Genomic DNA, 60,948 nt, shown 5'->3' on the forward strand with positions numbered 1-60,948 from the left:
AGCTCTTATCATGACCTTTTTGAAATCTGTTTGTTGCAGTAGCTGTCCAACAGCTTGAGCAGCCCTCCAGGATATCAGCGAGCATTAAATTATTGCATTCATTTGGCTGCTGAATGAAATGCTTGTTAAAAGAATGAAAATTCTCGCCCTTATCTTAACTCTTGATTATGACAGTTATTGCTTCAGATGTAACTTTAACCTTCTGATTCTCAGACACACTCTTTTCTCTTTTATTTTCTCCACTAAAGTGATGATGGATCTAACAGAGTAAAGAGGATGTCAATGATAAAACAGCTGACAGGGAGAGGGAGATTTCCCCCCTTTTTTTTTTCAAGAATGTCAATCCTGAGCAATAAAGCAATAACAATAGCAGACATGAGCTATGTATAAATGTAACATATAGTAAAAGGAGAGGAAATACAGAAAAATAAATAAATATATTTAAAATAAATAAATAAATTTAATGATCTTGATCCAAATGTATTACAAAGTTTAAATACTGCAGTCAAGCATACTGCCTGAATTAAAAGCAATTTGTAAATGGATTTATGTCTTCATTGAGCATTGTCCACTTGATGTAAAGTGCAAATTATTCACATAATGCTGCAAGGTCTTCGTCAGTATGCATGGTAGTTATGATTTACCTGTTTATCTGCATTCACGTTGCATTTTCAGAAGAGGTGAAGCGGATGCCATTAGGGAGGAAGCAGTCCCGCCTCAACAGTGGCACCAGCTAATCAGCTGCATGGTGAAGGCAAGCTAAAAGTGTCAGAACAGAGTAAAGCTTCAAAACATGGAAGCTATTAAATCTTAAAGTGAGCCTGAAGGGGGTAAATTTTAAGAGCCGGAAAATATTGCTGTGGATCAGTCGGATATGCTTCACGTCTTGCTTCCTCTCAGATTCTTCCTTGGATTGATATGCATGAAGTTCAGTGAGCTACTCTTTACAACTCAGCGCCCTCCCCTTCCCTCCTCTTTCTAAGTAATTGATTCCACCTGGCTCTTCGCTGATTTAGGAGGTCTGTGAAGATGGGTCCGAGTCATTTGTAATAATTTATCCCCCTAGGCGGAGTACCAATCTAAGTCTTAACACAATCTATGGAATCAGAAGCCAGGGATCGGTGTATGAGCAGTGGGATGTGTTGTCAGTTGTGCTGGGAGTGGATTTGAGAGACTGGAGAGCTCTCTTGCTGCAGATACTCATAATCACACTCTTGGTGAGATGAGTTCTTCCTTCTCCATCTCTCTGTCTCCACTTTAGCCCTGTTTAATGTCTTCCACTTTTTCCTGTTGCACTCTGCTTCTTTGAGCTCTTTCCTCTCTTCACTTCCCCTCTCCAATCAGAGACATGAGAAGTGCTGGAGTGCTGCACCTGAACTACTGAAATAGAAAGATGGGTTTCTTTATTTTTAGTTAATTTAATTTTGTTTGTTAGTTTGGTTGCTGGTTTGGGGCAAATGCTTCGAGCAGAACTGTTGCTATTGCGCATTTCTTTACTTGGGCAGAAACATCCAATCTATCAGAAGGTTCCCTTCATTGTTTTGACGCCGTGGTCCTCGTCTGAAGAATGGTCCCAGTAGGAATCAAATCTGCTGCCGAAGTATCAGAGGAGCTCACTTTTTGGTTTAACTCCTCAAAAGGAGCCAGAACAGATAGAGGCCTTTCCAGAAGATCGATATCCATTTAGACTGTCAGGGAGGAATATTCAGACCCAAATCTTCCCAGAGCCCACTGCTGCTCAATGAAACACTGTTTGGTAATAGAGTTTCTGTGATGTGGTGATGGCTGCGACTCTCATACCTTGGATCCAATATCTCCAGTTATCTCCAACTGACAACAGCTGGTCATCAAGAGCAACACATGGGTTAAGATCTCCTGTTATTTTTACCAGCCTTTAGTTGTCTCTGGACATTTTCTCTCGTTCTGTTTCCCGCTGATAGCTGGTATCGTTACTGGTGCAAACCCAATGGAAGTCTACCCAATAGCTGTTGTTTGAGGCCTTCACTTAAGACTAAAAATGTCAACCTCATGGTGGACTTCACCTCAGTTTATCTAAAACTCCGCCGATGGAAAATTCAGCATTTTGTGCAACTTCACTTGCTTTTACACTAAGAAAGCAATTACATCATTTAATGATATTTTCGCTCCTTTTCCCGGCTGACTCTTCTCCGTTCCACTTGAGTGCGAGTCAGGGAGGAGTTTCTCCTTATCTCACCAGAAGGTGAAACAAGGCAAAGGCAATTATTCCGTATTGATTCACTGATCACAAAGTAGGACATAAAACAGAAGCAGATTAATCAGTTTAAAGCATTGCTGCCCTGATTAGGCAGCAATATGGTATCAGAATAGGTTGCTAGTATTTTGTAAAATCAGCAGTCATTTTGTGAAAGTAACCATATTTAAAAAAGGAGTTATGAACATCTTTTGACAGCTACTGGCCCTCCAGCATCTCACGCACACACATGTGTCCTTTGGGGACATCACAGATACTGCTAGCTTCATTAAGAATGAATGGTTAGCATGACATAACTATTGTTATGTAGCTACTTATGTGTGTAAGTGGCATTTCTATATGAAAAAAGCATGAGGTTAACTGTCAACATCAGGATGATTCCATGTCCTAAGACGTACTTAATTGTATATTTATACCCATCATCCTACATATTAGGAATGCTGAGGAAATGTTTAATAACTGTATCTACACAGGCAGTGCATATGCTGCCTAATTAAAGGTTTTAGGCTTTTTCCAATTATCTGAGACACCAGCCTCACCTTAGTCTACACTTGTATTGAATGTATTGATTCATTTTCTCTTCAAAATCCTGGCTTTACGATGGGTGTGAAGGAGTCTGGAAGGGTCATAACAGATATTTCTATTCTCAACTCAGATTTTCTGCCCTGCTGCAGAGAATATCAAAGGGGATTTCCGTGGTAAATGGAAAATTCAAAACCTCTACTAAATGGACTTTCAGGATTATAGATGAGGGTAAAATAGTGGGCACAGTGTTCTCAACACAGCCAAACTACGTAAGCTGGCATGTTCCTGTGACAGGTTTAGCTGAAAGTAACCTCCTCCTTCTTTTTTCAATGCACAAAATTATCTGGCACATGCAAATGATAAAAACAACAACAGCATGGTGGCAACCTCTAGGACTAAAAAAAGAAGCAAATGTGTTCGGTCCAAAAACTGCAGTTCCTTGAATGGCCCCTTGAGGCAAAAGGGAGTCAATCCCCATAGACCCCCACATGAAAATGTCCAACTTACCACAGAAATAGACATTATTTTACAGCCTGTATGTTTTATATGCTGTCCCATCTCCTGCAGAGCACTAAATTTGTGTGTGCCTGCATACATGCTGTTTGACATGTCTGCATGCCATTCCTGACTAGCACTCAATAATGCCTGTTAAGTGAGGTGAGCAGCATTAACTTATGGTTTCAGGTTTGTTGTTTGAAGGGACGGAGGGACTTATGATGAAAACAATTCTCATTCATGTGCAGAGGTTGGATGTAATATTTTCTGAAGCCTGAAGGACAAGAGGTGTAGGCAGGAGGAAATGAAACAGATACATATCTGAGTGGTGTTTAATTCACTATCAGGTCGGTCCTCCTGGCTCCTTGTCCAAGGAGAGAAGCGTTTGGAAGTTATGATATTGTGATCTTCAATGCACTTGCTCTACAGTAGCAATATAACTTTTTGTCATCAATCTTCACAGTCCCAGCGCCAGAGGAAAGAAACTATCCGGACATTCTGTTTTTATGGGCTGGCCCTGACAGTCAGAGCCTTTTCTTTAAAAAATGTTTTAATGCAACAGGGGAGTCATATCAAATAGTTCAATAGTATATTGACAGCATGCAACTCAGAGCACATTTTAGTCTACTCTCACATATCTATTAATCGATATTGGTAAACTAACATTTAAAAAGAACTAATATTCTTAATCAACTAAAAGCTGGAAGACAGTTGAGGAAAATAACTTACACGAAAAGGATATGATTAATATGTCTGAGGTCCACTTATGACACTTCAGTGGCCCCAAAAAAGCTGCAGCTGGCATTTCCTAGATAAAGGGGATCTCCTCAGTAAACTGTCCACTCTGTCTTGCATTTCGCTGTTAGGTTCATATCAAAAGCAAGTTGAATTAAATGAGGTCTCCGGGGCTGTGACATGCTTCTGTGGTGCTCAATGAACACATTTTTCAAGGTGGAAAAAGAGCACTCACGTGAAGCTGTGGAAGCTTAGGAAGGTTAGGGCAACCTTAAATGCTGTGAGGACATTTGTCATTTCCTCAAGGGCCCTGTGGAAAGTACTGAGCAGGATTTTCACTGTCCATTTCCTGTCATTTGGTGGTGGTGAACTGTCCGTCTGTTTGAGAATAAGCTGCCAGGTGACGGTGGACTCTGCATCTCTGAGTTCCAGCCAGTGTAAGCAAAGCTTTCACTTTTTCTGTGCCCAGGGAGGAGCTGCTCTCCAGCTCGCGTGAAACAATGGACACCATGAATGCGCTGTTTTGCTCTCAAGTGGCAGTAACTGCATCAGTGCAGCAGTAAAACAGCCAACATTGCTCTGTGATCTGGTTTTCTTGTGTTCCTGATGTCTGCTCAAGAATAAAGTCATTCAAGTTTCAGCTAACGCACTTTCTCTTGCTGTGGTGGCTGTCAGTAGCCTCTGTCTGCTCAGTGCACTCACTCCACAACACCACATGCACACTGTTTCAGTGCCCGGGCCTCAGCACAGTCTGTGTTCACAAACTGGAGGGGCTGTTTGAAGGTCCATTTCCTCCAACTGTGGCATCCTGTTGGGTGGCTCAAGAATGGAGAGTATCTTACGCACCATAAGGGCATGGAATCTAAAGCTGGGCTTGGATACTGCACACAGCAAACCCTGCTGCCTCCATCCTTGTGTCAGCTGGGAATGATGCCGAGTTTTCAACATTCAACATGAAGGAGATAAAAACCATGTGCTTCAGTGTGTTCAGACTTCTATTACTCAATGCCAGTAACACTTACAGTGATGATAAAAAAAAAAAACTTTCAAAAGAGACCAAAACTCCAAATGGTTCATGAACAGAAATGGGAAGGGGTTCGTAAACATATCACATTCAACTCACATTGAAGGGGTCTTTGAACCCCACCCAGGCTCCATGACATAAGAGACGCCCCGTTGTAAAACTTGAGTATTTTGTCTGTGCTCAGGCCAGCGTTTCTAGCTCTGAAATAAGTATCTGTGTAACTTGTTTCATCACCTGCATCTGCTGTGGAGAAAGGCAGAGGGAGTCCCTCTTTTATGGTGTAGGTTCCATTAACAAAATACAGCACAAAAGAAATATTTTCCCAGCCTGTTCTATTATTTCATTTTGAATGTCATGGCTTACGTAGGTTGAATTCTCTGGGTCTTTTTTTGAGGATATACTCAAACATTTATAAAAATAGCCCACTGTCAGAGTGTGCAATACATTCCAAAGACAGCCAAACTATCGAGTCGTCTCGGTTTGAGTCTATCCACTCATCTGGAATTACACTGCTTAGTTCTCCAAGATGAAGGCTGCCATTCGGTTCTGAGGTCTCCGCTGGTGGCGGATCAATGGCGGAGGGTGTACTTTCATCCCACAGTAACAATATTGGATACACTAATGTTGCAGGATAGTTGAAAACAAAGTCTCCAATTCACCCCAATTACCCAACCATGCACACAGAAAAAATATGTAATGTGAGACACCAGTCGTCAGTTTTGAGACACATAGCTCACACTCATCAGGTTGATTTCAGTTAAAGTGTAAAATGTATGTATAATAAAACATCAACTGCAAAGGATTTCCTCCATATATTATCATTTTTTGAGAGCAAAGTTTTTTACTTTGACAGAAAATCCATCTCCTGAATCGGACTAAAACGTAGCGCATTCAAGCTACTCTTGAGACATGAGCACTTGGAGTGAATGTTGCATAATTAAACGGCTTCATATGAAATGGGTACCCCATTACTCAATTACAGTCTAACGAAAGAAAACCTGCAAATTGCTCTCAAAGGATTTTAAAACCCTGATGACATACAGCATAACATTTTCTGTTTCCTAGTAGTAAGTGGTTCCTTTTTTCTGGAAAGCCTTGACCCATACCTTTATGTTTTTTATTTAGATGTCTCACTGCTATGATTATGATTATCTATCATTTCACAGTCATTGAACCTTAGCACACCAGGCTGTGCTATATAATTGCCTCTTAAGGAACAACATTTTAATATACAAGAAAGAAATCTTGGCGGTTGTACTGTAAATTAAGTTTGGTGTGTGATGTAGCCTCAAAGATAACTGGAGACTCCAGCCCACAAGCCTTAAACCTGACAGTTAATCAGTGATGCAGAGACAATTATTTCAGTTGCGTGCAGCAAAATAACAAACAAATAAGCTATAGGGGCTTATTTGTTTCACAGTAAACTCTATCATTTGTGTTCTTCTTTATTTCCATGAAACCTTGTTTTATAACATATCCATTAAATTTGATAGGAGCCTTAGAGCCATACAGTACAGTGTGTGAGGATGCACAGTAAAAGCAACCATGAAGTCTCATGCTTTGCCTGACAAGTATAAAAACATACTATTATATATCATCGCAAAGCAGCCAAACAATTGCTACCTTTCTGCGAGTGACACTTTTCACTATCATGAGTTGATTTTTCAAAAGACTGCTGACAGAGTGCAAGCCCAACAATTACATTATACTGTACCAAGATAGAGCTGAAAATTGCTTCTCACTTTAATTAAGTAAGGGAGTCACTATTCTTTGAACCACAAATAATTTCCGTGCCTTTACATTCATTATGGATTTCTTATTATGAAAGACCTAAATGAGATCATTTTCTGGGTGAAACATAAAATAAAGGAGACAAAGAGGAGCTTGATGCTTGAAATTAACACAGAGACATGATTTGTGCTGCGAACCACTCGTCTTCGTCGAGATGGGACATACAATCCTCCCAAGTGTGAGACGCTGCCGAACTGCGTCAAGTGTTCTGTGTATTGTATTCAAATAGTGTAAAGTTACTGAGTGTTATGGGGGTTTCTAGCGGTGTATGTGTTAGAGAGACAGGAGCGAGATCCACCATTAATCATCTTACGGGAACATGACAACACCAAGGAGAGGGAGCTGAAGGGATAATAAGAATACACTGGAGGAAACAAGGCCGTTCAGTTGGAATGGTTCAACAGCTTTGAGAAAGCATTCTGCAGCGTTGGAATAGATTACCATTCTAACCCCCCCCCCATCCCCAGGCTAATCTTTTTAAAGCCAATGTGTGCTGTGTCTTTTTGGAGGTTTCTTATTCAAAGCGTTCATGTGATGAGAAAGTACTTTACAGGGCTTCCCAAAAACACTTTCATTCAGTAACCCGCATCGAGGTACGCCAAGGTGAAAAAGAACAGTCACTTAGACAAGAACGAGCGACAACCTTGGGGACTTCGAGAGGCCGACCTGTGGTGTTTTTCCGCTGTCATATTGCAGAGTGAGAGGTCGCTAAGAGATGACAGGGGCGAAAAATGTTTTCCATATCATCACTCCGGAAAAAAATCAGTCCTCTGGAGACGGTGGGGAGATCACTCAATCAATTACCGTGGCAAGGACCAGAGATGCCTGCCAGTGGATGCCTGCTCGGCCCTGCTGAGGCGGCGCACCTGGATCAAAAGACACAGCTGCATCAGTCGTGATTGAGGCTGCTTAACACCGCGGGGCACAGCTCAGTGTTGAGTTTAACCCCGCCGGTTAAGAGGGACTCTGCAGAAAGCGTGTAATGGCTCTTCTCCGAGAAGCTAAATATAACAATAAGTAGCCAGATTACATCCTGTCATGAAGATGAGACCTGCGAGTGTCGCACAGAGCTTTTGAGCAGTGTCTCTTCACGTCTTAACATCTTTATGCAAACACAACATCTGTGTAAACAGGCTGAACAGTATATAGGGGGTTTAGGTAACATCAGACAAGGAGATTAAACATTTATCCATAGCAAGCTCGTACCCAAATGATCTAATCTCTGATGCTGAAAATACTATTATGCAGATTGCTCCAGATGAGTTTTACAAGCCTTTAGAGCCTTTGAACACATATTTAATTTGTGTAGGTGGAAAACATGAAGGTGAGCTGAATTCTATAATCATTTTGAGCCTGTTAAAGCAATCAGGAGGCAATGTTTCAGTTTAATTTAAAACAGTTTTACAAGTTGATATTATTGCATTGCAGAACACATGGTGTCCTCTATATGTTATATAAGTTATTAAAGAATATTGTGGCTCCTTAAATTAAAAAAGAACAACATTACAGGCCTCCCTCTTCTTTCCTTTCCTCAGCTCTTGGTGTTTGTGGTACAAGCAACTTGCATGACATTATCGTCTTCCTGCTTGTCTCCCTATTAGAAAATAAAATTAGTTTAGATGCCTTCAAACTCAATTACCGGCTGATAGAAGGTATCCGAAGTGTCACCGTATGTGTAAAAAGGTTGGGGCAGCACCATTGATTTAGGTAGGCCTGATTAGATGTTCTTGGAAAAGTGAGTTTAATTTTCAGGACCTGGCATCAGTGGTATGGTTAAACACAAAGGCTCATTTCATTTGAACGTTTAGAAGGACAAAAACGCTGTTCGACAGGTTGGACAATGACACGGCTCTGTGGATTCCACAGATGTTCATCATTCCCATCTGCTCAGCTGTCATCAGACTGTTTCCTGTACACAATCACAGAAAAGTGGTTTGCTTCCAATTTTTAAGACACCGAAGGCCTCATAAATTTCAAATGGGGGTTTGCTGCAGTAAAAAGGACATTTTCAACAATAAATCAGTCCACCTAATCTGAAATCCATGGTCTTCTCCGCAGAGCTGCCTTTCATAATGTGATAGCTGCGTTTCAAACTCGAGTGGATAAATTACGCTGAGAGCAGGGTCAGCACATACTTTACTTTGTCAGGCTCCTGATAGAAGCCATATGACATTATAAATCAGTGTTTTATTTATTTAAATCTAAGGCAGGCTGAGTGAGTACAGCTTCCTGATAGCTGTCTACAAATGAGTCAAAAATAAATTGAATGCGGGGGGTGGGGTGGTGCAGCGACAGAATGACACTGGAGAGAATAAATAATGCTATTGTGCGGGTAATGCAAGCAAAGACTTCCTTTGCTGCTTTCAAAGTAAAAGCCTTTAAATATTTGACTTTCCTTGGGAAGTAGCCACACACAGTTTAGAGTAGGATAGTTGCGGATAGAAGTTGGTTTTAAAATGTATTATATGTACACTTTGACTTGTTTTTTTGTCAGTGGACAGGTTTTATACATCAGGTGAACAGCCACAGGCAAATGTAATTTTAGCCAAGCATGAACCTCCCACATATACAGTATGCTCTGTCCAATCCTTCTAATCCGCCAAGGATTAGAAGAGGATGGATGGATGGTTCAGTGTTGCCATGCAAAGATTCAAAAATGGGGAAACCCAAGCGAGCCAACAGACATCACCTACTCTGGGTAAAACATCATGGAGAAAATCAGACTTTTGGAATAAAATAACAATTTAAAAATGACACAGCAGACTTTCACTTGGCAACCAAACAGAAAATCTAAACACAGTCTGAGTCCAATTTAACTCAGCGATGTTCATTTACAGCAATTTGATTCGGCTCGACTCCTAGCCCTCCATCAGAGACAGTCTCTCATGGTCCCTGTGAACGTGCAGGTCAATGCAGCTCCTGAATCCATGCATTTAATTTCAATTTAAGAAGGTGTCACTGTGGTAAATGAGCGTGGCATAAGCTGGGCAGTGCTTCCCTCAGTCTGCAGGGAATGACTGATAATCAGAGGCTCTCCTTGTCATAAAGCACATATGTATTTATAGCTGAAGGAGTTCAACAGATGCATCTAAATGAAGCCAGTGACAGTGATCCACTAGTGTGTTGTCAACTGTATTTTTTACCAGATTATTAGATACACAACACCTTCATAAAGTCTGGCAGGTTTAATCAAATGAATGCCACAGTGAGTCATTACAACAGCAGCTCTTTTATGTTTTCATCTTCATCCATATGTGAAAGCAGCATTAACTCCATTCATAAGGAAAGCACATGGAGGAAGTAAGCAAGGTGATTCGAAGAACAGAATCAATATGTTTTCTCCTTATTGGGCGCTTCACCCGGTTGTGACCCCATGTGTTAGCTCCATTTTCCATTAAAATGTGCCTGTAGGATCTGATCATTCATTCTTATATATAAATGCCAGCAAGACCTTACTGTGTGTGGTACGTCTGTTGTAACGTACAGGAAACCTAATACTGGCAGAATTAAAGAAAATAGTTAATTTGTATAAAAACCAGAAACAAGACTATATAATGATTTCAGGACATTCAAATTGTGAGGAGTTTTCTGAAATAAATGTATAAAAATTAGAAATAGGAGTAGTGTGCATTTTACTCATAATCGTCTTCATCGTTCATCTATATTTCCTAAAAAATAAAAAAAAAAACATTAAAAAAAAGCTTTTTTCAAAATCTCGCTTTAGGCTGCTCAGTGAATGTTCGGCTCAAAAAGGGGATAATCTTCCAGCTGTGTCATGCTTTTCATTGTACTCATATAACATATTGCAACTACTTCTCCAGCAGTTGCACTATTTCCCATTTTTCACACCTCTGGGCCACATTCAGAGCTGTGGATCCAGAAGAGTCCAGCAGAGTCCTGTCTGCTCCATTCAGCAGCAGAGCCTTTACAATAGGGATACAGCCATGCAGGGCAGCCAGGTGTAAAGGTGTCGCCTTTCCTGAGTTCACTGCATTGACATCCGCATGATGCGATATCAAGTGGAGGACGCTTGGGAAACTGACACTGGTACAGGCGACATGCAGTGGCGTCCATCCTTCACTGTCCTCGGCCACGTTTGGGTCGGCTTCGGCTGCCAGGAGCTTCGCCACCACCTCCGGCTCACACTGATGGCAGGCGAGGTGGAGCGGGGTCCACCCGTTCTCACCTCTGGCGTTCACACAGCCGCCCTGACTCTCCAGCTGGACCACCGTGGTTTCGTGGCCCCTTAGGGCAGCCAGGTGCATGGGAGTCCAGCCTTGGACGGTCCTGGACTCTGGGCTGGACTTGTTTGACAACAGCTGCCTGCATATGCCTGTATGACCCTTCAGAGCAGCCAGGTGAAGTGGAGTGTATCCTCTGCTGTCTGCACTGTCAGTATTCATTCTTCCATTCTTCAGCAACTGTCTGACCACTCTGTTATGGCCTTCCTCAGCTGATGAGTGAAGAGGAGTGGAGAGAGAGCAGTCGGCAGCGTTGGGATCTGCTCCCTGAGAGAGGAGGAGCTTGGCAATATTCAGATGTCCGTAGGCGGAGGCTAGGTGGAGTGGCGTCCTCCCTTGCGCCTCCCGTTCTCCGACTGCTGCCTCTGACAGCCTGGAAAGCAGCAGGCGCACCACTGTTTCGTGGCCGTTCTGGCAGGCCAGGTGGAGGGGCATCCAACCGGCTTTTTCCCGGGCATCCGCCACTGCTCCTTTGTCAAGCAGGAGGCGGACGGCCCTGTCATCGCCGTTCTGAGCAGCAAAATGGAGCGCTGTCCACCGGTCCTCATCTCCCTGTGTGGCATCTGCTCCATGTTCCAGCAACAAAGAGATGATGTCATGAAGCCTGTAGAAAAAAAATGTCATTCCTACAATATTACTCATTCCAGTCTTTATACAGAAGTATCAGTCACTTTGAATACAGGAACAGGACACAGAAGAGCTTTGTTAGCCTTAGAGCTGCAGACATTATCAAAAAGCTAAATAATTTTCCTTGTGTTACTTGTAAAACAAAAAGTTTGTTAATATATTTTTATACAAACCTGTGTAGAACAGCAATAATCAGAGGAGTGTAACCCTTGGCGGTTGTGCAGTTGACATCAGCCCCCAGACTCAGGACATGCTCGACACTCTCTGCATCCCTGCTGGCCACCGTGTAGTGGAGGAGGCTCTTTTTATCCGAAAACAGCGTGTAGACATGCTCTCTTCTCACAGACTGTCTGAAACTACCAAAGTCCTTTTTGGACAGCAGAGAGAGAATGTTGTCCTTGTCGTGTTGGTCATCTGCGAAATGAAAGAAGAGGGAATTATATGAGGCAAAGAGCTGCAGAAGTTCTTATAGTCTATCGCAGGAACTTTTATTTTTATGAATTTGCTGTATTAAAGCCGAGTCTTCTTGTTTAATTGTGTACAGCGGCGTGCTTGTGTGTGTAATGGCAGAAGGCGAATCTCTCTGGAGCACAGTCAATATGTGAAATGACTTGCTTTGTGCATTAGTGTTTGAACAATTGTACCTATACTTTTATATTCTGATGGTGAGTGGCATTGAAAGCATTGATTAAAGTACTGTGAATCATCTGTTCAATAATCTAGTCAACATTTCAGAGAAAAGGGATCCAAGAGGCTGCGTGAATGTTTCTTTTCGTCTCTCTCCCTCTGATAGTTGACTCTGCTTCTCAGCACTAAAGGTAATATTAAAAATGTGACAGGACTGTAAATAGCACTTTTTAAATGTCAGCCCTCCAGGCTTTGTACTGCACTGAACACGATTTTCCATCCGACTCTACTCATGTGTTTACCTGAGGGAAGGTCAGGCATCTCCGGCAAAGCAATCTAAGATGGAAAAGACAGAAAGGAAATACTACAAAAGTTATTAGCGGTGACATCAATCATCACGAGTGGTTAACAAGCACACGTATGAATCAAAATGTGAGAATGGGAGTTCAAGGGTATGAATGACGCAACGCTTAAACAGCTACAGTGCTATAAGCTGGACACAGTTGTTTTTTGGATCATCATCATGTTGGAAAGTCAAAGCGGGCCCCATGCACAGCTTCCAGGCTGATGAATGCAAATCGTCTTCTAATATTTTCTGATTACGTGCTGCATTCATCTTTGCATCAGTTTCCCTGTGCTGCTGTAGCCCTCATACTAGTAATAGTGATGGTGTACTTTTCATCATTGGCCTTGTTGACTCCTCTCCAAACATAGATTGTATGATTGTGTATTGGTATCAACAGAACCCCTAATGTTCCACTTCATTATCAGACTTTGAGCACTGCTGATTGGTATTTTCATATCTCTGGACATCTTTTTATATCCTTTCCCTGATTTATAAAGTTCAGCCAGCTTTCTTGCACGTCCTTTGAGAGTTCTTTTGTGTTCCATATGGCTCAGTATCAAGCAAAGTCAGTGCGTCCCTGAATGAAATGTGCCAGGGTCTCTCAAGAGCTGAGTAACACATTGACTGATTATTCACAGACACTAATTACAATCAAACAAGTCACAAGTGTGGAAAGTTACCCTTTACAGCCATTTAAACCTGTGTGTGTCAACTTTTTATCAGGCCAAACATTCAAGGGTATGTTAACTTTTGATCAGGGCGATTTCAGTGATTTCTGTCATTATAATGATTATAAAAGGGCAGACACAACTCTGTGATAATAAATGGTTTCATCTGACTGCTATCCTTTAATAAAAGAAAGGTTTTCTGCATGATCAGACATATTTTCAAAAAAAAAATGGCCAAGCCAACCTCACCAAAGGGAAGTAGTTCCAGGCATTGCATTAGAGGGTAGTGTGATATATGAGTTCAATAATTTAGTATGGCCCTTAAAGGGTGTTTGAAATAAAATGGCCCTTGATATGAAAAAGATTCCCCACCACCACTTCAAATTCCTGTAAAATTTAACAAGACATACCCAAAGTAAAATGAAAGCTTTTCTTCAACCATCTGGACTACATGCAAGGTTTTGGTCTCTTTTGAAAAACAAGCCTCTGAAGTTTCATCCCCAGCAGTCAGAATCACTGTGACTGCTACTGGCATTGAGTTATTGAAGTCTGAACACACTGAAGCAGAGTTTTTGTCTCCATATGAATATTTTTTTTTGCAAATAGTTGCCTGCAGATGACTCATTTGCTGGAAAACACAGTGAGACTACAACATGAGGCCTTACCGGAGTCAGTGAAGTTCAATGAAAATTGATAAGAATACCACAGAAAATTAATATTCTACAGGTTTTTTTTAATGGTATGTCTGGACATTATACAAAAACAGGCTATTTATTCTATTTATCCATATACATATCTATATTTACATTCGGCCATCTATATTCATATTTTGTGTACATATACTCATATTTAGGCTATTTGTCTTTATATGGAGGCCATTTACCATATTTATCATTTTAAAACCCTTAATCACATCCCTATTTGCACTGAATGCCTTAATTTGACTTAAGTTAAATACTAAAGCAGCATTTCCTCATGTTCAGAATTTCTGGCTGGCTCAGTTTACACTAAAGAAGAGAACAAGGCCCGTCCTGTCAGCACAGACTCTTGTTGTCAACCGCAGGGATGAAATGGAAGATCCTAATTGGTCAAGTGAGGTGTCAGTCAAAAGGTCAGAGTGCAGCAGCCATCTCGAGACCAACATGTTGCCTACATGTACATGCTTACAACAGAGAAAACATGGAGGATTTCTTCTACTGGCTACTATGAAATGATAAAGCAGCTTTCTGTTGATTATTATAGCATTTTTTGACGAAGGCTTTGCTGGACTGGACCAACTGGGCCTTTGCCAGTGCAACCAGACTGCTTTTGTTGGAGTGTTATCAACTGTTGGATTACTGAGCCTTCACTGGTGAGTTGCTTCAGTTTTATAATCTGTTGTGGGTTTGTTGTGGGTGTTGATTGTGCCTGCTGTTGTGACTGCATTCTTGAAATGGTTTGCATCAACTGAATCACAAGAATCTAAGCTTTCCAACCGTGTATGGCGTGAGTACAAACTTTAACACAGCAGCTGTTTACATAGACGGGCAGAGTGCTGAGCACACTGACGGCCCACGGACAGGCCGTGGAGTGTTAAGCTGTTGGAGAGGAGACCAAGGAGGCCAAACACACAGCAGAAACATGACTACAAATTAATGCTAATGTTGCTCCATGAATGTGCAAATGAACAGATGTTGGCTAACAAGTGCTCCACATCAACTTAAGAGGTGATGATACTGTTTGTCAGTGTTGTCTTCACAACCTGTTTCTGTTGCCTCCGGGTGGCCAAACAAAAAAAGCAGCCACTGCAGGTTTGAAGCACCGTTTTGCCTTATTGCATCATCACTGAGCCACTCACCTGGATGTCAGTTTTCTACTTTACCTTATCCCACACCTTTCTTTTGAATACCAGTAGACTGACTGAGCTGCTCACTGTGGCAAAGGTGGAGCAGACCCCACAGTGGATACGACAGTACCGTTCAAGCAGAGTATCAGGCAGAGCTAACCTTGTGTATCGGGGAGACCAGCGAAGGATAACTTGATTTGCCCTCATCACCGTTTTTGTGGCACTTGATTGGTCCTGGGATCTTCAGGACTTCACTCAGAGCCTCCGTTTTCCTCACGGTGTCTGGAAACAAAACAGCAATCAAGCAAAGGACTGCTCTGAAATTGCCTAATCAAATAAATGTATGCCTAGACTTGCAACTCCGAATCCCAGCGGGATCCCCTCATAATTGCATCACTGCAGAGAATGAACAGTCATGCATGAATTACAGGTAAATTCTTTAATAGGTGTGATAACACAATTGGAAGAGCTCCTGTTTATGAATAAACATGACACTGCTTTGTATTCATCAACACCATTTCTCAAGCCATAAGCTCTTGTGTAAACAGAGGTGACCCACTATCTCTTGTGTGAATGTTTCACTCAAGCATAGCATGTAGTGGAATGTGTTCTCTATGTGACAGCTCATTGACTGTTGACTTGATAATTGCGAACAAGGCCAGAGAGGACGACGCGATTGCTTTGTTCGGTGCATCTTTGGTGTTTGTTTTGTCACCTGTTGATATTCTCATTAAGGGAAAATAAATTAATATCATCACTGAATATCACAGCATCCTTTTATACGCAAAAATTGCTTTTAATGCAGCATTAAAATGATGAAAGCAATTAAACACAATATCAGACAAGTCTGACAAATTAAACATCATCTTTCAATGGATGCACCCAAGATACTGTGCTTGCTATGATCTTTTGTCAAATAATGGTGGTGATATAATAATTAAACCGTCTTTGTACAAATAAGCCTTTAAAATGTACGCGTACATTATAATCCCTGGATATCAGAAAAAATCAATTCCTCTGTTTTAGATAAGATAAGATAAGAATATAGAGAATTTTTTATTCAATAAATGAATGTCTTGTGTGAATATATGCAAGATTTTGAGTAACCGAGATAAATCTCATTATGTGGGCCATATGATTTTTTGGTAATTTTGGGAACTCAGTGGATGACAGGAGCTGCAGTCCCAGTGAGAGCTGTATATTCAGATTAGCAATTTTACAGTTTGCTTGTTTTTTTAATTGTGCACCTGAGAACTGTGGCCTCTTCCTGTGGTCCTGGTCCCAGCACTGGCTCATGATGCTGATCATCTGGTCGCACTCATGGGGCCTCTGTTCAGGTATGATCTCCACACAGGGTCTCTTCCCATGTGACACCTGTAAGAGCACTGTAGTCACGCTGCACCCTGCATCCACAAAACAGATGTCAGACACGAGATTCAGTGTAGACCAGCACATACAGAGAGTGAATGCAGCAGGAAAGCTGAAAACACGCCATGTTTGCCTGGTTATGTTAAAGGAATAGTTCCACCAGTTGTAGTTTTTACGCTTTGATTAAAGAAATGCGATCATGTTAATTAGTGAGTTTGCTTGCAGGTGGATTTTCTTCCCTCTGGACAGAGCCAGGGTAGCTGCGTTCCCTGTTTTTTCAGTCTTCATGCTAAGCTAAGCTAAGTTATCAATGTGTTTAATGGACAGTAATGAGAGTAGCATCGATCTAATCTAACTCTCTGCGAGAAACCAAATAAGCCATTTCCCAAAATGTCACGCCATTTCTTTAAAAGGTTAACTTATGTTGAAGTGAATAAAACAAATTATTCGGGCTGAGTTGAGGCTCAGGTTTAGATATTAAGTACTTGACCAGGGCTGGGGTCACATTAGATAAGATAAGATAAGACTTTATTAATCTCACAATGGAGAAATTCACTCTTACAGCTATTCAGAACACAAATAAGAACAATAAGGGTGCAAATAAGAAATAAATAAATACAATAAATTACAACTGTACAAACCACAAAAAGAATTTCAAAAATGTTTAAAAAAAAAAGAGAAAGATAATAAGGTATCCTATGTACAGGAAGTTTAAGAATCAAATCTATAAAGTGTATAGAAAGTGTCTTTTGCTCAGCAGTAGTGGTTAACATAAAAGATATTTAACAAAGGTTCATTTAATATCATGGTTTCAAACAAAATGAACCATGACTTCATGAGACTGTAACATCTACACTGATGTACCTTTCAGCATGTTTTTTCACTGAAACACTGTGTGCTCGTTGCTGTTCATGACCAGATGTTTTTGTGGGAAAGTGTTTGTCTCACTTTTTGAGCTATGCACTTTAACATGCATATTTAAAACATCTGGAACAGTTTAGGCTGTTTGTGTAATGTGAGTATTTTCACTGTGCAGCAATGAAAATGATCAAGAGGGTTAATAGAGAGTGAATAGTTGAATAAATGAATTAATGTTGCAAATGTTATTATGAAAAGACATGAAAATGCCTTTAGCCGTATGCTGTTTACAGCTTGCGATCGTGTTGAACGTTATATGACCTGCAGCTGAAGAACACTTGATGAGCTTGATATGAAGAAGTCCTACCTGCATACGGTTTCTGTTGTGTCAGAATCTCCCAAATCACAATACCAAAGCTGGAAAAACAAAACAATTAAGCAGTGAGAGGCAATTCAGTCATAATTGTTTCACTTTCTCATATCATGTATTCAGTGGACTTTGTGGCAGTTGCTCTTTGGTATAAAAAATGTTTTGTTCAATAAAAACACAATGCTTTTTAAATATAAAATAAAACCAGGGAATATAAAAGGGTAAGAAAGAGTGAGCCTGATAAAAAATATAAGAGGTTTCCCAGTTACTTGTGATAGAGTGAAAATATATACAGTAGAGAGCAAGGTTACACTGTGTGAATTGCGGATTGTGCACTGAGCCAGAAAAAAACTCATTGACTCTGATGGTGCAATTTCAAAAATACCCTCAGCAAGTCACCTGTAAACATCAAAGGTGGTTCCTGGAGGATCGGAGCACTGTGTGAAGGTCTCTGGAGGAATGTAGCCTATGTTCCCTCTTGCTGTCAGATTCTCCATGAACAATTTCTTGCTCATGCCCTCTTCCCAGTGGATTAAACCAAAATCTGAAATCTTAGTGAAAAAAATAACAGTGGTGCAGAATGAGCAAGCATTGCTCTGCAGAGCTCGGAAATGTCAAAAGGTCACTGTAATCATGTGCAGTCTCAATATTATGCTGCTTTCATTGACTCCCACTGACCTTGACATGGAGATGATCGTCTAATAGGATGTTGGACGTCTTGAGGTTAAGGTGCAGTAGTGGAGGTTTCATGCTGTGTAGGAAATTCATGCCCATTGAGGTCTCATGAATCATCTGAAACTTCTTTGGCCACATCAAAGTGTGACTTGCCAGGAGATTGTTCAGCGATCCATTACTCATGTACTCCATCACCACGGCAGTTGCTTCACTGCACAGTCCATAGATGGATACAATGTACTTGAATTTCACTTTGGCTATGTTGGACGCCTCGTCTATTATTCTCCTGTAGGAAAAAAAAGGTCAGTGAAGAGGCTTTATGTATTAAATCTGCATTTTGAACTTTGACTGCTGAAAACCACAAGAACTTTGTAAAGTCCAACATTAATTCAATGTACAGAACTATGTCAATATGCTGAGAAATTGCTGCTAATTCAGAAAGTTGCTTGAGTTTGACAGCAGGATGACAGGCAATTTGTCCTAGTTTTCACAATTCCAGTCCCACCTGTAAAAGTTCTTTGCACACAAGGATGTCTCAAAGCTTTTCAGGGCACATTTTAACCGCCAGACCTTGAGCTTGACCTGGTACACCTGACCAAATCTACCTTCTGCTACCCTGATCCAGTCAGCCTCAAAGTCGTCCTTCTTGAAGTTCCTGGACTGCTGGAGGGATCCGTCAAGGTAATCCATGAGTACAGAGATCCACACAGAGACCCACAACACACTCACGGTCCTGTCCTACACATACACATAAACAGGGTGGTCTATCCTCCAGATCGACATCGATCAGTGGCGCCGCAGGAGCTTTCGTCTCATGCAGGGTAAGAGAAAGTTGTAGAACATCAGTGGCAGCTGGCGGTGTGAAAGGCATGTGGAGTCACACACATACTAGACTACACAGTTGATCTGTGGGAGGAGCTAAGGTGCAGAACTTGTTTACACGGCAATGTTGCAAAGCCGGTTTTTAGCTACCAAGACTGCTGACCTAGCTTTCGGTCTTCCAGGCAGACTTGTTATCTTTTACCTGCAATACCAAGATTTACATCTGAAAGGGAAACTGAAGGAGTCCTAAGATGTGCAGATGTGGCACCACCAGAGTATCAGCTGTGATAGTTGATATGACATATATGTCCACTGTACTTTGGGTCTGTATATACAGTAAATGAACTGCCTCATGAACCATCTACTTCTCTGAAACTGCCCTTTAACAAGGCACTTAACCCCCAGCAGCGCCGGTGGAATGGCTCAGTAGAAGGCAGTTTGTGTTTGAGAATATGGCAATTCTCCACAGCAGCAGGGTCTTGATGGAGTGCATGTGTGTATGTGTGCATGCGTGTGTGTGTGTGTGTGTGCATGTATTACTCACACTGTGGGGAAATAAATCTGTTTACACAGTTACATTGTGGGGACTCACCTTCCTTATGGGGACAAAATGCAAGTTCCCGTAATGTAAATCATGAAATTTTAGGCTTGGGTTAAGGTTAGGTTTAGGTTTAGGTTTAGGTTAAGTTGTGTGCCTGTGCGTGTGCGTGTGTGTGTGTGTGTGTGTGTGTGTGTTGCTCTAAAGAGCATTGCCTTCATACATAACTTCAAATTCATGGATCAAAAAAAACAGAAACTGAAGAAAAGCTAATTTTAAAGAAAGGCTTGTTGTGTCATGTGCATTGATACTTGATTTTTAAACTCATTAAAGGGATAGGTCCCACATTTTGGGAACCGCACTTATTAGCTTTCCTGCCGAGATTTCGATGAGAAGATTGAGCCACCAGACGGGTGGAATAAGCTCTGGATTATAAAATGAAAGTGACAGAATCTGAAAACATGGGGAAGCAGCCAGCTTGGCTCGTCCAAAGGCAACAAAATGTGCCTACCAGCACCTCTACAGCTCGAAAGATTTACTCAGGGTGATATGCTAATCTATTTCTTTGCCTGGGGTCGTTGTCATGGTGCGGAAACCAGCGGAGGCTCCAGGAAGTCACTGTTCCTGGCCAAGAAATAGTCCAGACCATAATGTGGGTTTTATACACTTGTTTTTGGAGGGATGAACAAATTTTCTATCACTGTTCATTCTTTGTCTTTGTTTATGTGAAGCTCTTGGTGCATGTGTGTGAACAGTGATTACAAATGACGTTCAGCATGGGGATAAAGTTAACCCTGTTTCCAGTCTTTGTGCTGCACTAAGGTAACTGACTGCTGTCTGCATCTCCATTTTTACCCACAAACATTAGAACAGTGTCAATATTCTCACTTTACTCATCTACTGTAACAAGAAAGCAAATAAGCATGACACGAAATGTCAAACTAGTCTTTTAAAGCTTATTGATAAACAGTGTTGTGTCTAGTCTACTCTCTACATGGTTTGGGGACTGGTTACTGTATATCAAAGTGACTCTCAGAGACATTAATAATCATTTCAAGGCCTACACTGGATGGCAAATTGACTTTGTGTTGAAAAGTGACTTTAGTACTTTGTTGGCTATAAAGGATCTGCCGTGACACTAGACATAACTGAGTTTCATTTCTCTCACACTAATCACTTAGAGGCAGTCTGGCTGCTGTTCCTGCTCTGTTTAAGACAGAGAAAACAAAATGTGATGAAAAGCTTTTGAACCAATTTGCGCGTGGGGGCTTGTTGCTTTCTACGGACAACAAGGAGGAAATTATTTCATTTGCATTATGCTCGTCAGGAAGATAGTTTTCAGTTCAAATTGGGCATCATGTCACACTCTGCTTTGCATTTGGCGCACTGTCAACTGAGCAATAATTATGCCAGGTACAAATTTAACATTGCTGCTGGCTTTGCTTGTCCTCCCTGGTGGTGCAGGGACTGTGGCGTGTGAACTGCTCGCATTTCAGCTGCCAATGTGTGAAGACATTCACCGCCTTCCACCTTGACTTCCTGTTAGACCTGGCAATTGTGGATTTCATCTTTCTGCATCATTAAAGCGGGGTGTTATTTGAGAGAGAAGATTTAAACTGCCCGGCTTATGTGAGAGGATTAAGGTAATATGGAGCTCATTCAAGAAGATGAGGAAACAAAGATGTCCTCTACCACTTTCCCCTTTATTCCCACATGCTGTTCACTTTTATAGGCTCGTCAGCGATATCTTACCACCGCTCAACCCCCTTTATGGCTGAATTTACCTGGAGATGAGGTGTTTTGTTGCAGCGTTGAAGAAAGAGATGAACTCAGATCAGCACATTTATATGAACGGGCAAACATATTTATACAAATTGTTCCTGTGGGCCACTAGTTGCGTTGGCAGTCATATAAATATTTGGGCCATCTCCCTTGGGTTTCTTCGTACCAAGCAAATAGCACATTTAGATTCGGTGTGGTTCCTGCGGAGAGCATGACGCAAATCTACACCACAAACTCACAATTGTGTCTGCAGCCCTCACCGGGCAGATGCTCGTCTCTCATTGTTCCTGTCTTTCTCCGGCTTTTATAAATTGTGAATGTGATTCATTGGGATTTTCGGTCCATACTGCAAGTCTCATGAGAGAGAGAGAGAGAGAGAGCAGCTGCGGGTCGTGATTCTTCAGCCATGTCATTTCTCCCGCTGCACTCTGAGGTGGCTCTTTGTTCAGGCTTTCATCTCAAAGAGACGGTTAGAAATGTGTATTAATAATTCCACTTCAATAGGATTTTCCCCTCGCCCTGCTCCTTTTAAATCTGCTGCATCACCCTGCAGGGCTGTGGTAGGGTGAGGATGCATGTCCGTGGGGCTCGCCTGGCCTATCGTATAGCTCTGTGTTGTCATCAGGCTGCAGGCACCCTAAACGGAAATGCTCTAAACACATTATTATGAGACTTTGTGTAATTACAGCTGCATTATTCTGCAGCAAGTTAACTGTGGATGATAACTTTTTATCTGAAATATGAGGAGACATGAGCAGAATAACTGTCATAAATGTGAAAGCTCCTCCATCATTAATACAGAGTATACACTGAATCCGCACTGTTTTTGGTGTTTTTTTTATTGGGCAATGCTCTGCAGAACTCCTCGCACCACAATGTTCTCCCCACCACCCTTACCCTTCAAGTCTCTCTCTATGTGTATGCTGGTGAGGTGATAGGCGAATTTAACATTCACTGACAGCCACAGTTTCACGCTTCACTAACTCACACTATTATTTAGGACAGACTCGTGGATTGATGTTCCAATGAAAACCAGGCACTCGTGATCCGATTCCTGATAGGCTACCTGAGGGGAGAAGTCTGTATTCATTGACGGAACCCACATCTCGCAGCTCAGCCAATCACATTAGCAGGCTCTGCCATGCTAGATAAGATGACTGGCTGGAGCCTACAGCTTTTCCATGGCCCCTCACATCCTCTAATAACTAATAAGCTTAACTTCAGTGCCTCTGATCCATATTCTGTGAGCACGTAAAGCGCTAAACATCACGAAAAAAGATGAAAGAGTGGGGGTCATTGAGGTGAACTCCTACCTTGCATTTTGTCCCCATAAGAAATCCAATCCAATCCTGCAAAGCTGTGCACCTACATACATAGTAAGGGAAGAGGAATCCCAGTCTTGGCGTCGCTATAAGTAATGTTCCTTCACTGATAATTTAAAATGTGATGCTAGAAAAAAACAGCTTTTCCATTGTATATCATTTCATTGTAATGATTAAGGATTTAGGTCAGAGATTCAGCATTCAGCATGGATTAAAGTTAATAATGATCAAGAGTTCCTCCTGAGAGACGTATCAAAACTAGTGGGGAAAAAAAACAAGCAGTGATTAAACATGTTCCACTATTTCTCATATCATATCACAATATATTGACGCAATGTTATACATCATTTTGATTGGACATTTAAAAGGAAAACCAGCGTTTCCCCTGAGCAGCGCATCACAGGGTCTCAATATAACTGTCAAGCCATGAATGCATAATTGTATCATATAATATATAAACCAGTATATGAGCTAGCTGTCAATCTGAGATACAAAGAGTATTGATTTGTTGCCACTGAGGGAAAATAAAGGGATCAGAGCAGCTTTTCTATTTGGTCCGGCGTTTATTTTCAGTGAATGATAATAGACTGCTCATGGTTAAGTGTGAAATTCGACTGCAACAGCTGTGTCACCTATGAGAGGAGGTGGGAATTGGATTGCTCCTCATCGTCTAGTCTGGCCTTTACCAGCTGATGTGACTGGCCGCCTCTGCTCTACGGTTAATGTGATTGACCGCTCCACTGTCTGTTGACTAATGTAATTGTCGGCAGCTATTTTGGTGAGGATGTGATCAGTGTAATTGGCAGTGGTTCCTCCTTGGTCACGGTAGGATCAAGTCACCTCCCGGCCGCAGACAGCCACAGCAGGCTCGTGGTGGAGCTGCCGGGTGGAGCGGCCAGATTGCCCGGCGACGGTAGGCCAGCCACACCAACAGCAGCGTCACTGTGGCCAGAGAGGAGCCGACCACCAGGCTGACGATGACCAGGACCAGGTCCAGCTCTGCTGGGTCTGAAAATGAGACAGAGAAGCAATCATACATGAGGCTGCAGTCATGATTTATTCGTCTTAACGGAGAAAAAATAATTAATTCCCATCCACCACCAGTCTTAGAACCCATCATACCATCGTCTGACTACAATTTAACCTCTGGGGGCAACCGCCAGTGTTTCAGGGCTTCTAGTGTAGAAAACAGAACAGACTTCCTCCTCCATGTGTCATTGTTTGCAGTCCGGTTAGCAACAGTACTTTCAAACTCGACCACAATTTGACATTTCCACTAATCTCTACAAACATGTATCTGCATATGAAAGCAGATCAATTTAAAAAAAAAGCCAAATCTCTGTCTGTGATTACATTTCAGCCAATGCGTTCCGCCTGTTTTGCTCTCTGCACAGAGGACTTGCATTCAACCAAAGCTTGCTCAAACGTGATGTGAATGCTACTCCAGACTACAAACAGAAACCAGAACGCTTCCAATACCAAATTTTTGTCTCTAGCCTGCAGATTCTGCTTCATCTGTTTATGGAGATCACAGTCACCCTGCCTTCACTGAATTACAGATATATTTGATAGTGTGGAGCTTCTTTCTCTTTCACAAGAACTCACAACAGTGTAGAAGGCGCCCCTTTAAAAAAATGTTTTCTTTATTATATTTAGAAGAAGTACGGCTTTTGCAGGTAAAACGAACAGAGGATGAAGAGACCATTTCAGCTCTCTGTGTGTGCATTTTGCATGCTGATTGTAGAGTAGTTTTCCATGGATACACCCATGGAGATATATAATATATACACTTTGCACACAGAGAGCCACAGGAGAAGAGCCAACTATATGGCTCTCCTCACGTTCTATAGATAAATGGCATGGTCATCTCTCATTTCCTGTACGTGCTCTGTTATCTCAGATTGATCATTTGTTTTTTAAGGCAAAGCCAATAATTACCCATCTCCTCCGGGAAGGTAGAATTCTTCACTTCTCTCAGCATGGGACCAAAGGATATGCGATTCCTGAGATTGGTGACAACAGCCTCTGGACCCTCCAAGGGAAATGAACTCCTCTGCTGAAGGCACTGCTATAAAAAGACAAGGGGAATATTTAGCATGCGAGTGTGAAAAATGATAGAGTAGCTAAGAGGTGATTAACTTTTTGGAGGAAGGATGGTGTTCCTGTTTATCATCAAAAATAGCAGGAACACCGAACAGAAATAGTTATTGAGATAATATAGGGGCACTTCTCTGATGAGTCTGGCTAAAACCTGCATTGCTTTGTGGTATTTTTTATTTATTTATTTATTTTTTTGGATAAAAGGGCTGGAGCAGAACATCTATTTCAAACACAGTGCTGGAAATAGGATTTTTGCTTGAAAGAAACACTCTTTCTTTTAATCTAAGTGGCCAGCTCTAAGATGGAGCACTTCAAACAAAGTAGTAAAGACATAATGTTTACCTCTTATGTAAATGAAATGTTTTAGTAAAATACGTAGCCTGACATCAAGTGCCAAGAGAGAAACACCGTTTCAAGGACACAAGGGTGGAAAAAGCAAACAGCGCACACAAAGGAAGTCGCAGATTACATGGAAAACGTGGAAGTTCACGCTCTGGGTATTGTAGTTTTGATTGATCAATGCATTTTAAACATCAGTAAAGCGGGCAAACACCTACTGTGAATTTAAAGCGGCCATTACCCAGCTGAAAAAAACAAAAAAAAAACAAAACAAATGCTGGTCTCAGAGACCTTTGCACTACGAGAAAACATGAGGAGACACTAGAAGCATCATCAGAGAGCTGTAGAAGTGCTCTGCAGAGGCAGACATGAGAATGAGTCTCCAGAGTTTATCCTCTGTTTCACCTCTGCCCTCGAATGTGCACTTGTCAGATGATTCACTTTTCCCCATTAAAGCAGCGTTCTTGTTCCCACAACAGCAGGAGATGGCAATTGATATTGGCGTCCTTTGCTACTCTGCAAGTGTTGCTGTGAAACTTTGCAAAGACCTTATCCGACCTCCAGAACACATTATGACATGACAGATGCTTTAGGCTGCGCGTCTCTGGCTGTCGGCCTTAGCCTTAGTCAGTACATCCCACTCTTTTCACATTTAGCAATGAAATGCTCCTACACCTATAGCTTCATACTGCACCTTCCTTTTTGAACTTCTAATTAAAAAAAATGATTTATCCTCTTGCTTGTAAATAATTCTTCCTCTCCTTTTCTGCCGCATTTGACCATAAATTCATTTACCTCCTCCTCACTCACCTTGGTCTCTCTTCTTGCTCGTCTACCCGGCCCGTTTACATCAGCCTGTTCGCTCCTCATCTGTCTCCCTGTTTTCACAGTGTCACACCTGTGTCACTAAATTTAAATCACTCTCAGCTGCTCATTCACTCATCGTCTCGCATTCATTACGCTGTGCACCCACTGCAGTCTTACCCTTTCACAGTCGGAGCGGTTCTTCAGGCAGACACTCAGATCACAGTGTAGGTACACCACTGAGTAATTAATCATTTGAAAGAGACTGATGGTGAAGCTGGCACTGGTTGACAGGACGCTGGGCAGCAGCCTGATCCCCGCTGGCTCTGCTGCTAACCTGAGGCACCAACACAAACACACAGTACAACCTTGGCACAGTCATTTTCCCATGAAAGAAAAAAGTGCAATACATAAGCAAAAAATGGTCAAATTGAGAATATCCTGCAGGTCAAGTCTCCATACAGCTGTCAAAAGCCTTTGAAGCTGTATTGATCAGCAAACAGTAAAGGCAGCTAGCTATCAATATTTTACATTGAATTGAGCTGAAATCTTAAGAGGCAAGAAATCACGTTAGATAAAGGTTATCTTTCACTTTATGTTGCTGTCAGATTAGTATCATTGCTCATGGTGCATATGAATAACTTAATAAGTTATGTATTTAAATCCGACATTATCATCTAGAATTTATTCACCAGTGTGCTGAAGTTTGGAGTTTACTCAGCTTCTAACAAGAGATGTTTTTATGATTTCAGGCTGACGTTGAATGAGGAGACACGTATTAAAAAGATTTGTCCCAGGTGTACACACCTTTTACAAGTGTTCTTTTCAGATGCAAAGTAAAAAGTCAGCAGCCAGCCTTTTCACCTTTTGATATATTTTAGAGGTGGTGCATTTATACTGCTGCCCCTCTAAGTGTGCAGGTGTACACTGAATTTCCATCTGAGTGATGCTGGCTCACAGAGATAACGCCATCAACCTATAGCAGTCCCCTGTTTACCCAGCAGGGATTATTCAGCTCCTAAAAACTGACCTGCAGCTCCCTGGATTGATATGAACTATAGCAACACTGTTTCTCCAGTAAACACATTTGTATGTGTGGCCAGGTTTTGTTTAGGCAGACGTTGGAAAGTTGCATTATTCATGGATGTATTTCTATAATATGTTAATAAAAAAAAACAGAAGTCCGGTTTTTCTCATTTATTTTGTCGATAAAGGATAAAAGACTGAGGGCTTGTTTTATTTTTGTGAAATGCATTCCAGATGGTAGAACATAGATCAGTAAATGTCCTGTAAATTTCCCACTGTGCAACAGCTGTATTTGCTGACTCTGCTTGTCTATATTAAGCTTTTATATTACAGGAAAATAGAGTTATGTGTCCTCGTATTGTTTTGCCTTATTTTACCTTATATGCCATATAAACAAAACAGCATACAGCATATAACCCTGCCCCCTCTGAGCATTAAACATCAAAATCTCTGCCCAGTCATCTTGTTTCAGCCTGTGTACCTGGAGAAGAGGCAGCAGGTGGAGTTGGTGAAGTCAGGCTGGACGGCCGGGGACAGGCAACAGGAGGTGACCTCAAGGTTTATTCGACTGTTGTTGGTCTTCAGGTTGATAACCACTCTGAGGTTCCCCATGGCAGGCACAGCATCGCCAGGCTCCACACCCCTCCCCAGGTCCAGAATCATCTCTGCGGTGTAGTTCCCACTGCCACACAGGTCATCTGAGACCTCTGTTACACTGGCAACATTATTACAAGGTGAAAAGGGGGGGAAAAAAAGGCAGGCAGGCATCCATTTACCTTATAAAAACTTACGTAACTTACTTACATAAAAGACCATACTAGTAATTTTGCCTGTTTAAGGCCATCAAGAACATTGGAAATAACAGACATGATGTTTCTGTTGATCGTGGCCTGAAGAACACACTTTTGTAGGTGTCAAAAGATTGATTTCTCACCTTCCAGGCAGCAATTTGTTTCCATCCTTTTTGCTGTACTTTGAAAATCAACTTTCAGGAGTTGAAACTTTCTTGAGATATGAAATCCATCACTGTGAACTATTTCACTGTCTGTCTCTTTTGCCAAAGTTGAGCAGATTCTGTTTTGAAAACTCTCCTTGAACTCAGTGCTGATGTATTTAAGGATTGTCTGACATCTGACAGAACAGATTACACAGGTGTATGCGTTGAGCTAAATGCTAATGTCAGCTTGCTAACACGCTCACTATGACAATCAGCAGGTATAATATTAATGTCTTTTTTTAATGGGTTGACATGCTAAGATTTGCAAATTAGCACAGAAAGTACACCTGAGTCCGATGGGAACAGCATTAGTTTTTCAGGTATTTGTTCATAAACCAAAGTGCTTGATAAATAAAAAAAAGATGGACCTGATGACTTTATGAAAAGGTGAGGGACTGCCAAGGCCACATCCATGTTTGATTACTGTTTGTCGTCTGGTTTGATCCTCCAGCATCATAGCTCATGGTTGCCACGTTTTTACTGCAAAATATTGGACTGGCCTAAATGCATCATAAGGACACATTTCATAACCGTAGCTGTTCATAACTGCAGGACCATGTGACAATATTAATTTAGGGAAAAAATAAAGCACGTCCCTGTGATGGATTATCTACTTAACAGCATAACTCCACCAGTATGATTCTTTCATTTGTTAACTCATGATTAATAGATAATGGTAGAATAATAGGACATTACCCAGAGAGGTGCAGATGAGGCGAGGTACTTCTCCTATGCTTCAGCCTTGGCAGCTCTGGTTCAGACTCCGGCTCCGGCAGTAACAGCCTGCGTCCAGACTCTCGTAATGCCGCCTCTCCTTCAGACACAGCACGTGCTGACCTTGTGGCATTTTGTGCCTCCAATATTTCAGCTTTTGGTAAATGCGTTTTGTTTTTTTTTTCACTGAGCGTTGTCCGCTCAGTAGTCTTTACAGCGGTCTGCGCCATTGTTGCTTCAGGTTCAGATGGAGTGACCCCTGTCGCTATCGCCTCCTGAGCTTCAGAGCTCTCCCTGTGAGATTGTCCCTGTGCTGTTTTCTTTACAAGCCGAGCCTGCTCAAGTGTCCCATGCCTCTCCGAATGATCAGTTTCAGCAAGTACTCTCCAGGTTTTTGTTGAGGTGTCATAGGCCATACTCTCTGCACTTTTTGTCGTAGTCTCATCACCGCTGGCATGGCCACGGTCAGATGTGCTATTGGCTGGTGAAAGCACTGCATACGCGAGGCTGGTGGCTTGTAGTGTCGCCTTTCCAGCTACAGGACAGTCAGTGCTACAGTTGCCATTTGCTGGTTTTGTGTCAGGGGTGTGTGCGGCATTAAAATGCTCTTTTCCTGTGTTTCCAGCCTGTGTTCTATATGCTTTCTCTGAGGCGGTATGATCAATCTCACCTGCTCCAATTGTTGTCTCAGTAGTCTCGTCTGACTTAGCACAGCCAATTGTCCTACAGCTGGTTTTATTAATAATGAGCGAGATCGCTGCAGGCGGGACAGAATCAGTCAGAGCTCCAAGTGTCACTTGACTTTTTGTGGTCTTTTCAGGTAACGCATGGTTCTGCCGTTGCTCTGGTCGGTGCAGTGTATGCACTGAAGGAGTCCTCTCATGTGGAGGATGTTTGGCTTCAAAAGCACTCTTTGTTAGCAGAGTATATTCCCCTGGCACTGTAGGTGCAGTATCATGTGCCCCTCTAGCTCTGTGGGCAGCATTTAACAAACCTGTCTGGACGCCTTGCCCAGGGTCATTGACAGGACGCGTTGTTGAAATCTCGCCGTGCGGGGCGTGCTGGCTTCGTTCGATAGCATGTGCAGAAATTTCATGCTCTGGCTCCTCTACACTCTTAGCCTCTGTTGTGCTCTTTCTTTTCACAGCAGGGGGGAGTTTGCTTGTTGTGGGAGTTGCGGGAGTTGCTCTCAGTGACAAATGCCCAAGATGACTATTGGCCTGAGGGGTCTTTTCAGTCACCACTGGCACACTTTCACTACTGGTCAGCGCTGGTTCGTGATCTTTCGTGGACACAATGAGACCGCTTGTGCTAGCACTCGGTGCCAGAGACACAAAACCACTGGTTTTAGCAGCGGTTATCTGAAAATCCGAAGTAACAATCTGCTGTGTGGATATATTGGAGACCGTAAGGTCACCTCTGAAATCGCTGTGTGCAGCAGGGAGAGTGTTGACACCCACAGCACTATGTGGTGAGGAGGAATCATCTCGCTTTTCAGTTGTTCTTGCTGCACGATGCTCCATATCAGAAATAGCATTGTTCATCACATCATTAGCTTGTATTTGGGGTATTTCCAGCAGAACATCTGACTCAACAAATGCAGTCTGATCATTTGTGTCAAGCACAGGTACAACAAAATCACTCATAACAGGCACAGAATCCTCGCTTATTGCCTGCTCAGTCTTGTGGGTGGTCTGAATGGTAAACATGATGGGCTCAGTGCTTGCCTCATTATAACCTCCTAACTGGAGGAGAAGATTATTCTCGAGGGCCGTTTTCACCGTTGTTGCTCCATCATCACCATCTACATTGAACAAGTCGCTGTGGTTGTTATCTTTAGTGTTTTTTGCTGCTAGTTTTTCAGTCTGTATTATAGACACCGAGTTAGATTCAGTGTTACTGGCTGACTGGGGTTTACTCCTGCCGGTTGTTTGTGCTACGAAAGGGGAACTGTTCTTTTCACTTTTGTTTTCTGCCATTCGCTTTGTGACTGAGTCTGAATCTTCCACTGCCAAGATCATCGTCATGTCCTTCTCCTCACTTTGATATGTGTCATCAGCAGCCACCAACAAGGACTCAGTTTGGCCTCTTCCACTATTTGCATGGTCAGGCTCAGAGCTTGCCCTCAATATATCTCTTTCTGGGGCTGATCTTGTCAGGCCTGTCGGGCTATAGGTGTCAGGTAAACTGTCACCTCCAAACGGCACGAGATTCAGCAGTGGTGACATGCTGCTGAGAAGAAATTGATCGTTCTTTGCTTTAGGGCTCATTGATGCCATTAGGCTCTGTACAGATCTCTGCTCGTTATTATCAGCGGGAGCATGCAAAGAATCTGAATGGGCTGTCTGCTCTGACAGCTTAAATGAGCAAGGCTGGCCTGAAGTCATGTCAAAGGAGGAGGAGGAGGAGGGCTGGCTTATCTGAGGGGAAGATGGCTCTTGGTGAGGCTGGCCAGTGGAGATGTGGGCCTCAGATGAGGACGCTGTGGTTGTGGTTGGCCTGGTAGAGGAGTCATTATACGAATGCTGGAGCAACACAGGATTTTCTGCAGGAGATACTTTCACTCCTGCAATTATGTTAGAGGTTAAAGGGTCCTCGACACTGGATTCAGTTACATGTGCTGGTATAATGGTTTCTGCTCGCTCTCTCTCATTCACAGTCTGGAAAAGTGAATTTGCCTTCGAAACTGAAGTCCTGAATTCATGCCTGTGATCCGAGACGCTGTAAATAATTGATGCACTGTGAGTAGAGCTGTTTGCTGTAAAGTGGGGCTGAGCTCGCAGGAACCCAGCTGTGATTGCCAATCGTGGTGCGGTGAGTGACAACATGTCACTGATCCTGTTTAGTACAGGGTGCGCTGATTTAGCTGCACTGCTGTGCGGGTAAATCGTTGGCTTGAATGCATCGCTAAATTTTGAAGTGCCGCCTCCAAATGTTTGAGAGAGTTTTGGGACTGCTTTCGGTGTGACAGTCGCAGGAAGCGGAGGCTCGACAACTTCGTTCTGAGCACTTTGTTTAGCAAGTGCAGCCGTGGCTCCATGCTTTGTAAGCACTGCCCTGTGGGTAGACGGATGAGGTTTCATCTGTGTGTGTGGCTCTATGGGAAAAGATGTCATTCTTGATAGTTTCGGGCTTTGAGATCTCAGAGTTGAGTGTAGTAGTCTGTGATTGCTTGTCACTTTGGAGGAAAATGGGATATCTTTCATTTCCACAATTTGTGCAGTATTTTCACCCAGATGAGCGCCTGCGTGCTCGCCGGCTCCCAACTCTTTAATCAGACAGTGGCAGGAAGACAGGTTTGTAACAGTGTGCCCTTTGTCTCTGTTAAGTTCTTCAGAATTAGGAGTTGGCCAAAGCGGAACATTTGTCATGTCCTCTCTCCCAATTTCCCTGTCATGTTTAATGTCTTCCTCACTCGCTGCTTCGTCTCTCTGCTTTTCAGCTTCTTCGTCCCTTACTTCCCCTTGTCTTGGATCTTTGGTTTGTCTCAAAGTTACTTCCTGCTCTCCTACAGTCCCTCCTCCTTCCTCTCCACTTGTCTTGGCCTCAGGCTCTTCCATTTCACCCTCCTCCCTGTCTTTATTTTGATTTATCTCTTCTCCACTATTAATTATGTTTTCTTGTTTCCCGCTTTCCATCTTATCTGATCCAAATAATTCTTTGCTTTTGTTCCCCAACTTTTCACCTTCCCTACTCTCCTCCTTTTCCTCCTGCAGCTTTAGAATCTCTTTTGTCTCTTTAATTTTTTCGCCCTGCTTGGCCTCCATCCTGATAATCTCTTTGACCTCATTTTCTGCAGCTACAGTCAACACCTGGTGATTTTTATCTCCTGGCTCCAGATTGTGGACTATTAGTGACTCTCCGAATAAATCCCTGTTATATTCCACAAAAGACTGGAGTGTTGATGCCACATGGTTATCACTGCCGACATCTAAAGTCCTCTCCCGTGTGATTTTTGACTGACTCCCTAAAAACCTGCTCATTGTCAGTCTCTCAGAGAACGACATGCTTGGTAGCGTCGTCAGAGTCGACATGGACGCCTCATCGTCAGAGTCCTGTCTCGATTCCAGAAGAAACAACTTCACGGGCGCAGCAGCTTCTCTTATTCTAATGGTTGAAGTTTGTTGTTCCTTCACATCCGGTTTACTCACTGGCCCTGAGGGATCAACAAAAGCCTCTTTAGCAAAGCTCTGTACGCTGTTAAATGTGTCAGAATCTTCTTGAGGATCCAGGGCTGCAGACGTGATGGCAGAATCCTTCAGTAACATAGTCCTTAGGGGCTCTTTGGTCTGAGAGCTTGGTGTGGCTGGCGTTTGGCTCCTCAGCACAGAGCTCAAAGCCTCAGCTCGTCCTGTCAGAGAAGGAGCATCACGCTGTTGGACTGCAGGAGTGGTCGGCCCGCTGAGTCTGAAGGTCATAGTTGCACTCTGAGCTTCACCCAGCCTCACTCTTGCAGTCGGATGTGATGCGGGGCTGCGATCGTTACCTTCTGGGTGAACACTTCCCTGACTGCTGCGGGGGGTTTCAGTGACGACAGGCGTGCTGCTTATTGGCCCACTGCTCACGTTCAAGGCTTGGTTTTGGATAAATGCATCGCTGAAGTTTGTCGAGAGACGGTGGGAAACATAGTCATCTTCCTTACTGAGATATATCAGTTTTGACTGTGGGTTCCCGCTGCTCGCCTTTTTTCCGAACATGTCTTGTTCTCCACTCTGCCCTGGTTTCCTTACAGCATGAGGTGGCTTTGATGAGCGATGAAACGCTGCAGTTGTTGAACTCTGTCTCTCTGTGACTGAAGTTTCACTGAGGTAGGTGTGCCTCGCTTGTTTCCGGGCGTCTTTTTGTGTCGCTGACGACATCTCAGCTAGAGGCCGCGTGTCAAATGCAACCGCATCTGTGAGAAAAGATTTGACTTGGGAATTATTCAAAATACTTTCACTATGATTCGCAGTTTTATTGAAGGAGAAAGGGGGAAATGTCAGACTGTAAACCAGTCGCTCCTTCACACCAAATCTAGAATGCTTACTAACATTTTGGTCACTGATGTCTTTGTTCAGTATTTCTTCCTGTTCTCCAGCTGATTGTTGCTGTAAACTGGGTAAGGAGGTTGTAAATTGATGGAAATCTAAAGCGAGCCGCTCTGTGCTAAGAGGGTCTGAAGAGCCATCAGGTGATAGTGCTGGCAGAGCCACAGATTTCTCAGCGGACGCCGGTCTTCGATCTTTCAGGCAGGTCAAACACGAGTCTGTCACAGTGTTTCCTCTCCCTGAATCTTCTGCTGCATCGCTTTGGAAGATGGATTGCATCGTACCGAACAGATACCCATTTCTTCCCAGCTCTGAAATCCCCTTTTCGACCTTACCTTGAGATTGTTTGTCAGTATTGTCATTACGCGGCGCAGCCAGGTTATCAATTACATGAGGATGAGATGCAGATAGGATTGGAACTCCCGGCCCTCCGTCAGCAGATGCGAGAGTGGAGTCAGTGTTTCTCTGATTCCTGTTATCACGCAGAGTGTGAGGCCAAAGAGAGGCTTTCACTGCATGTGCAGACAAATGGGCATCTGGCTCGGAGGGGCCATTCATCATTGATTTAAATGCAGCTTGTGCAGAAGAGGAAATGATCTTCTCATAATTAGAGATCAATGGGATTTCTGATTCATTGTGAATCCTCACAGCTGATGGATTGTCTCCCCTTGACGTGAGAGTGCTTTGCCCATTTCTGGAAACAAAATGCTCTCTGCTCGGCAAGGCAATCGTCGGCAAAGCTTTTGTGATTTGTGTTGTCTCATGAGGTGCCGTAGGTCTGGTGTCAACCGAGACTGCCCCTGGAAACTTGGCAGCCACTGCCACTGCAGAGTGTTGAAGCGTATTCTCTGTAGGTATTGTTTCTGTGCCATGACCAATTGTGTTTCCCTTTTTCAAAAGCAGATCTTCTGTGACAGCTGTGCCTTTTGTTTGTTCCTTGTGGTAACCTTGGGAGTCTTCTTTTTCTGCCCCAACTACAGAAGAAAACAGAAAACATGTCACTCACATTTCTTCCTCAAAAGCCAAAATATATCATGTAGAATAATGAATTAAGATTCGTTAGTACTGTAGCTCCTCATGTTAAAAGCTAGCATTATTTTAGACATCAACATGTAATGAAATTAGTCTATTAGTGCTGCAAATCAGGCTACTGGACACATATAAGAGTCAGGTTTCACCATGAACTAATTTGGAAGAGATCGGGTGTGTTTCTAACACTGTTTTGATTACTGAAGGGAGCAGCGTTGCCCCCATTTAATTTGGGCTCATCTCCCTCAGTGATCGTGGACACTTGGAAACAGTGTTGAGAGATAAATTTGGATGGTTTGGTTTCTAATTAGGTGGTATTTTTAGAGGTCTGCATCAGCATCAGGCATTACAGCTACAGGACAAAAAGAGCAGTCCACTGGTAGAAGGATTTTACAATAAAAGAAAAAAGAGTGTTGTCAGCACTGGCTATTGGGCATCTCTAAAACTTTGAATAGCACACATTCACAGAGTCAGTATGCTAGTCTGCAGCTTTGTGCAACTTCCCACTGCTTTCCATCTGAGTGAGTCCCTCCATCTCTGATTTCCTCTCTGGAAAAGGACTGCCATCCTTCCCACTGTTAGCTCAAGAGTGCTTCGACCACTAGAGGCGCTGTAGAGAAATGTCTTGTTGTGTGGGTCCACATGTTTTTTTTGTATTATCTCAAGGTCACATCAGTGAGAGCAGGGGTGACATGTTACATATTTCTGCTGGCTGCAGACGGCTGTGATGGCCACACAATGGACAGGGTAGACTTAAGGTGAATTTATGCCTCTCTGCTAACGTCTTCTAGTCGCTACCTGCAGCACAGCAATTGATCTATAGTGCAGTGTAGGATTTCACCAGTCGATTAGCAGAAGACCACAGAAAATGTATTTGTGTGGGACTGCATCTTGAAACAAAAAGCCTAAGCTGACCAATCATAATTCCCTTAGACTCCACAATGTGACAATAAGAGGTTGCTGAATTTCCACATTGAACAAATGTTAATGCAAATGATTTTGTTAATGTTTCAGTTACAGTTTGTTGAATGCAGGCAAAATTGAGGGTTTACAGTCAAAACTCCACAGGGCGTCTTTGATAATGTGAACCCTGTGGCGGCATATACAAAGGAAAGGGAAAAAAGCTCATGATTTTCACACCCCTTGGTGTGTGATTGATGGATAAGATGTAAAATGTTTAGTTGGTTGTTTTTACAGTTTATTGAAGCACTAATGACAGGCAGATTTGAAATTAAAAGGATTTGTGTAGCTAATTTCAGGTCTCATCATGTCAGTTATCCCTTCAGATGATAAACAAGGAGGATGGCAACACCTATATTGTGTGAGTCAAAAGAATGTAGCAAATATCGACACTGTTGTATGTGTAAGAATTTCTTCTTCATATTAAGCGCTGATAAGACAAAGTACCATGCCAACAACAGTGGAAGACAGACCTACTGATTTACTCACAAAATATTTTACTCAGTTGTTCTTTTCTGCTTCCACATAATTAGCAGAAGTTTGTAGAAAATACTGGATTTTAAAGATGTTTCTGCATGCCTGTCTTTAAAAGCAAAAATAGCTATTCAAAGCTATTTAGCTATTTACTACTTTTAAGTTGATTTTTTTAAAAGCAGGGGTGTTGTGGCTTTCTTTGCATCGAATTCATATTTTCATGTGAAAGAAAATAAAACTGAATCCAGAAACATGTGCTCAGTATATGTGTCTATCTACTGTTTGTAGATAAACCTCTGCAACATTCATCACCAGGGCTGCATCTCTCATAACTGAAAGTATTCAAATCCACGGTTTAAAAAAATAATGTACTCATTTCTATCCAATATTTACCAGCAGCAGCACAAATGAGCTGGAACACAATGGAAGCAAGTACTGCACTGTACCTAAAAACCCAACAAAAATAAGTACATACCTGTAAGCAGGAAAAATCCCAGTGTGAAACAAAATCTCCTCATTTCTGTTCAGTCTTGTTTACAATTACTCAAACCCCACTGATTAGCTGTTCTTACTACTGTTTAATCCAAGTGAGCAGACGGTATGTGTTGTTTGCAGACCGACACAGATGGTGTTATCCCTTACAGGCAGCTTTTGTCCTCTGCAGTTCATTTATACATGGATTAGATTTCTCAGTTCCTTTTACAGTCACTGCAGGCACTACGTAGCCAACAGGTGCAAAAGATGTTATGAATAGTCAACATTAGCAATTACATCTCAGTTTCATTTATGGTAATGTGTTTCATGTATCAATTTATGAATAAACCCAACTTCTCTTTAACTCAGTGATTCCAGGAAAGGAAAGTTTATATGATGAACCAGAGATTCATCTCTAAAATATCTTTTTTTTCTTTTATTTGTTCCCGCATGCTTAAAACTATGTATATGTAAATACAACGTAAACATGTGCTTCCATGGGTGGTGATAAAAAAGAGGCCGCTTAAATTTCAAGCAAGTAAACAAGCACAAAACAACAGTCTACAGTCATGCTACCCTGAGGTAGTAAATGCTCAGGTAAAACGTGCTCACAATGATATTGCTTTCTTAGTTTAGCCTGTTAGCATGCTAACATTCGCTAATTAGCATTAAACACAAAGTATAGTGGAGGCTGATGGGAACGTCATTAGCTCTGTAGGTATTTGGCTCCAAAGTCACTTGGATTCTTTGTCTGGGGATCACATATGTCAAATTTTTTGACAGATGTTAAGCTAGGTGAAAATGGCAGTCCCTGCAATATTTCTTGAGATATAAAGGCGACACAAGAGAAAGTCATCATCAAAGGCTGTACCCTTCTTTTGGGGACCATGAATGTCAAAATTTCATGGCAAATCAATAGTTGTTGAGATCTTTCAGTCTGGAACAAAGTGGTATACTGAGTGACCAACCTTGCAAACCCTACAATCATGCAGGTAATATGGCTCAAAAACTCTGCAACTCTTTTTTTCTTCCCTCCTAAGATGTAATAACGGAAGATTATTAAATGCTAGCCTTTTCTAGGCGGCTATGCAGTCACAGGTTTGCACATGCCTACACACACACTTGTGTGTGTGCAGACATTATGCTAGCAGAGTCATAGCTCTGACCTTCTTATAGTGGTTGAAATCAAAATCAAGTGGGAAGAGCTGCACTGTGGTGCAGTGGTTAGGGTTGTTGTCACAAAGCAATAAAAGTCCCATAATAAATTCCTGGGCCCAGCCCTTTCTCTGAGTTTACAAGTAATCCTCATATTTCAAAGACGTACATATCTGGCAGACCCCAAACTTAGTCTAACTCTAAACTTTAAATCACAAATGTGTTTATTTTGAGATGATTTGTCCCTCCAGTACTGCCATCCAGAGAATCCAAACACGGATGAAAAAGTAGGTTTTTTAGATTTAAAGAACCAAAAAATATTCTTTTAAATGCGATTATGTTCACATAAGGGTATGGCTGACTGTCTGTGGCAGACTGACTGTGAAGATTGTCAGTAATACTATCTGTTAAGCAAGCAGTATACTGCATAATATGCACTTAATACATTTCTTGTTAAATAAGAGAGAAACAGACGAATGAGATTTAAATCTCTATGCAGAGCCTTATACCACAGGGTTATGTTGCTCTAATCCATAATAATACCAATGCTGCCTGCATGTTATTGCTGACTGATCAATAACAGTTAAAGTCTGAACCACTGTACAAGTCAACTTCAAACTGGGTGCTTGTTTGCTTAAGCAGCGAATTCTGTCATATATTTATATATACTATAATACCCAGGGCAAATATTTTGTCTTAAATTAATGATATTGAATTGATAATTCAATCTGAAACATAAAGGTAGTAAAGACTGCACCTCCACACTTATTCATGGAAATTAACCATATAAATTCACATGGGTATGAAAAATTACGATTAGGAGCAGATTCTTATTCAAATGAAACCAATCTTTTATTCTAATTATTCTCGAGACAGCCTTCACTTTCTTAAAAAAAAAAAGCCATATTGTTATGGATGAATTAATGATGAGTTTAAAAAAAGACTGAAAAAAATCTATGGTTACCAGGAATCATAGTTCCTTCAGTGAGTGTTAGGGTTTTTAGGTGTCTAAGCCTAAAACAATACAGAAGACACAACAAGACTGATGACAAGCAAGGAGATTATAAAAAACATGGCACTGTCATGGATTAATGGGTTCATGTGATGAGCTTCATACAGGAGTGCAGAATCTCAAGGCCGTGTAGTTCTCGAAGTTTGCTGATGTGTCTAGAATTGAAGAAAAAAAAGTTTAATAAAAGAGTGACAGTGCATTCAGCGGGTTGGAATTCAATTGAAAATACACTTTAGCTTGGGAACTAAGGGATGATCACAATGTTTACCCTGCAGTACAAAATAAAACCCTCTCCAATAAACACAATGAAGGAATATACTGCACGTAAGGTAAAGGAAGCTATTGTAAACTTTCCTGTTATATACACCTATAGCTGTTGTTTAATACTTGCATGCGATACATATACTGTAGTACTATCACATATACAGTGCTTAGTGGAACTGGCCGAAATATCAACAGGACCATAAACCAGTTCCTTGTGTTTCCAAATGAATATTCAAATATTAACAGTTAGTCAGCTACACGATTAGTCAATGGACAGATTCAGGAAAATAGTTGGCAGATTAATGTATATTGAAAAAATATATATCCAACACGCAGCAATAATGATGGACTAAAAGTACTAACATTTGGTTAAACATGAAGACAAAAAACTACAGGCAGAACAAATGTGACACCAATTATATGAAGTTAAACCTGACTCTCTGTCTCTTTCCCTTTTTCTTTCTAGGGAGCTCATTTCCTGGCAAAACTTAGCAAATGAACAAAACCTGTTTTACAAATACCATGCATTTCACTAACAAACCCAGCGTGGTTTGCAAATACAAAACACCATTAACAGATGAATGCATTTTGTTTTGCAAATACATAATGTGCCAATCAAACAAATACACAATATATTTGTAATGCATCACGCCTCAGAGACAATTACAGCATTACAGGTATTAAAAAATATATCCTAAAAGGACAAGAAAATGTCTCTCTGACTTTTGGCACAATGTGCTGGTGAGTAATTAGCCCTCCACAACAGCAGAAAGCACAGTTGGGTTTTATTATGAAGGGATGAGATGCAGTTAGAAGAAACAGGGAATCTGGCAAAGGTGGAGGAATACCAACCTTCATACAGAATGGAATGAGTTGTAAACTTATACCTGTAAGCACAGATCATCAATCAGTTGTGATTAAGGTATGGACTTGTACAGGTAATATAGATATAATCAACTATTATAATACATGTGGGAAACTAAGTGAAGATATACAGCATTAGATGATTTTGGGGACCATTGTGCTCAACCTGAAATTTGCATATAATGCAATGGCAGGTGCAAGCACATAGAGTGTGATAAATCATACAGCAGTTACAATAACTACATAATTAACTGCTAACTAACTGGTGTGAATCTCAGCGCCACCTGCTGCTGTGGAGGGCAAATTACTCAGGACATTTGTGAGAATCCCCAGCACAATCATGCAGAAAGATTCTGCCAAAAGCCACATGGGTTTTGTATTTGTTTTGATTTATTTTTTCCTTTTAGATTTTTTGTACTCACAGTACAAGTGTTTTCAAAGCATGATGCATTTGAAATATGGTTTGTATTTGTTTGATATGTCTGTTCTGCATTTGCTAAACACAGAGTGTTCTGTTTGTTAAGCTTTGGCAGGAAATTAGCTCCATTTATTTCTCTCCCTCTGTCCGGACTGTGGGGGACACATCTAAAAATGTATTCAGGGAAATGAACACATGGCTCAGTCTGCAGGAGAAAATGATACAAACTAAATAAAATATATATAATAAACAATGGTTGAATACTGATTCTGCGATGCAAATATCATTATCCGTGTGACATTTCATCTAGTCTATAAGTGCCCCTTCAGGATAGCTTCTAGATGTAATCGACAGCATGTGGTTCACATAGTGAGGTGAGAGGGCACCTGGGCTCAGATCGACACAACTTCCCAAGAGCAATCGCTGCATTTAGCTGCACAGCTGTCCTCTTAGCGTCCCCTGCAGCGTGGCGCAGTAGCAACAGCACAATATCAGTGCCCAGCAGGCCGCTGGCAATTCCCTCTAACTCAAGGCAGTGGGCCAAGCACAGGGCTGCATTTCCTGACACCATCTCGTCACAGCTGGAACCCAGCAAATGACGTAAAATGGACAGTTCTGTGTGGAACGATACATGAATAGCAAATAGTAAGAGTTTAGCACTTTGAGATATATTAACAAACACAAGTTATGGCATGATTGGCGTGGCATCTCCAGATACTGCACTCACACACATATGAATATAGACACATACACACATGTACACACACTTCATTTGCTTATTAGGTCAAACCCTTCAATATTATTCATGGACTAATGAAAAAGCTTGCAAAAGTAATGCTGACACGTCAATCATTTCTCACTTTTATCAGACTTCAGCAGCTCCTCCCGTGCCGAGTGGCTGGCAGCAGTGCACACTGTCAGAGTCTTAATGGCATACTTAGTGGCAGTCTCCCCTGTTCCCTGGGTAGGCAGACACACAAATGACAATGACATCAAACAAGTAGAACGTATGTTTCTAAACTCCAAGGACACTCATAGGTCACATAAGTATGACGAATAACAGACCTGTGGTGGAATTAGTACATTTATTTTTGTGTGTGTCAGTTTGTTGATTTAATTACATCAGAGCTTGTGAATATACTGCAGATCAGTGAGCACTTAAGCTGTGTGTGAATGCAATGTTGGACACTCAAGTTTCAGACATCTGAAGCTTCACGCCAGCACATGAATGCGCCACACGCATGTGTCATACTCAGGCCTAGTAGAGAAAGTGGAAATAAAATTCTTCAGCATCCTGCGTTAAAAATGACATGTCTTCTTTAGCCATGTCATTATTTGAAGTATCCAGTGATATATGGTAAATAGAAGAAATAGAATATCATTCCACAAGTATGATACAAATATGTATTGGTGTATTCACAGAAACTTGGCTACATGTCCAGTTGTGCACCTTTAGCAGCCACCGCATGGTCCGGACCACATCCCCCTGAATAACATGCTGAACAGCCTCAGATGACTGAGGGAGGACAGTGCTCAGCACGCCTGTGGCTCTCTAGAGGACAAAGAAGAATGTTGGTATTAGAAAAGGAGATAATCGAAGATAACGAAAAGCAGAAAAGAAAGATAGATGGGAAAACACAGCAAAGAAGTATGGGAGAAAGAAAGCTAGCAGAGAGAACTACTGGTAACAAAACGAATGGGGAAACAACGTGGAGAATTGAAAAAGAGAAAACTGATGTTCAAGATCAGTAGGTGTTAGAGAGTGTTTCTGCAGCAATAACGTACAGAAGGTCCATTGTAAAGACAGGGAGAGAGTTGCCTGAAAACATGTTTGAGTGAACATGAAATTATAGTGACACCTTCAAGGACAGGATAATAAAAATGAATTAGAAAAAGGTCACAATGTGGGTGCTTGCTTTCTCTTGGAGGCTGGATCCATTGAATCACACATTATCATTACATAGAGCAATTTGAGGGAACAAATAAAGTCATTTCGCGGTATGAATTATTCAATAAAGATGGCAAAATGAGTATATTTAGTGTACAAATTAGTCATTTGAGATAATTATTTGTAAGTCAAGAGCACAAATTAGTCCTTTGACTGAATATAAAAAAAACTCATCTATTTGATGTGGTTTTGATAAAAGACAAACTTCCATTTGAACTGATGCAGCTTTCAGTTGAGTATCACTGCTCTCATCAACCACATTCATAGCAGCACCAAGCAGTCATTTTCACTAAATTGGCTATGATTTACCCACTGCACACTGTCTCCCCATTACCAGGTGAAGGCAGACACACAGCTCCAATGATATGATAATGATGCTTATGGTCTGTTACATTTGATAAAAAGAAATTGCTTACTCACATGCTAACAACATTTACAACAACAATACTGTATGTTGGGCTGTGCAACTATCATCTTGGTTTGGTGTTCTTCTGCTCCCTAATGACCAGAAATTGATTAATGCCACTTAAAAAATGTTTTTCTCTCATACTTGTGAGCACAATGGAAGTAAATGGCACGGACAAAGTGAGTAGTTTCTAGCACTTCTTGGCTCAAGCATAGATGTTCCTTTCGCAACTTCTCTCAAGAAAGCTAAAGCTAAATGGTTTTTTTTTTTCATGTATATAAAAAAACGCAGCAGTGATAATTGGGCCGATGGGGACACTATGGATTGGAGCTTTTGGGCTTTGGCATAATCATTATGATGCATTAAAGAGAAAAGAAGCTTGGTGTAGTCAAGACAAGAAAAACCAATAAGAGTGAAGAAAACAGAGGAAATTAAGAAAAAGGATGTCAACAAGGAAGAAATAAAGTCAGCCAGATAGTAAGTGAGCCTTAAAACAGAGTGAAGAGACAGATGGTTGGAAGTGAGGGACTCTGAGGGCATTGCATAGGCAGTGTGAAACTGCAATAACAGCCATTAGTGCAGAAAAAAGCACCTGGAGCTGGAGTTTTAATCAACTATAATGACACATATACACGATCCTCTGAACACTGTGGATTGCTGTTCCCAACTTTAGGGGCACGTTGCCAGTGAGCTCAGAAGCCCTAGACGTGGGCCATTACTCAAGAAAAACGTCTTTTATTTTCTCTAGTTACCTGAAAGGATGGTACTATGCTTTATAGTAAGCATATATATATATATATATATATATATATATATATATATATATATATATATATATATCTTCAACAACTGTAAAAATATTAAAAGTATTGTTTTTTTCAAACCTCTCTTTGTCCAACTAATCTGAGTTATATTACAGTAAAGGAGCTACACACATGATGTGTTAGGGTTTCTTACTCCTACTATAAGAATCTTTTTCCAAATCTCATGGGTACTGCAGTGTAGTGTTGAAGTAAGGTTTGCTCACAGTTATGACACCTCCATCACCGTCCCTCAGCAGGCCCATACAGCAGTCACAGAGTGAAACAGCATGCTCCTATGAAAAGGAGACAGACAAGTGGCTAATCCAATTTTCACATACATTTCACCTCTGATTGGGTTACTGATTAGGTCGCACATCATGGTTCACACAAATGTGCCTTGGCCATTACCCTTTGCCACTGGCTTTAAATTTGTGAACTATTTTCAAATATATTGACCTTCAGTGGCGTGGCATGAATTTCCAGTCAAAATACAATTCTTTCAAGGTTCCATATTGAATGACAGTTCAGCTCGGCTTTATTTACCATACAGTATCATCATCATCAACCATCAATCATAGTGTGTCCACTATGAAGATAACGAGTGATAAGACAGAAGTTCATTTTTGCACTCATGACATACCCATGCATGACTTAAAACTCCACATCAGGCAAAGTAAATATCACACATCAAAGATCACACATCACTTGTCTTACCTGTGTGACTGGAGAAGTGATAGTTGAAAGGTTGATAATCAAACCAAGCATAAGGTAAAGGACCTCTGTGTATTCACATGCCCTGCACTGCTTCTGCAATGACAGCCAACACTAAATCAAATGCACACAATGAGTTTAAACCCAGGTAAACATTTTCATAATTGCCAAGACAGACTATACTTATAATGTCTTATTATGGTCACTCACTGCATATAAGTATCACATGTAATTGCTGTGGAATCTTAATTCAACTGAATGAAGAAGTGATCTGTGGTTTTCTATGCAAAGAGACCAGTGTGATACTGATACTAACAACAGCGACCAGAAAGGCCCTCCAACATTCTGGATCATGAGCAAAATTGTGACGGATGACGTCATCTCGAGCCAGACTGCCAACAGCTGATATCAGTGATGGAAGGACATGCAGATTGGACTTGCTGATGTTTCTCTGAAAAATTAAGCACACAGATGTACATTTGCCTAGACACACACACACACACATAAATATTCAGTGCATACTTTATATGATATGAAACTTTGTATCTACATCTTACCAGTATTGTTGTGAATGGCATGATGACAGAGTCTGTCAAGACATTCCTTAACTGAATGCAAAATCTGCAAGAAAACATGAAAACGTGTCTACTGTACATGTATAACAGACATACAGTACATGTGTATATGGTTATGTTTGTATCAACATGCACAATGTTTGATAGCCCTCCACTATCAAATAGATGTAGCACAAACACAACATCACACGTGTTGTGTTGATGAGGAGGGAGTGAGTAAAAGTTTAATCCTTAGTTTTAAATTAGTCACAGCCCAGCATGAGACAACAAGGCAAACAACAACTCCGTCAACCGAACAAAATGGCATCAAATGTGCAAATGCAGTATTGCAATGTAACTAAGTACATTTACTACAAGTACTGTACTATCTGTACTGTACAAATCCAAGATACTTGTACTTTACGTGAGTATGTCCACTTTATGGACCTTAATACTTCTACTCCATTGCATCTGAGAGGCAAATATTTTACTCCACTACACTTGTCTGACCGCTTTAGTCAATATGACATTTTTTTTCATACCCTTCCTATCTTGTGACAACCATGTGTCTAAAAAATAATGCATGGTCACAAGGTTGAAAACGGGGAGTTTTCATGAAAAGTTGACTTTTCTTGTAGAGGATTAGTACACATACTTAAGTTAAGGATCTGAATACTTTTTCCATCAATGTGCAAATGTACTCTGTAAATGTCTTACCAAGTAAGATTTGTAAGACTTGGAATCAATTTGGACTGGTTGTGTATTCACTTTTACTCCAAACCAAGATATCCATGAAAGCCCGCATTGACTAGGTTGAGCTTTTACAATGAAGCGAAAGCATCTATTGGATATAACACATTTTTGTTGAGTAACTCTCTTTGAGCTATAGACAAGGAAAATTGATCTCCCCATTTCACTGCTTGACACCTCGACTTATTTCCTGCTGTGTTCGAGAGCCTGGGTTGTCCTTTCATGTCTATTTTCAAGAGTCATCTGAGAGGGAAACAGGTTGAGAACAGCCTTTTGCCTTCAAGTGACATTAACACTTGGATAGCACATGCTGAATTATTAAAGATGCCACACTTTCCATTTCTCAGGGGTCCCCTCTTAACATGATGTGACAATGGACTTTAAAATGCTTTTTAATATATATGGATAAGATGCATGGAAGGATAATAGACAGTCTTGTGGGTCATATTCTGAACTCTGGAGAATGTCTGAAAATCTGTATTTTTCATTTTCTATGGTGTGCTTTTGTTGGGCTATGCATCAGTAATACTTGTTTTCTGTAGTAAAGTTCTTCAGGATGTCGACAGCTGTGTTCTCCTGCTGCTGCTGCTGTGGCTTTGAGATACTTGCCATGAGGTTCCTCGCTAACCTTTAGATCCAGGTTAAGAGTAGAGTGAGATAAAGAAAAGAAGGGAAAGAAAAGAGAGATGAGTAGAAAGAAAAAAAGAATCAGTAATTTTGCTAAATGACTAATTAATGAATGTCATCAAGATATCACAGGGTATTTTGTACCCTGATAATGATGGTGTCCACCTTTTGACCAATTAAGTTTCATAAAAATGCCAAAATATAGCAACACTATTACTCATTCTTCCAAATTTTCTGAAAATCCTATCAGCTGCAGCTGAGATGTTATCTGACCTACAGATAATAAGAAATCACCTGGGCCACTCAGGGTAATTTTTAAAACTATGTCCCAGAGCAATGATACACAACATCTCTTAAAATCTCATTAAATGGATGTGGCAATTGGACTGACAATCACAAACATATGGCCCAGGGCCGAAGTCAGTTAACTGATTTCATTAAAAGGGACGATGTGAACTAATCTCATTACCTACTTGGAATGGGAGAAATATGCACCAAGCCTACCATCTCTGTCCATATGCTAGTATATTTTGCTACATCTGATCACAATATAAAATAAATGTCTTACTTGTGCACATTCAAGTTGTCGATGGCCAAACGTCTGCCATGTGGCACTTGTGAGTACAGAAATAGCAATGCTAGGCATTCTTTCTGTACTGCAACATGCTCTGATGCTACCAAGTCAACAATGGACTTTCTGCTGACTGGGCATGTCATCAGCATCTTCTGGTTTTCATCTGAAGAAATTCAAAAAAGTTCACAGGACACAGCACCATGTTATGTTCCCAAATAGCTTCAAACCAATCTGTAAATAAAATTACTTGAACCTCAAGCTGCTCCTTGTGTTGATACTGAAGATGCTTTGTTGCTCATATGGTATTAACATACACAAACTGCGAATAACTGTGTAGAAAAGAGCAAATAAAAGCAGACAACGGAGTAGGCTTGAGGCTCACATTGAAAAGCTATGCAGTAATGACATAAGGCCATAATAGAGAATTATATTAGTATTGCAATCATTTAATTTTATCCTCTATTTCCTGCTAACTCAGTGAGAACAAATTGGCTACATGCACAAAGATAAGGAAATATAGTTGTAATTCAATTATTTACATACCATTTCCACAACAAATAGCCCTCCATAATCTCAGAACAGACATACACAACTCCTGGCTGTCTGGATCTTGTGTTTTCTGCAACAGGCAACTGTGGAGAAAAGAAACTCAGTGATCTCAGTTGGGTTCTATTCTAATGGGCATAATTACAAATTGAAATATCGTTATCAAATAATGAAAAATGTTATTTACATGAAAGTATTCCAATAAAAATGCATCTCAGCACAACAAAGGACGGAAATAAAATCCAATGTTTACTCTGTGGTCAAAAATTAGTCTAACAACACAGCAATCTTGCTGCAGCAGCAAGGACCTGTACCAAAGTGCACTCTAATACCATTCAAACGAATGACTGAAGTATAATTTAGTGCTGCTCTACAGAGAATGTGCAATAAAAATGAAAAAAAAAAAACACAAACAAGATTGCATGAGCTGCTACTTGCTTTCTATAGTCTATAGCTTTATAGATATATAATAGATAGATTTCTTATCCTAATGTCTGTTACATATTTTTAAGAATTTAATTAAAAGTTGTTGTTGGTTTTTTTTGTCAGACCAGGCCAAGAACACATGAACTCAAGAGTGGCCCTTCAGATTGTGATCAGGACATGCAACAATGCACTGGTTTCCTACGTGGCTCACATAGATTTCAGTTGGTTGTGTCTGGCTCACAGCAGCACCCTTTTTGGCTATTTTCATCGCTCAGACTGCCATTTTGTTGTAGTTTCTACTTTTCAGACACTGCGTTCTAACTTGGATAATGACAGTGCTAACAATAGACAAAAGGGGACGTATGTGACACGTTAATAATAACCTCACTGATCTGACATGCAGGGCTCATAATTTGTCTATCTTGTACTAAACACCTCCTCTTTCTGGGACATAACACAGGGCCTTTGCTCATTTCAGCTCTCATCTCAATCTTCAGTGTGATCATCTTTTCAACTTTGGGCTATCACACAAACACCCAGAGAGAGAGAGAGAAAGAGAGAGAGAGAGCGGAGAATGATCTCTCTAGTTTAGGCCATCATTGTCTCTGTATGCCCCTGTCTCTAGCTCCATCTGTCAAAGCACCACAGAGAGCTGACAGCTACCTCTCCCTCTGGTCTCCTTACCTCCTCACCATGTCATTGCTGCTGATGATACTGAAGCCATTGTTCAGTCTGAAAAGGGTCTGGCCTGTACCTGTTAGACGAGAACAGTAGATAGTGTAACAAGACAGAAAACTATATATCATCACCAAGTAGGCTCAAGGTTTTAGAGAAACACAACACCTCTCTCTTTCAGTTTAGCTTGTATTATTCACTGGTTTACAGTCAAGGGCACGAGGGGAAAGGATAAATAAAATATGTTGAGAGAGTAAGGTACAGTGAGGAATGGTCTATTTTCCACTAATAGTGAGCTGGAGTATACAGAAAGTAGAGCAAAGCAGTGAGAGGGTACTTGTAGGGGGGGAGCTTGTAATGTCAGCCCTGCTGAGATCCTTTCAGTTGTGAGTTATGTAAGTTTTGCCCTTTTCCATTGAATGGCACAGTGAGACAAGCGTTATATCATTTGACAGTACGCTTTTATTCATCTGAATGAAGAAAAAAGAGAGATTGGATAAGAAATGTTTGCCATTCCACAGTGGACAGTCAGTGCAAAAGAAGATGGTGTACTACAAATAGTGAATACAAGTTAAAACAAAAACTTGGCATCACACCATGATGTGGATTTTTTTATTTCATAGCTCTTTGGTTTACTGAGTGACAAGCTTCGAGCTTCACTGCATCAGCCTTGGCTGTTTAGTCAGTATCTGAAAGTAAGTAAGTATCTAAAGTTATACAATGCCTATATTGGAGCAGCAATGGGATGGACCATGTCAGAACTACTTCATAACAGCTTATTTCTTAGCTAAAATATAACAAAATAAATACTCCTGAGAAGGCTAGTGACCATAAGAAATGTTTGCTGCTAGGCTTTTTTTTTATATAAAAGATGCAATTTATGCCTTTTGGCAATAGCTAAAAACAGTTATAGTAGAGGTGTGGAGTTTCAATGTCATTTCTTGGGTCAAAAACATTTACAAAAATATCAGCAGCTGTCGGAGGAGGGGTGAACAGCTTGGTGAAGAGCAACTGCTGCCTGTCTACAATGCCCCCTTTTCATACAAGAGAGGACTTGAAATATCAGTTACTTTTTTTCACTTAATGCCATCATTATCAAATGGGTGCATGCAATGAAACATCTTGTGCCTGACAAATTTCCCATCTTCAAGCACAAGATCACAGTTCTGTTTTGCATGCTGAGAGAAAATCAAGCCTGTAACAGCATGTTCCATTCGAGCCTGTTTAGCTCGATTAATCTATAAACCATCAGAAGCAACTGTGTGACAACAAAGCTAAAGAAATTAGATATGATTTGTCCCATCATGTTGCAATATGGGATTTGTTGTCTGCTATGAACAGTTGTAGTGTGGACCAGGGCTCTTTTTCAGTTTTATGAGCACTTTTTTTCTTGATCAGAGTATGTTGCTTGAAATTCTGCATCCCCTGACAACAGGTCACTCTTGTCCTGAAATATATATAAGCATTGATAACCCCTGGCATGTTCCAGGGCTCCTGTCCATCTAGAGGACCTCAGGCTAGGCTGTCATAAATCTACAAAGCCAAGAGACAGGTACCACCATTCACTAGCTACCTACTCTAAATCTGACAGGGTTGAGTGTAGGTATGCCACTGAGGTTATGGAACAGACACCTGGTATCACAGGTGTTTCATTAAATTGTACCCAAGACAGGTGCAGAAGGCTTTACAGTGTTTGTCATCCCATAACAACCGCTCGCTATATCTGCTCTCAACACCAAATAGGAGTAACATTGCCTACACAACCCTGCGGTAAATTATATCGCAATACCTTAATATTATTCATTTACTTTGAAAGTTCATCATTCATTTCAACATCACTTAACTGATTGAACAGCTAACACCGCTGGCTTGGAACAGCCGGCTCAGCAGTTCAGCAACCAAATTACATTGTCATTTATACACCAAGGGAAAGTCTAATTGTGCTAATTGAGATCATGCCAGCACTGGAGGTTTGACTCATTTCCCTCACAGGCATTGCAAAACAGTAAACAACTTGTTATTGATTTGATAATTTTGATTTGCAACTGTTTAAGTGTCATCTTATAGTGTTACATAGTGTTATGAAAACCACACCTATCCTCTGCACAGTGGCTCAACAGGCAGCTCTGAGGATTTGCTCTTTTGCCGTGCCTTTATAGGCTATATTGGAAATTTGCTCACTGTGACAAGCAAATGGAGCATGAAGAGAAATCAGTGATGGACAGCACAAAGTCTCTGCCTCACACCCATTGTCACAGAGCAAGACAAGAAACAATTTGCTTTTGCAGCCCTGCTTCACCTCATGCCATGGTCTGAGATGTTCGCTGTGAGTACTTAAGTACTGTATAAACTAGCTTTTTCTCCTTCAAGTCTTCTTAACCTTCCTGACCTGAGAGCCATTTTAGCCATAGAATGGGAAGTAAGTGGACCAGTGAAGCAGGTTACTGAGGCAATAGTGGGCACGCAGTGAAAAGGAGAAAGATAATTGTGCAATGCTTCTCCTAAAAGGACACTCACAGTCAGTAACCGCTTGTGACAGAATTTTAAATCCTCCACAGTAGTAGAAGGGCATCTGGCCAGGTCTTGACAGCTTCTCCAGCAGCTGGGGCACTGCTGTGGCCTTCCCATCTCCCTTGTCAAACTTTTGCATTGCATTCAACTCCTGACTCTCTCTCTCCTCTTCCAAATGTACCTGGGTCAGGTATTCTGCATGGAGAAAACAAAAGAGATAAAAGAGGGAATAAGAGAAAGCAGACTGTGCCCTGACTTAATGTTTCTCCATAGCAGTAAGTATAGCTGTACTGTCACTGAAAAGTAAACAGAAAGTCTCCGATAGCGCAGCAGGCATCCTGCGATGACCATCTCACCCACGTATTGCATGCACTCAGAGAGACGTAGGTCTGTTGACCTTAGAAAAGTAAAGTAAATGTAATACGCACGATGGCCACAAAGTAAAGAAAGGTTAGGTTCTGACCGAACATAAGCCCAATATAATTCTTAACTGGATTAATCTTTTCAAAAGTATTTGTAAAGAAAAAAACTGAAGCATCAAACACAAATACACTGGGAACAGCACTGAGTGACATCAACTTTCTGTTGTCTTGAAAGCCTTCCATTGAAGTGAATATTCTCATTCATCCAGGTCATTGTAAGCTTTAGGGCATTCAATCGTTCACAACTGGACCTCGTCAGTTTGTCTTAGAAGTCAGTTTGAAGTCAGTTTGTCTTTCTAAGACAAACTGACGAGGTCCAGTTGCGAACGATTGAATGCCCTAAAGACCTTCCATTAAAATGGTCAGACCACATCACTGGCAACCAACTCAGAGGCAATTGAGAGCCTCCTCTATAGTTTTGGGCTTCAGTCTAACTTGGATGGTGTGTACAGCAAGACTATTTTCAATACTGTTTAAATGATTTGATGAAATAATAAAGGAACTGAATCACGTGGAAGAAAAAAATGTAGCAAAGTTGGTACATGGAGACGATGCATTAAGCCAATGAAGGCCATTATCACAAAAGGACTTGAATACATTCATGCTTTCCTAACCTAACCTCTGAAGAAAATGTCACTACCTTTTGCAATCTTCTCTCTCCCAGGTTCAATTTCCACCATCTTTTCAAAAGAGTTTCTGGCCTATAAAAGAGAAGGATCATTAGGCCATCATTAGGTTCATTTCTGGTTGTACGACATGCTTCACTGGTCTCTTTCAGACACACGGCTAGGACTGCTGATATGCAACATGTTTATACCTACTTAAAATCCTTATTAAATGAGTTCTCTATTCCAGGCATACAACCTTCATAATCTAGCCATGTTTTTGCTCAAGTGTAATGAACTGTATACAAGATTAATGTTAAAAAAAAAAAAAAAAAAAAAAAACATAGGTGTGATTAGATGTAATGAGAGGTGATTATACTCACCTCATTATATTTCTTTAGGGCCAGATGTGCTTTTCCCATGTGTAGGTAAGCCTTTATGCACCTCTCGTCACACTGATAGAGAGAAAATGATTATGAGAGTGTTTAACACATCTGCATAATGGTGATTTAATGTTTCTGCATTGATAACCCTAGCACAGTAAGAGAGAAAAGCTCAATCTGATCTTCAGAGACAAACTGAACTGCAGAAAGCTTGTTATGTGTTACAGTGATTACAGAAAATCATTTAAACGGTTACATCATAACCCATATTTGTCGTGCAGAACTAGACTTAGTCTTTTTTATTGTAAACTTGGCACTTGGCTTGAGTGACCGAAAGAAAACACCACTCCAAACTAAGTACCAAATTAGGAGAAACCGCTATTCATCATTGTGTATCCTGCATCTCTTACTGTTATTTGAGTGCAGTGCAGGACAGTGAATCTTCCTATGCAACATATCTCCCATGGGCTCTGAGAAGAGCTGACTAACCCTAGTTCCCAGCCAGGCCTTACCTTCAGGGCCAGTTCACAGTCACTGATGGCCTCCGTGTACTTTCCCAGCTTTATGTAGGCCTAAGTAGATTCAAACATTGGACATGTGTTAACTGGGCATTAAAAACGGCCAAAAAAAATAAATGTGGCTAGTAGTTATTAGTGATGTACCACTGTTTGGTTTTTAATATACCACAAAGCAGACTTTCAAGATGCTGGTGCTCTGGAAAGGAACATCCTCTGAGAATTATTAGTCACTTGTGCTTTAAATCTGGGATCAACTCATTGGATTAAATTACAAAACTTTCTCTATTAACCACAATTTGTGTTTTCACTGTAAAACATTTAAAAGTGAAAAACATTCACCTGTGCTCGGTTTGTGTACAATGGCAGCATGTCCCGTAGTTCAGCCAAGCCCTCACTGTAGTACTTCACAGCAGTTTCATAGTCTTCTTGGGCATAAGCTTCATTCCCCTTGTCTTTGAGTGCTGCAGCAACACCAACAGTACAACATTTTAAGGTACGTATTGCTGGCCCAGCAGAGCAGCAAGTGGAGCAAACCGTTCACTTACAACTGCATCTTTAAGAAAGAGAGAATCACACACCAGTTGCCTTTTTCCGTTTTGCAATCCTCCTTACTCTCCTGTCCTCAGCATCTCGCTCCATCATCTTCATGAAATTCTCTGGTCAAAAAAAGAAAGCAGGAGTGTTACAGCAGAGAAGGAGGGAACTGTAAAGATATTTGTCATTGGGCAATAATTCACTTATAAGTGCAGTTTTTATACTACGTCTTGAAAAGTCATCTTTGGTAAATATAGAAATTCTTACTTTGTGTGATAATGCGAAAAATGTTCTCCCAAACAGAATTACAGTATTGTTGAAAAACCAATGTAATAAATAGGGTAGGCAACTGTGTTGCGAGGAGACCTCAGCCTCAAGCACAGAATTACTACATTTTGTGGCATGACTCGCCAGCTTTTAATATTGGTGGTCTGACACAGAGGTGCGGAAGGTGCATGCATTTGCAGCTTTACGGCTATCCTTGAGTTTTACCCACACAGAATTGAAAAGAAGTGTTTGATGAAAAGTTTTTTTTTTACGGCCACATTCAAGTGGCTCCACTACATGATCGCCTATACAAGAGGCATATAATCAAAAAAGCCAAATAACACTTTTAGGCAGGGATTCACCAATCCACTTTTTTTTCAGTTCTGATCTGATTCTGATACCTGAATTTGAATATCTACCAATAAAGAGCAGTGGTTAGGAATTAAAATTCAAACACTACAACTGCATTAAATCACAGTTAAGTCACAAACTAGTGCAAACAAACTAGTAAATTAAAACACAATTCACATGTGCAGTAGAAACAAGTAACTTGGTACAAACAGAACAATCAAAATAAACAGATTTACTTTTTGTAAACATTAAGTGCAAATAGGCATGTTGATGTAAAAATAGAATTGAATCAAATAGATCAGCCCCTTTGTCAGTGATACCCGATTCAGCTATTTGAGTCAGTATTGCACCAATAACCGATAACAGTATCAAATCAGCGCATCCCTACCTCTAAATCACCACAGTGATTTTTCTGTATATAAATGTGCTGCACAGTAACCTCGAGCTGGTTCCTACTTGTCAGACTTCTCCGACATTGGCTGATGTTTGATCACACCAGTATTTCTGTAGTGTAGTGCCTTGGTGGCCTGAACAGTCAATACTGTAATTCTTCTATCCACTAAGCAATGTAAGACGTCTCTAAAGAAACAAGCCAACAAAAACACATCCAACGTGTCCAATCATTCATATCCTCGTAGCAGTGCCCTCCTCACCATGACATACTGACAGTTTGATAAGTGAGCAAAGCGTTCACTTCACACAAGTGGCAGATAGTTTAAAACATGATCACCCTTGAGATGAAAATTCCAGAAGGCCACCGTAATGCTAAGGACACACCTTTTACCGCATCTCTCTTCCTACTATGGAGTGTGGTGAGTCACCAACCTGCCGAACAGGCGTAGTTGAATACAGAATGCGCCTCATCAAAATGTCACGCCTGCATGAAATTTCAATGAAGACACGTAAAAACAGGACCTAAATGTTGTAAACATCTACTTACTGTATAATGAAAAACAATCAAATGTAGCGTAAGATGGTAATTTAAAAATAAATCTTTTAGCAGAAGCAGAGGTTATATTCGTGATCAAAAAGACTGACTGACATAAGCCGAGACTTGGGTTGCATCATAGTATTCACAGCAGCTGTTGGCACACCAAGTGAAAGTCTGCACCTTTTACAGCTCTGTTTATTCAGGCAGGCTACTGTCTTGGAAAATACACAGAGAGGTGTGGTAAGGCATCATTTAGCAAAAAATGTTTCACCACATACAGACACATTTGTTTCATAAATGTGATTACATCTTTCAAGTTCTTTACTGTTTTCTTAGACTATCTTAAAAAAAGTGACACTACAGTATACTTATTGTTGTATTTTGTTCGATTTTTGCTTGGCTCAGACAAACCTTTCTAGCACAACGAGGACATATCAGTCTACTTAAACAATGTTTCAATTCAGTGCAAGGGACAATCAAATAACCTGCTCACCTGGGCTTTCATCCTGCAGACTCTGTAAAACAGAGAAAGAATGATTAAAATAATGTCCCTTCATGGTCACTACTTGCAAGGCGAGGTACACCTTGTCTATTCTTACATGACATGAAAGGACAAGGTAGACAGCACAGTAAGAAGGTGATGGTTGTGTATATGTGCTCTGTGCGTGTGTGCGTGTGTGCGTGCGTGCGTGTGTTTGTTATGTTGAGGTAGCAGAGACAGACAGAGAGTGACAGAAGGAGGGTGACTTTGTGTGTATATCTTTACCACGCGATGCTGCAGCGGTGGGTTTGTGTTGATTGTAGTCTTGTTGACTTTTGTCCTGCAGGGTTCATCCAAGGCAGCAATGTAGCAATCAGCTTTCTCGATTGCTTTTTCCTGGACTTCGACATCAGAAGATTTAAGATCCGTCACCAGCTCACCTGAAAAGAATGAATCTACATGTTTAATATCTAACTAAATAAGCCCATACTGCATGCTGTAAAATGCGCATACAATATACAATAACGTTACTAGCCATTTGGTAAAACAGTACCCTGACTTATCTGACCTAGTTACAGTTAATAATACAACAAACGCTAGGGACTTACTTATGTGGTAGGTTAACACATGCAATCCTTCTGTTTAGCTAGCTAACTAAAGACGCTAGTTTTGCTCCGCTTGGCACAGATATAGCTATTTTAACTAGCTCTTACCAAACGTTAGCAATTAACTAGTGTTAAGAAGATTCACAACTATATTACTCACTTATTTTGTCAACATTCTTCAAAAAGCTCTCGAAGTCTTCAAGTTTGTCCATTATGTGTTTGCGTTTGTTGTTTTACAAGCTCGGTAGCTCTATTTTATCTTAGCAAATGCTGAAGTTTCTACCTCGACTTTTCCGTAAGAGGTCTCAGCGTTCAGTTACCATAGAGACGAGATGCCTTCACTGTCGCTCGTAAACCGTCCTTCTATACTTAAAACTCCACCCATAGTTGTTATTCCATAGTACTCCATGGAGGATGATAGTGACAGAAAAGCCGTCAGTGGAATTGTTTAACCAACCCGGGTTGCGCGTGCAGAAGAAGAGGATTAATTACAATTTCTCTTGTAAGGCCCACTGTTGCAAAATTACAGTTATCAGTTTTAGCTATGCTTACTAAATCAGCAATTCTTTTTTTGTTTGTTTGTTTTAAAGACCATTTTACATAGTCACTGTTTAACCCTGCAGTGCTATTGGATGGTAAATGTGTTTATAGGTCCGACCATCAGGCCATGGACTCGCACAATCTGCAAACTTTGGGGGTATTTGGGCCTAACAAGGTTTAGCTGTTATTCTAAACAAAAGTCATAAGTCATAAGAAATATCCTCAAGGGCTTTGTCTACCCATTGTCATTTATTTTAACTGTCGACTGCAACTTAAATGGCATGTGTTGTTATAAAAAAATCACTTTGTCATAGGTGCTTTGTGTCACACAAGTCTACACATTTGTTGAAGTTTCTTCACGATTTGATCTTCACAAAAGCCCTTGAAGGCAGCACTTCACACCCTGCATTTGTATGGACATGTTTGCCTTCATCCAGAACAACAGAATTATCCCATGGATTTTTTTTATTTTTAATATAAATCATTTAATTGTTGCCATTACTCTTTGTTGTTTTCTTTGTTAGACTGAAAAGTCCCCCACCCCCACCCCCACCAACACAACCCCTTTCCTGCATGTGTATTCTGTGCACCCATACTGTGTTGAGTGCAGAGTGGCCACAGATAATGCCTACCTCTACAACGTTTTAATTAATCTACTTTCAGAGTGAGCATCTTGATACGATAGCATCCTATACCTTGCATTTCCGCCTTCCTTTTTCTTAGCAACAGATCAACACTGCCTCCCTGTGGTTACAGACACATAAAGAGACACAACTGTGCAACCTCTTTATAAGAGGTGACTTATCTATGTAGAAAAAAGTAAGACTCATCAGCTGAAGAGTGCACCACAAAGTCTATATAGATATTAAAGTCCTTCCTCCTGCTGCCAAAAATAGGTGCAGTAACTTCCGACTGTGTTTCTTCATACTCTGCCTTTAATGATGTGCAGGAAGGATAACAATACAGCTACATTAAAGTACAATTAAAGCAGGAATCCTATCAATGTGAAACTGTTTTAATCAAATCTATTTAATTTAATCAAAAGCAAGCTAGTCAAAATATTGTTTATATATGTAATAATTAGTGGCTAAGACTAAGAAATGTGGCTCAAGGTTTTCTTGTATGAAGAAGAGGAAATGCATTTTCAATTTCATCCTTTAACCAATAGAAACTGAAGCATGGACTGACACATGCAGTGCTGGTACATTCAAGCAGTATGTATAGGCTCCCAAAACAATCAAATGCCCTAATTTTAAAATCTTTCTAACTGAATATTTGGTCCAAATCTTGCAACCTCTCACAAACACATAGAGGAAAGTGAACAGTGGGAGACATCGTTTGGGACAACTGGACTTCATCAAGTGTCCTGATATGAGTGGGAGCGTGACCTCTTCCCTCCGGGGCCACTTCCCTCACAGTCTGGTCCCAGTCAACAACAACCGAGGACAGTGAGCCCCTTTATCTTCCTTTGCACAAAGCAAGTGAGGATAAAACCATTCCAGAGACAAAACACTGAGCATCCACACTTGCCTTTTAGTTTGAGCTTGTTTTCGAAAAAAGGAAGTTGTAGTGCTATTAATTATCATCCATTTGAATGGTTGGATGTTTTTTAAAAACTACTGTGCCAAGACCCCACACAAAGTTACAGCCTGCCACAGTCTTAAAATAGCGAGCTGGAAAGAGATCACAGTTTATAATTGCTTTCAAAATAAAGATGTGTAGAATTCAGTGTCCAGCTGTTGCTTATGCGTTGTGTGTCAGAATAATTACCAGAGCTTAGGAACTTTATTGTGCATGTCAGCTGTTGAGAAATAAGATCTGCCACCCTGCAGTGTGTTTAGACTGAAGCGGGACAAAATGTATGGAGTCTTTTCAGCTTACCGCACAGACAGAGGCTTTTCCAGATTCCAACTGCTGTGGATACCAGAGTGTCGTTTCTCAGGGGACAACAGATATAGGCAGCACAATACGGTCATTGATTAAATTCCTTCCTGTTTGTCAGCCTTTGCACAGTAAATCCACTCACAGCTCCAGTCTTTCTTCTGAGGTTATCTCAAAAGATGAACCCTATTTTAAAAGTGCACTGAAAGCTAGAACTGTTTTAAAACTTTTAATGGCAGTACGTGACAGTCTACCTGACATATGCAGACAACGTCCTATCATTTTTATTATATGGTTTCACAATAATAGTAACTCCAACCCAAATTGTTGGACAAGGTCACATCCTTCTGTTTGCTTTTGTTCATTTATGAAAATTGGATGGCTGCTCTTCCTGTTGTCCTTTTGTTCCTCTTTGCGGGAAAGTACCGATGCTGAATTTAGGAGCACATCTTGGATCCAGAATTTGATCTACACAGATGAAGAGAAAGAACTGGCTTGAAATATATAGACCAAATATGCCATTATAAGCATTGTAACCCATAGAAAATGTATCATTAGGATTAAGAACAATAATAATAATAATAATTTCAAGTAAAAACAAGGATGAAGGACAATAAAAACTAGATGAAAACAATGTAAATATGTGACATTACCTTGCACATCTGATTTAGTAGCCTACAACTAAGACATGATGAATGGAGACCCTTCACCTGCCATTAACCAATCATACCTCTTCAATTGAAAAAAAATGAACTTAATTAGCACTGATTATAGTAGTGTGCTGCTGTGTAATTACTAGCTATGAAGATGATTAGATGATGGTGATGAGCAAGTAATTTTAAATCAAAAAAAAAAGAGAAAAAGTCGATAGCAAAAGCACGGAGGCTCACCGAGACGTTGCAAAATTGGAAAAATGCTTATTCATTTACCAGTAGTTGCACAGGGTCCCATAGAAATACTGCTGGAAATTAAATTTTTGGACTCACCACGAAACTTTTAATGATAATCACTGCAACTGTTATTTCTCTTTAGATCTGACATATGCTCACAAGGAGCGAACAAGTGGTATAACTGGAGATGACAAGCCCAGCCGAATGAATGCCTCACTCACAATTAAAACTGCACCGCCATTACTAATCAGAATGCATGCTGATGCTGAGATGAGGGTCTGATTTGCGGAGATCTGTACAGGATACGAGCACACATTCCAGGCGGCAATGAGATGCAAGACGAGCAGCTACTTTTAATCAGTGTAATATTCATGGTGCTCGGCGCAAATTGTTCCTTATGTGCATAAAACAAACGGAAACATGAATTCCAAACATACTGTCTGATGAAAAACAACTACAGAGTACTTAGGTAAAGCAGAATGTCACCAAAAGTCAAAGAGAAGGTATATTAGCTATAGAGACGGGAGGAAATGCGTGATTTATTCAAATTACAAGAGATGCCGTAAAACTCCCATTTCCGGTGAGGCCCAGTCCCAGAAGTGTCGTTTTTCTCCCCACTGGTTCGCTGGCGTAGCTGTTATTCTTATGCAACGCCTCAGACCACACCCATGAAGGTTAAAAGAGTGTGGGTCGCATTCCCCACCAGCCATTGGATCCAGACACTGACCAACAAAACATAAGTCCTATCCACTTCAAGTGAGACAGAGAACCACAATGGAAGGAGGCCAGAGCCGTGCTGTTGTTCCATCCTACCTAGGATGGTCCATCTTTAACACCTTATGCTGCTGTCTGCCTCTAGGGATTGCTGCTATCGTCTGCTCTTGCAGGGTAGGTTTGCAAGATTTTTTACGTTCATCTACTGCTTTCTACTCTTGTATTCTAAGAGATGCACAAATTCAAAAACTATATAAACCATTTTTAGTGTTTTGCATCATTTTACATTTTCTAAAAAAAGAAAAAAATTGCAGTAAACTGAATTGCACATCAATTGAAACTAATGATATTTGCTTTTTAAAGGCACAAAATGCCAACGCTCTCGGAGAATCAGCCACAGCCATGGATGCATCAAGGACAGCCAAGATCCTAAATGTCATTGGACTTGTCTGTGGAATCATTTTGATCATCATTTTCATCGCTCTCAAAGCCACACAGCAACATTACTAAAGGTGCCTGGTTTCGCCCACGGATGTTTGGAATTTCAGCCAAGGTTTTGCTACGATGAACTCCCTTCCTCCACACACAGGACCACTAAATAGAACCAGATGTCTGTATGTGCGCCCGCGCACACAGGTTGTATACAGATGTTTGTCTGTGTACCTCTTTTAGTCAAGCACCCATTAGCAAATCCCGGGAATGCCATTATAATGCTTTTTTTTTTTTTGTGATGTTAAAGCCGAAAACATAAATGATTTGTACACGG

The 60,948-nt window shown here is 41.0% G+C and overlaps 2 protein-coding genes across 2 annotated transcripts; both read right to left on the reverse strand.

Annotated features, from left to right (window-relative positions):
- Window positions 1-9,233: 9,233 nt before the first annotated feature.
- Window positions 9,234-19,259, reverse strand: ankk1 (ankyrin repeat and kinase domain containing 1). The gene is made up of 9 exons (XM_041940523.1): window positions 18,914-19,259; window positions 18,412-18,694; window positions 18,133-18,284; window positions 17,731-17,780; window positions 16,385-16,540; window positions 15,298-15,419; window positions 12,601-12,634; window positions 11,845-12,085; window positions 9,234-11,648 (listed from the first exon to the last, which is right to left on the reverse strand). Exons 1-9 carry the CDS (start codon window positions 19,096-19,098, stop codon window positions 10,613-10,615), a joined length of 2,259 nt encoding a protein of 752 aa, XP_041796457.1. The 5' UTR covers window positions 19,099-19,259; the 3' UTR covers window positions 9,234-10,612.
- Window positions 19,260-38,973: 19,714 nt separating this feature from the next.
- Window positions 38,974-56,369, reverse strand: ttc12 (tetratricopeptide repeat domain 12). Its single transcript, XM_041941356.1, has 21 exons — window positions 56,318-56,369; window positions 55,838-55,992; window positions 55,565-55,586; window positions 53,567-53,644; window positions 53,328-53,449; window positions 52,983-53,042; window positions 52,471-52,542; window positions 52,123-52,183; window positions 51,067-51,255; window positions 48,559-48,628; window positions 47,446-47,534; window positions 46,897-47,065; window positions 46,231-46,329; window positions 44,955-45,018; window positions 44,714-44,848; window positions 44,401-44,493; window positions 43,911-43,979; window positions 41,980-42,081; window positions 41,390-41,489; window positions 40,916-41,144; window positions 38,974-39,138 (listed from the first exon to the last, which is right to left on the reverse strand). Exons 1-21 carry the CDS (start codon window positions 56,367-56,369, stop codon window positions 39,069-39,071), a joined length of 2,100 nt encoding a protein of 699 aa, XP_041797290.1. The 3' UTR covers window positions 38,974-39,068.
- Between the last annotated feature and the right edge of the window lie 4,579 nt (window positions 56,370-60,948).

Source organism: Chelmon rostratus, chromosome 7, assembly GCF_017976325.1.
Source record: "Chelmon rostratus isolate fCheRos1 chromosome 7, fCheRos1.pri, whole genome shotgun sequence".
Lineage (NCBI taxonomy): Eukaryota > Metazoa > Chordata > Actinopteri > Chaetodontiformes > Chaetodontidae > Chelmon > Chelmon rostratus.

Bases quoted from the DNA above. Each gene is read 5' to 3' on its own strand.
- ankk1 (XM_041940523.1), bottom strand. From the start codon at position 19,098: ATGGATTACCTTGACGGATCCCTCCAGCAGTCCAGGAACTTCAAGAAG. The intron at 17,781-18,132 runs GTGACTTGCTGA...TTGTTTTTCCAG, and splicing joins ACCACCTTTGATGTTTACAG to CTTTGGTATTGTGATTTGGG. The intron at 15,420-16,384 runs GTGCACAATTAA...TTTTGTTTCCAG, and splicing joins GAAGAGGCCACAGTTCTCAG to ACACCGTGAGGAAAACGGAG.
- ttc12 (XM_041941356.1), bottom strand. From the start codon at position 56,369: ATGGACAAACTTGAAGACTTCGAGAGCTTTTTGAAGAATGTTGACAAA. The intron at 53,043-53,327 runs GTGAATGTTTTT...GAATCTACTTAG, and splicing joins TGTACACAAACCGAGCACAG to GCCTACATAAAGCTGGGAAA. The intron at 43,980-44,400 runs GTAAGACAAGTG...TCCTTTTCATAG, and splicing joins TCACTTCTCCAGTCACACAG to GAGCATGCTGTTTCACTCTG.